Source organism: Henckelia pumila, chromosome 1 (genome assembly GCF_033568475.1).
Source record: "Henckelia pumila isolate YLH828 chromosome 1, ASM3356847v2, whole genome shotgun sequence".
Taxonomy (NCBI): Eukaryota; Viridiplantae; Streptophyta; class Magnoliopsida; order Lamiales; family Gesneriaceae; genus Henckelia; species Henckelia pumila.
Window position 1 is genome coordinate 84505784 of NC_133120.1, and position 70553 is coordinate 84576336.

Sequence of the window (70553 nt, forward strand, 5' to 3'; positions counted from 1 at the left end):
GCTTCCTCGACCGGTGGACGTATCACGGTTGAGGTTAAGGCCTTGGTTGGTTGAGAGGTAGATGGTTCATCTTCTGTTCTCATGTTGAGCTCGAACTCGTAGGCTTTAAGATCTGCAAAGAGATCATGCAGTTCAACCTTGCTCAAGTCTTTCGACTCTCTCATGGCCACTGTCTTGATCTCCCATTCTTTGGGCAGAGCTCTCATAACCTTCACAGCAATTTCACGGTTAGTATAAGTTTTACCTAAAGCAATAAGATCACAAATGATACTACTGAACCGTTCATCAAATTCAGCCATGGTTTCCCCTGGCTTCATTTTGGCGTTGTCATATTTTTGAATGGCCAAGGTGAGCTTGTTTTCCTTTGTCTGGTCATTCCCTTCACACAGCTGAGTGAGCTTCTCCCAAATCTCCTTTGCTGTGGAACATGACTTGATTTTGCTGAACATATTCTTGTCCAGTGTTTTGTATAGGATGTCCCGGGCCACATTGTCAAGATTGGCCTTCTTTTTGTCCTCAGTGGTCCACTCAGCTCTTGGTTTCTCAATCATTTGTCCTGCACCATCGGCTAGAGCTGGGTTGACCTTCATAATTTTGATAGGACCGTCTGTTATGACATATAGCATGTCATCATCCTGTGCTGCAAGATGTGCCTGCATGCGAATTTTCCAATCATCATACTCTTCTTTAGAAAACATAGGAATTCTGTTGAAAGAAGTCATGATTTTAAAACTTTAGATCAACAGTTGAGAAAGGAACCCGCTCTGATACCACTTGTTGGGATCGGTTCAGAGGGTAGAGGGGGGGTGAATACACTCTGAAACTTTTCTTCTTCTTCTTTAAAATGATCAAGTGAGGTTTAGTTCACTTAATCTGTTTTCTCAACTTCTAAAACGTTTTGAACAACTTAAATAGTGCGGAACTAGTTCAGAGGTTTTAGTGAAGCAAAATTTATAAAGCAATGTATGAGCAGGATGTAAGATAAATGGCAGTAAAGGCTAAAGCACAATTTTATGGAAGTTCGAAGGCTTAATCCTTCTACGTCTCCCCTTCTTCCACTTAGGAAGGAATTTACTAGAAGACTTTGGTTATTACAACGTCTTGTAATACACCCACTTCAGACTTAGGACTTATCCAATGCCTAATCCGAAACTCCTAGATTTACACAGATAAGATTCTCAGTTCTTATCAGACTGGTGGAAGCTTTCAGAGCAGCTTCAAGTCTCTTCAATACTGAGTATAGTTGAGTTGAGCTTCTCAGACTGCAGAGCGGTTGAGAGGCTTGGAAACCCTAGGATGATCCTTGATGATCAGATACGTGAACTATAAGCGAGGGTTTATTTGAGCAGCAGATGAATGATCTTGTGAGTATGCTCAAGTATATCAGATGAGGACTTCTGATATTACTCAAGTGATTGAAATGTCTCTCTTCGTTGTCTCGTATCACTTGTTGTTGTTCCTTTTTTTTTGTTATTGTTGTTGTTCACTTCTTGAGCAATCCTCCCTTTAAATAGGTCAATCATCAACGTCTTTATTTTGAACGTTCTGATGCTGCATTGAATGCACATTTAATGCTCATAAATGCATTGATGATTCTGCATGAGGATCGTACACTGCAGACAGCTTCCAGGGTCCAAAACTGGAATAAACGGTCGAGTGCTTTATCTGCAGTCATTCTGTGTTTTTGCCATTTTGGTACAACCTGTTGTCTTGATTTGCAGGAGTCAACAAATCTTCTGATACGCCGGTTCTGCTTTTAATAAAGGATCCTGCAAAGAACATCTTGTCACAGGTTCTTGTCTCGAGATATCTTGATAGGCAGTTGGCATTCTACCGGTAGGGATATTTGTCCTCTGCTGGTTTGAATAACCAGTCGATAGGCTTGAGACTTCAACCGGTCGAAAGACATAGGCGGTTGACAAGCTTCCGGTAGATGGATTTATCCTTGTGTCTTCAGCCGATCGAGAGCAAGGGCGATTGACAAGCTTCCGGTAGAAGTTGTAGTAGATTCCTGAAATACAATGGTTGGCAGCACATTCCTATACAATGAGTTGTTATTTGTTATCACCAAAATATCGGATTCAACAAATATTAAGATTTTTGGTATCAGGATAATATCCTCCTACTACGTTATTATATTTAGATCATGTGTTAAAACTCAATATAAAATTATAATTTTTTTTTGAAAAGAAAATATGTATTTTAATGAGTAAAATCGTTCGATACAAATTAAACTAACCACGAAAAAAACTCATCCTTAATGGCTTAATCCATGTAAAGGACGAATGGGAGGAATATCGCCCAAATAAGGAAAATAAATTCCCCAAATAACTTAGATTGTGATGTGGAAAAAATATATCACACTCATTAAAATATTTCGAGTCGATGTGACAAACGAATTTCATCAATAAAAACTAAACTGAACCCTTGTTTCTATGTATCAAAGAAAAATGGTGAAGCTATTCCAAGACTCAAATCATTATATGATTCGATAGAAAATATGTTAAAATTGCTGTAAGTAATTGGATATGAAAGTTGAGAAAGACATATCGTGCCGAGGGCATAAGCCCTATTATATTTATAACAGATGCAGAATTCCAATCATCATATAGTCAATAATAAATTTTCTAGAATAAGACATAGAATTGATATGATATAAGATTTGATGATTTTTATAATCGTATCATCGGACTCATAGAATTGAAAATATGAATTTCAAAATTTTGGGATGATATATTCCCTATAAAATCAAGTAGTTTCAATAGAAAACTGAAAATTCCTCCAAATCAAATCGATTAATTAAAACACATTGTTTTATTTTTAATTAACATTGACAAAGTCCGCATATCAAAATTAGGTAGCAAACAATTTTAATTTAGTATTTCATAATCCTTCATGAGACTCAACCATATAAATTAAAAAAAGAAAACAAAAATTAAAAGATACACAAAATGATATTCGTTCCATAAGAGTAAATAATAAACCCGTTTTATTTTTTTTGAAATAAAAGACTAAATTCATTGCTATGCTATCGGCAAAATTATCAGGAAATTAGAAATTTATAATGCGGTTTTAATTTCTGGGTTTTGGCCACAACTACTATTAAGCTAATCTTGAAAACTTAACTGTTTTATAATTACTAGCAATTAATTTTATTGTTTAAGTAAAATATTAATGATATTTTAATTAATCTCGGCTTTTGAAACCCAATAATTATGATCATACTGGTGCTAATTAACAACAACAACAATTCATTATTATCGGTGCTCCTGTTATTATTGTTCATCGGGTCTAGTTCTTATTTTAAAATCATTTTCTTCATTAATTAAATTTTATATCTCCATATATATATATAAAAATAACAAATTACAAACAGGCACCTAAATTATTATAATAAAAAATTGACTGAATAAAATTCTCTCTTAATTAACTTGTGGAGCATAGGTTGAAACTTGAATGTGGAATAATTAATTCTTGGATGGAACCAAAAACACACACACCACATGACAGTGAAAAGGAATGAATGAGAGGGCTTTTGATGCAGCCCAGAAGTTTTTATAGCGTAAATGTGAATTTACAGCTTTATTTCCCTTTCGTGTAAATTATTAATTGATGAACCCAAACATTAATTAATACTACAATATTTTTGCTGCCCATCAATTTGACACACTATACTCTCTCGTCTTCTACAATTAATTCATTGCGCCCTTTTGTACAACTGCACATCATAATTATTAGTATTAAGCTTTAAAGAAAATCATATCAATCCATCCCCCATCCTCTTCAATTCACTACCTCCTTTATTTATGTGTTTGTGTGTGTATAAAAATGGGTCGTCTCTTTGATCCAAAACCCACAAACTTAATATTTAATTCACTCACTCCAAATTATATTTATATATATATTCCTCTCTCCGCCGTGAGAGAGGTGGTTGCCGCCGTCGTCCACAAGCTTTGCTTTTAAAGTCTCTGCCAAAAAGGATTTCTCAAATCTGCAGGTATTTTATATGTATATATATGTATGTGTATGCATGTTATGAGTTACGAGCTAGCTCTGCAAATAATAAAGAACGTAAAAAGAAAAAATAACAAGAGAGGAATTTTAAGTTGCACGTTTATCAAGTTTTGCATGGGCTTTAATTTGGATTTTCAAAGTGTTTTCTAAAACACGAAATCCTAAAGTGTCGAGAGCTAATTTTCTTTTTCTTTGTAGGAAAAAAGAGGAGCTCTTTTGTGATTTTATTTTATTTTTTTACAAAAAAGTTTGTAATTATAATATTTGGACCCCATTTGTCATGAATTTTTATCTATATCTAAAATATTGGGTCTTTAGAATTTTTTTTTTTTTTTTTTTGGGGGGTTAATTTTGCTCTTTTAACTTTATTCATAAGATCTAAAGCTCCAATGAGTCGAAGAAACGTGCCAAAACTAGAGCTGAAGCTGAACTTGTCACCACCAAGAATCAGCCAACCTCGAGTGGAGTCTCCCGGCCGATCCTCGACGGAATCGCCGACTTCCGCCGCAAGCTCGTGCCTGTCATCGGACGAGTGCCTCCGACAGTACTCGACCAGCCCCGAAGCCACCTCGATGATGCTCGTTGGGTGCCCCAACTGCCTCATGTATGTCATGCTGGCAGAAGAAGATCCCAGATGCCCCAAATGCAAGACCACCGTTTTACTCGATGTCATTCATGATAACAACAACAAGAACTCGCCGGCCAAGATCGGGTCCGGCCAGAAAAATTTGGGCTGAAAACCAAGATTCGATTTGGGCTGGCCTGTTGGGTCGGTCCGTCCCAACAGCCCATGGTAATATTAGGTGTGTAGTTATTAATTAGTTGATCTACGTACTACGTCCCATCGATCGAAAAAGAAAAGGGAATTAAAAATAATCTCATTTTTAGATGTAGCCATGGTATTGTTATTTTCTTCTATGTTTAATGTGGACTTATTTCTAATTAATTTCCCTTTTTTCAAGAAAGCATGTCAACTTAGGAAGGTGCAAAATGTGATGCCTGCAGGCTCGTATTTTAATGAAACAATTTGTGTTATTTTTTAAAGGAAAAATTACTTACTATTCATAAGGTGGCCTCGTTGTTAAGCAAAATAAATAAATATTCAAATCTTGTGTATATCATTCTCATTCTCATTATTATTATTATATTATATTATACTCCTAAAATATAAGGCTTATTCTCAACCCACTTTTTGGGTTTAACTCAGCCGGTAACATATTCGTAACACATTATATGACATAATGCTTATTGAAACATAATATATATATATATATATATATATATATATATATCACAAAACTACAGGAATTGACGATGAAAGATGGTAATTACAATCTTTATTAAAAAAAATGTCGGGTGATATCCTATCAGCACTTCGTGCCGACAGTTGTTCATATATAAATACATATATATATATATAATTATAATCTTCATTTTAATAATCGTTCGAACATTTTCCTATATCATTAATATAATATTAGCCCTAATACGTTACGAGGGTGTGACGCAATCACATTTGTTTAAACCTCCAAATAAATATAAATAATATATATATATATGTAAAACCAAGGTTCAGTATAATTTTAAAAAATATAATGTGAAACTGAGAAGTAACTTTGGAAATCTTTCCACATCTTTATTTAATTATAATTATCATTGAGAGAAATAAAAATGTATCACGAAAATTTAAACAACGAACTTTTAGCGCATAAGTAAACCTAAATTCAGTTCTAAATAAAATGGGACAGAACTCAGAAGGTTGGTTTTGAAAAGAATCAATATGCAAAATATATCAGTCGACAAAATAATATCACACTACAGTGTTCCGCCAAAAACGTGTTCATAATTTAGTCTTTCTAAATACAATTTAAGTTATTGAAACAATTATTTCCACAAGTGTTTTGATTTTTTTTATGTAAACGTGAAATGTATGCATCACCCCTTGTGTATTATCATTGAAGACATGACACAACAACAACCATAATAATAATAATAATAATAATAATAATAACCGACACTGAACTGAACCTCCTAGCTATCATCTGAACCCTTTCACGAACTCAATGCATGTTCGTGAGCAAGCAACTTAAGCCGAAAACGCAGAAATATTATACAAACATTTGATTCAGTTCAAGAAATAACATATAAGAAGTAGCCATCATCATTAAAAAATACCCAAAAATTTTTCGATTCAGTAAACATAGCTGATTGTAGAATGAATAGACTACTACTTCAATCTTTTAGCAAAATACCGAATTAAAGAGATATATGCCAGTATTTACTCAACCCTGCATTGTAGTTACAATACCTCTTCAATCCACAGTTCTGAATTTGGCCCGTCAATTTCAACCAGAGAGATTCCTTTGTAGCAAATAGCAAAAGCTTCCAGTTCGTCGAGTTCTGTAGACTCTTCATCGAGGGAGTAAGAAAAATGAACACCATAGAATGCACAGGTTTTCATAGAATGTCCAACTGCATGAAATTCGTATCATCAGGCCAATTGCATATAAGAGATTAACCGTTGTAGTTGTTGCTAGAATAACAGAGGAAGATGGAATGAACCAAATAAAGGGTGATACATCGGAATGGAATGCGACATAGCTAAAACATAACTAAAGCTTCTATCAAAGTCCCAATAGTGATATATCATGCAAGCTGCAGAATTGAATTACTCCATATCCTTCATAACTAGTTCTGAAGTCCAAAAATATTTTTGGATGACAACAGCGGCTGATAAAGTGGAAAGAAAGGGGCTGCAGGCTGGCAGAGATTAGGTGATAACAGAGTACTTGTTCACAGTGGATCCTATCAGAGGGAAAGCCAACATAAACAAGATTCACTCAACGAGTAATTGGTGTATACTTCCCAATTTTAGTGAAAAGGGAAAAAGAGAAATATATCAGCCAGACAGATGAAGTGTTTGATTATAAGCAAAGATGTAAAACATTTGTAAAGCCTGAGAAAACAAGACAACCAAGTCTGCCTCCAAGATATAATTTGATGAAAGAAACATCAAGTATAGACACCTTTTTCTCACTTGAAATTCTTTCCCAACTTCTTTAGAACCAATCCTCCAAAATTTTTGGTGAACTTTGCAGAGGGAACGGGAACATTCCCAATATGAAAGAAACTGAATAAATAGATGCTATAGAGATGCTAGATCAATTTTCTTTTAGGAAGATGCAGTAATAAATAGAAGTAGGAAAATCTTGGATGACAAGAGCGCATGTATCATCCTGTAAGGGCGTCAACAAGTTTTGGGGGAAAGTTAAACAAAGAACGAATATAAAATGGTTTCGACATATCACTCAAAGATGTGAAGAAAAGAACAAAGCAGGTACCAGATCAATCAGCAATACCAAATTCCTTAACCTGAGCAACCCTCTGCGCATGGTTCTCAGCTTGATCAGAACCCTTTTTCACTCTCCTGTAGTATATTATTTCCCAAGGCCATAAGCGTGCAGACCCAAAATAAGTTTCCACAGGCATATCATTTTCATTTTTCTCTGGGTACTGCAGCCCATAATGTTTTAAGACCATGTATATTTCCTGTGAGGAGATTCTCACTGAACCAACAGCATTAGTTCCTGAGGTGATACAAGGGCCTGGTGCTGATACATCTTCCAACATAAAATCCTTAGTTTGAGAACTTTTCACATCTTTAATACGACGCAGCGATAAATTTCCAACAGAAGTATAGTCATCTTCTGACTTTTGTACTTTAGATTCCAACAGCGAGCCTGAACCTTTGGAGGCAGATTCACAGATTGCACCATCCCTTTCCAAGAAATCCTTCCTCATTTCTTCCTTCTGCAATTTAGAGGGTCCAGCTTCATGTTCATTTTCCGTTACAGCAGTGATCTTTTCAGGATTAAAGGAAGCTACACGTCTCCTGTCATTCCGACCTTGTTCAAACAAATCCTTTCCGTGAAAATGACCAGCAACCTTTACAATGGAATCCTTGGTGTTTGTTTTACTACTATTTTGGGAAGGAGATAAATCTCTAACAAGTTCTACAGCTAATTCTGAAGATGCAGGAGACACTGACCTCGATGCAGACCTTGACTTGAGGGCCTTAGATCCAGAGTGACCTGATGTCGAAGGCCTCAAAGAAAAAAACTGGGTATTGTTTCCAGAAGATACTGATTTGAACTTGGAATTTGATGGAGACCGAGAAAAAGACCTTAAAGATCTAGAAAGTGACTGAGGTCTGGATGAAGCATGGTCGGGAATTGAAGATGGCAATAGCCCCCTGCCTTTCTTTGAATGCCGTTTCTCATAATTTTCATATTCTCTACTATTTCGTTTCTTACTTCTGAATTCAGAAGTTATCCTTCGAAAGGAATCTCCACGTCTCAGCAGCCTCCAATGACTTCTGGAAGTGGATGGCTCCCTGTTACTTTCCTGTTGCCTCGTGGGAACAATACCACTACGTTGGTGCAGCCTTCCTCGCGATCTTGATCTCAGCAGATTTAATGGACACACATTCATTTTGTGACCCACTTCCCCGCACGTATAGCAAGTTTTCTGAGATTTTGACTGACCATTTTGCTCAGTTCCTGGTCTCTCTTTAAACTTCCTGGCAGCAGGAGAACCATCAGAGGGAGATGCATGTTCACATTCTTCCTGCTCCTTTTCGTCATCGCTTTCACGAGGTTCATACCGATCAAATTCCATGACATTTTCAAAACAATTTTCATCCGCAACCTGTTCTCTCCAACTCTCAACTTCCAAATGGTTCATCCTAACACCTACCTCCAGATTATGATTTAACGCATGATCCTTCTCCCCAACGTAACTTTTTAAATCATCTGGATGATAGCCACGTGAATCATTGACCAGATCAGCAGAGCCGAGATTCCTGCCTTGACCATCTTCCCGCTCATAATCCATTTCTTTATTGTTTGAGCCCAATCTCTGATCAACATTTTCATTTACCAAATGTCTTCTGACCGGTGGCTCATACATTTTACCACCTGTAGGAAGTCCGGGTCCCTGCCAACCTCGAGGCTGCCGCTTTGACCAAGATAGAGTTATAGCCTCTCCACATATCCTTTTGCCTCTCAGAGATTTCAGAGCTTTTTCAGCACTTGCAGGATAATCAAAAACAACAAATCCATATTTGTCAACAACCCTTACGTTACACATCCCAAACCTCCGGAAAACACGTTCGAGGTCATCTCTATGAATGTGAGGTGATATATTTCCAAGATGCAGCGACATCTATAACACTTCAAGGATTAAACAACATATCTGCATTCAGGCTTCTCATTTAGCACATCGATAAATTTCTCGTAAGAGCTGTATCCTTACATCTACAGAACTGAAACAAAGAGGCAATACAACAAAACACGATATCCCACGCATTAAAATGCATATCTGCAAACTCGAAGCAACACCAGCAAGAAAACAAATCACATGAAGCTTTCACGCCATTTTTCAAGTTCGCGTCGCCAAAACTCAACACCGAAAGCTCCGAACACGATTTCGCACTCAAAGCATAACACAGACAAGAAATAATTACAATATATAAACCCAGAAGGTAAGATTAAAAAAAAAAAAACTGTTTCAAGAAACTCAAACCGATGCGAGCAAATACAATAAACACAAATTCATTCTAGCATAACTACCTCCCAAAAAAAAAAAAAATTAAATAATTGTTAATAAAACGAAGAGTTGCTACAAAATGTTGGATTACCCGGGCGATGACTACCGATCCTTTCCGCTGTTTGTGAAAACTGCTATTGTTTTGCTTTAAATCTGTGAACTTTGGTGGCTCAATGGCTTTTACGCGTGTTCTGCTTTCTAATAAGTCATTGCAGATTAGCCCCTGTAATTCTAAACTGTTTTCGATCAACTCCCCTAATTTCTTGATATCATGTTTAATTAAAAACACTTTTATGGATGATTCCATTTGCCAATAGCCAATTCCTCTATTCGTATCAGTTGTATAGATAATTTTTTTTTCTCGAAATGTAGCACTAATTTTCTATTATTTTCTTGATATACTTGTATTTAAAATATAAGTGACTTAATAATAAGAGATTGTTCGACTAAACTTATAAATATTAATTTATTTGATACAATTTTTACTTGCTAAAATTTTTACCATGTACAATGCATATGCTTACACATCTATAACACAAATCACAGTTACTCCATGTTTTTTTTTAAAATTTTCCTTTTGTATTTTTAGTATATTCTTATTCTTATTCCAATTATTTATTTTTGACTATTCTTTGTTTCATCGCCATTCGCAACCCTTTATAGGCCATCTACCACAGAGTGTTCTGCTTCGTCAGATTCTCCCGACACCGTCTTCTCCAAAATCTTAGATCAGTTTCGATCTTTTCTTATAAATCGAATTCTGCACGGACACCATGACCCTTGGCTCAGGAGGATCCAGTATCGTAGGTTATTACTCTTTCCTATCTGGATTCATTTTTTTGACACTGTTATTAATTTTTTTTCCCTCAAATTTTCGTTTTCTTTATGTTTTTATTGTCGATCATTTTAATTTTTATGGAAAATCAACTGGTGGGTCGATGGATTTTGTTGGGTTTTAGTGTTTGATTGTTCGAAACTATTTGAAGGGTTAAACTTGGAATTTGGTATAATAGTTCTTCTTGTTATGCTGATTATCAAGATAATGTTATGGTATTTGGATTTGTGTTCGTTGCGGAGTATCTCAATTCATTGAAATGTTTTGGCATGCACAGATAAGAAAAATGAGCTAGAAAGTATAAGTTAAATACTCATATACCATTCTTGGCATTGTAAGTCAAAAAAGATTTAATTTCCTGACCAGTGCATGGAATTTACCAGCTTATTTAACTCATTTCTGCTTGTTCCACTCAAATGTGGCCTTGTCTTTGATTCTCTAATAGGTGAAAAGAATGAACGATGGATTTAAAACTCACATAAAACACTTTTTGATTGAGTTGATTTGGATTGATTGATATTATGTGAGTTTTAAATTCATCCCTAATGAATTAATAAATTTAGAAATGATACCCCCTATCATAGTATGTTTTTTCCTGTCATTCCTGATTTTGTTTGGGGTTCACTGTCCTTGGGCACTTTTAGGCGTGGACTTGATTTTGTTGATCTAATCTCCTTTGACCCCTGAGGTGGATCTGGATAATGAATGATGAAGCGTTTTTTTTTTCATAGTGTTTTATTTAAATATAAAGTTATGATCTAGTTGTGGATTACCAAACCAAAAGATTTAGCATCTCAAAAAACACTAGTTTTTTGCAGTCCCCCGAAATTTCAGATTGTTGGAGGAACTTGAACGTGGAGAGAAGGGAATTGGAGATGGCACTGTAAGCTATGGAATGGATGATGGAGATGACATTTACATGCGATCCTGGACTGGTACCATAATAGGCCCTCACAATGTGAGTATTCTTTTGCTTATGTTGTCTCATTTTGACGTGAAGTGGTATATGTGATGATAATTTACTCTGCCTTCTTGTATCTTTTCTTTGTACTTTGATTTTGACTTCAAGGTTTAAGACAATGTTCAGGCGATTCATCCAGAATATGTTACTATATTTTATGACTTTTTTTTCATTGAGATATCACACCGAACTTGTCGATGAAAACTTAAGTTGTTTTTGGTGCAACTCATCATACTGAAAATTTCAATTCACATTAGTTGAGTGTATGCTTTAATTCATATTTCAAAATCAGGCATCTTCGTTCTATTTTATAGGTACTAATTGTGAGATGTGTGTATCTTGGCAGAACAAGATCTTGAGTCTTGACCGAACTTTTGCCAGAATGAAGGAAATTACTCTAATTTTCTGATTTTTCCTTTTTTCAGTCTGTACATGAAGGACGCATTTACCAATTGAAGCTGTTCTGTGACAAAGACTACCCAGAGAAACCTCCTAGTGTTCGTTTCCATTCCCGGATCAATATGACATGCGTAAACCATGAAAATGGAGTGGTATGACCCCAACATTTTCGTGTATAATTCATCAATGTTCGAAAAATCCGTACAGTTAGTTGGACCCAGGGCGGACATAGGAGGGGAGGGCAATGGTGGTTTGGGCTGGCAACATTTTGATTTTCAGAAAATCTACACAGAATTTGAAAATATATATCTTAGTTGATGGAGCCATCATCCCTCCTCAGACCCACTGATCCGTCCTAATTTGTGAGTCTCTTGTTCTGTCAAATCATATGCAACAGAACAATTAAGTATGATGTTTGATGTGTAGGTGGAATCCAAGAAGTTTGGACTTTTAGCAAACTGGCAGCGAGAATACACGATGGAAGACATATTAACACAGTTGAAGAAGGAGATGGCCTCTCCACATAACCGTAAGCTAGTCCAGCCTCCCGAAGGAACCTATTTTTAGCATAAAGATATGGAATGCATATTTTTATTGTTGTGCTAAGTAATTTGGCATTGTCATGTTAAGGGGATGACCCAAAAGGCTTTTCCCAGTCGACTCAGTCTCGTGTATTCTTTATGTCATCTGTGTGTACTCCATTTGTGAACTTCTTGTGTTGTTTGGTTCTTGGAGTTCCTTTCTATATATCTCACTCTGCATATCTAGTAACTCTCTAACGATGTTGTGCCTCAATTCTTGCTCTCTTTCCACGATCCATTTCAACCCCCTTGGTCCTGTGGCCATGGGTAACGATGCCGCCCTAGTAGGACGAGTATTGTTCGAACATTGCTTTAATGACTGCTATTGAAATACTGCAGCTGGTCTATGGTATGGAGATGTCATTATTTGTGTACTAGCGACATAAAATGCCCCAGAGGGATTTATCAAATAACTCAGGGAGGTGGGGGATGTAGTGATTATATTCATTTTGCATGTATTTGAATTTTGTTAGAGCAGGTTTTTACAAGTGATATAAAACAACCTTTTTTCATATTTGTGAGGTTTAAGTTCGAACCCATGGAAAAAAAAACCCGGCCAAGAAAAAAAAATCGAAATCTTGTCACTATCTAGTACATTTTCTTTTTAATAAAAAATAACACACTAAATACCATTTTTAAGTGGCTCTTTTTAGATTTAAAATTAATTTAAATTGGTTTTATCCAGGATAAAAACGTGATGGGTTTGGTCAAACCCGAAACTTGTCCTGTCCCAAAACCGGGTGGGGTAAAATTTGTATTGTTTTTTTTAAAAAAATATTAGTCATTACACAATAAAAATTGTTTAAAAATTAATAAATAATCAAGATTGCTTTTCAATTTTATATTAATAATATTTAGAAATTAAAATTTATTACAAGATGAAATCTATTAATTTATAATCAACGCAAAACAAAAAAAAAGCTTAATTATATATTTTTATGCTAAACATGTTATAATATAATAAATTATTTTAATCTTTAAGTATCATAGACAAGATGACGGGTGGGTGCGGACTGGGTTTTGTCGGGTTTTAATAGTTATAATTGAATACATATATATCAAGTGAGAAAAATATATCAGACCATCTCCCGAATAAAATCGTATCGATTATCCCATAAACCTATTATTTATTTAAGAAATCAATGTCATAATTTTTATAAAAACATATATATATGTTTTGAAAATATATAATGTCGAATATCTTATATATATTAGTTACATTAGTTTAAATATATAATGACCATGGACTGCCCGAGTTTATCAAACCCTAAAACCAGTTCGTAGATGATCTAATCCGACCCGTTTTATCCTTAGTTTTTTTTTTTTTTTTGAAACTCAAAACTCCATTATTTTATTAAACATCAATAGGTGAGTTACATTTATCCATAATAATGCTACTGATAGAACTAGGGATAATATTAAAAGAACCAAAACAAGTATGTTGAAGAGCGGTTTTAACCAAGATATGAGCGATTCTATTTGCTTTGGTAACTTATTGGCAATTAGCCCTTGGTGTTTTGAGAAATGCTCTTTTGGGGTTTTGGGTAAACAAATCGTGGAGGGCAATTATGTCATTCAATAAAAGGCTAAAGATAAAAACACAATTAGTCGGTGCGTTTATCTGCCCACGTCGGCGTAACACAGTGTGTGTATACATATACCAAGTCCGTAACCCTAATTTTACCCCCCATCACTATCAAGATATCGACTCTCATCTGGATCCCCACCATGTCGGACTTCGCCTCCGGCCCGCCGTCGCTGCCACACCGATCCTTGCCATCGTCGCCTCCCCTCAATGTCCCTCAACAGCCAGGTTCGTCGGAGCTTGTTTTCAAAAACTGTAAAAAGACTATCTTGATTCGATCAGTCTGGTCCAGTAACTTGGAGTCCGAATTTGGCATAATTCGTGGAATCATTGATGGATACCCTGTCGTTTCGATGGACACTGAGTTTCCGGGCGTCGTGTTTCAGAACCACCACCGTTATCCCAATTCCGTCGATCACTACCACACTCTGAAGTCGAATGTTGACGCGCTCAAGCTTATTCAGGTCGGGATCACGCTTTCGGATTCCTCTGGAAACCTCCCTGACCTTGGGAGTCCCGATCATTGCTTCGTCTGGGAGTTTAATTTTCGCGATTTTGATATAGCTCGCGATGACCACGCGCCGGCCTCCATTGATCTTCTACGTCACCAGGGAATGGACTTCGTGCTCAATCGGCAGCAAGGTGTATGTTCATATCGCTTCGCCCAGCTTATGATGACCTCTGGACTGCTTTGCAATGAAAAGGTTACTTACATAACCTTTCACAGTGGCTATGATTTTGGCTACCTCATCAAGATTTTAACGGGGAAGAACCTGCCGAGGACCCTTGCTGAATTTCTGCATTTGCTGAAGATCTTTTTTGGGAATAATGTTTATGATGTGAAGCACTTGATGAAATTCTGCCAGGGACTTCATGGGGGTTTGGATAGGGTGACACAGTCGCTTGGAGTGGAGCGTGCTGCAGGTAATTGCCACCAGGCTGGTTCAGATAGTCTGCTTACATGGCAGGCGTTTGAGAAGATCAGGAGTGTCTACTTTAGTAATCTTGTAAATGGTGAATTTCCTGTAGAGTATGCTGGTGTTCTCTATGGGTTAGAGATTATTGTCCCTTGAATAGATTCATTTGTTTAGATGCTCAGAAGCTTTTATAAAAAAAACCAATTATTTGATTATTCTGTGCAGCCTTTCATCGGAAAGCCAAAACTCCAGTTCATAATTTTCCCCTGCTGTGCTATTTGTTTATGCTTTCTGTAAATATGCATTGCATTTTATGATTTTTTTTAATACTGACTCCATCTTGTCTCCATTATATAGGCACTCTTTCCTTTTCCAATCGTCCCAAACATATAGATAGTTCTGTTTTTTACATTTAGTTGTATTTTTCTTATATAGATATATCCCTATTGGCTACGATGGAAAACGCGTAACCATTTTTTGAATGAATTAAAAAAAGGTATAAAATATGAAGCTTGTAGGTAAATTTGTTTTTCCATCGATTTTCTTAATCTGTGTGAAAAAACAAACAAGCCCATATATTTGAGACGGATGGAGTTTTTGTTTTTAGCTATTGTGTAATGATGATTTTGGTTTGCTAGAAATGAACTAGTGGCATGAACTATCTCTGAAATCAAACTATGTCTGTGAGCTTTATGATAGTTTGCAGTTTTTTCTAGAAGAAATGAACTGTTAGTTGATCTGGGAAATTGTTACACAGAGGTGGTTTTATATAAAAGGCAAATGCCTAGCAAATTTGCAGGGTTAATGTTTGATTTTTGAACGCCTACAACACTGGTTTGTTTCTTTTTTGTTTTTCTACACGCGCATTCATAAAATGGAAATGGGAGCATGGTCTGGCTGTGGCATTCTTTTTTCCTTTTCATCAGAAAATGCATATTTTTCATGACTTCACCTTCCTTCATTTTTCTCTGGACAAAAAGTTTGTTCCTATGAAACTGAAGTGTTAAGAACTGCTTTACAACAAGACTTTGACGCTACAGTTTATGAGCGCATGTAGCATAAAGATGTCAAATATCACATCCAGATATCGGTTTATTTCACCCAGCATCAGATAATTGATCCCTAACAGCTTATGTCGGAGGAGAAGACTATTTGGCTCATCATATGAAGACCATATCACAGATTTTATTTGATTTGTGTAGGCTTCATTTTAAACTTCCTCCAATTCAAAATCTTCAGAATTGAATATTTAGTAAGAATCCTCAATTCTCTCCATTGTCCCTTCCTACTGTCAGGAGATTGAGCCCTCTTCCGTTAATTTCCATGTCCATTTCTCCTGGTACTGGTTTGCAATAATCTTTAATAGGGTCTTAATGAATTTTACTTGGTAACTGAAGACAATCCGAATCCTGGGTAAATACTTACTTCGAAGTATGTTTTGCAGAAGAACGAAAGTGGCAATATTAGCTCACAATATAATGCAAAAGGTATAAAGCTATTGGTTAGCTTCTCATTGCATAATTTGCAGGATATTTTATTGATAAAGAGATTTGTGGAAATGTGGAATATGTAAGTTTTGGAATCCAGATTGCAGATTGTTTTAGATTAATGCTTGGGTTATGAGGCAAGAGTTGCAGTTGCAAATTGTCACCGGATTTAACGTTTTTCTTGTGTAGCTGATTTACGCATCAAATCTTATTGATCACATTGTTTTGCTTGTATTAACTGAAAAACTCAAGAAAGTAATTTAGAATGAAACTAACTAAAAAGAATTTTAATCAAATTTTTTTATTTAAGTCCTCATTATGGAAAATCTTATTTTTCAATACATGATTAACGACTGGGATTTTGTCCGGCAGCATGTGGCTGGTATGTTACAAGACCAAAAACTTCTTCTTAGTTCATTTTGTTGGAATTAATTTGTTGATATTTTTGACTAAGATATTATCTTTTGTTGTAGGCATGGCTGCCAAGCAGGATTTTGAGGCTTACTGCCCTTGATCTTTTACGCCGTCTCTGAGATATGTATGTGATCTTTTATTTCATGTTTATTATTTTATATGATAATGACTTTGTCTGGATAATTTTGTCATTCTTGATGGATAACGACATTGTGTTTGGCACTTTAATAATTCTGAAGTTACACCGAGTCTGACTCTGATTCCACGGGTCTTGAGTCTTCTTTGTCTTCTATAATTTTCTTGTAATCTGTGCAACGCATGTCATGTTTTGTGATTCTCAATTGTGCTTGGACTTGTATAATCTGCTCAAATTTCAGGAGACCACGATGTCGTCATTTATTAGTTTTGCAGGTAAAGTGTGTATTATGTGCTGCCGCAAATTCGAGCTTCTTTCTTGGTAATTTTAAGTTGTTCGGTAAACTATCTTTTGTTGTTTGTCGTGTGTGATTCGGCGATGATGCTAGGGATTTCGTACGAGGGAGAAAGTAAGCTCTTCAGTTCGAATAGTTGGTGGGGGCAACATCATGGTTTCATGAACATGTAATATATCATAATAATAAATATAAAAATATATGAATTTTTTTTAAAATGAATTGATAGTAGCATGTTGATAGTTTTTCTTCGGTCATGTGGCGTGATTCTTGGTTTGCATGTTGATGATTTTTCTCTGGTCATATCACAGTCACTATAACATCATTGGCAAGATGTATAGTCATCAAGTTTTTCGGAAATGTAATAGTCTAGTTTTTTGAGTGGCAGGATTTAGGATTTATCCATATGGCATATGTTATGATTTTTTGTTCCTTGACTAGATGTGACGGATATTGCTTGTGGTCCTTCCTTCTGTATTTACACGCACACGATAAATTGTTCCATGTAAGAATTGTCTCTCGGAAGATCTCATTGAAGATGAAAAATTCCGAAGAAGCGGTAAAAGAGCAAGAAGGATCGTGGTAAGCAAATGTGTACTTGCTGAACAAAAAAAAAAGGTTATGAGTAGCTGTACATTACGTTAACTCTAGGTATATAGCACAAATTAAGACATGTATCATTGTATATCGCACTATCCGCTCAAGTTGCAGAAATGAGATAAAACTTTCCTATTAGATTTGTTCTAGTGTGTGACTAAATTTTGCCATTATTGAGTCACATGCCTGTTCCTGTCACGCTTTAAACAATTTGGGCAAGTTTCGTCTCCATCAAATTAAAACCCATGTCCTTATTTCAGCTCAAGACAAGGACCAACATCAGAAAGTCCAAGGTAACATGGTTACATGGTCCCTTATTTTTAAGGTATAACGAAGACAACAATCTATGTTATTATCCGAATTGCATATGCCTGGCATGATCCATGTCTCAGTCCAAAAGGGGTAGAAATCGATCCACTCAAAACAAAAGAGGTCAAATTTTTTTTTTTTACTGGTTGCTCTTTAAATCATTCCAATCAATTGTGCCACAATTTAACTAGGTCTGCATTGCTAGCATTTGGATATTGCAATCTTTATTCAATTTAAAAAGGTGAACATCCACAAGATATGATTATATTATAATATTAACATCATAGTACTGTATGAGATTATGATTTACGGTTCATTTAACATCAAAGTCTTAAGTTTTGAATTAGATTTGATATTCGAAATCCAATTGTACCAAACCATTGTTCCATGGTGAAAAAAAGAAATCTATCTGTACCTGTAAAACTGAACTGACATTTTAGCTTGCGTAAAATGTAAATGTGATGTGCCGCCTCCGTTGTAAGGAGGAAACTTGGAATACATGAATAACACCCACAAAAATCCTGATAGCGAGACATAAAATTTTGCAATGACTGCGTACAAAATAAAAATTTACAGCTTGAAAAGGATTAGTAAGTACACTAGTGATGTGTATAATGCAGTAATATACAAGCTCAGTTCAATTATGTTCGTATATTCATGTTGCATTAGTTCTTAAGCATCTGCAAGAAAAAGGGTGGAAATCTATTTTTTGTCTGGTTTGGTATAAAATCCTCCAGGCCCCTGTGTATCACCAACCTAAATGTGCTGTACTATATTCTTCAGGTCCCATTTGGCGATGTATAGTTTCTAACCATGAAAACAAATCAAATGAGAAAGAAAGTGAAACCACCATTTCTGCCAAAACCCAAAGAGCACACCACCACAGCCTCTGCTGCCGCCTCTCCTTGGCTGTGGCCGGCCTGCGTCAACCACCCTAAAACCATCTCTTTCCGCTCCACCACCAATATCGGGATCATGAACTCAGCCTATCTTGTTGATCCAAACAAAACCTTCGAATTCGTCGACACCCCAGATTCATTTTTCAGCTTCACCAACTCATTCGAACGAATGAATTATGATCCCAAAGAAACCAGCTTCTCTTTTTCATCTGAAAGATTCAATAACTCAGAGATTCATGAGGGTTTGAAGTCGAAGAGGCTGTTCTTCAAGCCTGGAGAAACAAGTTCCATCCTGGAAGAAGCAAAACCAAATGGCTTCCATCTCGGAGAAAGCGTGAGGATTATGGCTATGGATTCCCGGGACCCGTTCTTGGATTTCAGGGCTTCGATGGAGGAAATGATTGATGCACACGGGTTAAAAGATTGGGATTGTTTGGAGGATTTACTCACTTGCTATTTGAGAGTCAATCTCAAGAGCAATCACGGGTACATAATTGGAGCCTTTGTGGATTTGCTGCTGCATCTTCCTGTTTCTGCTAATGATCATTCTTCGAATTCCGCCATTGATGAGCATTGCTCACCTTCTTCAAATACTACACAGTGTTCTTTAGCATCTCTTCTGTCATTTTCTTCTTCTAGTTAAATGTTCGAGAATCTGCAGGTTGCCTTCTTCTTTTTCTTCTAAATTTCAACCGATCAAGTTTTTTATTTGTGTTCTAAGAAATCAAGAATGGAGACAACTACAACTAGAAATTATTAATGGCAGCTACTCCTGTCGGCACCAAATGGGAAATTTATTTGGCAATCGTTTTTGAGTACTAGTACTTAAATTAATATAGAATGTTGAAATAATCAGAATAATATATTTGAAAAATGTAATTTCACCGGTAATTTTCTTAATTTATGTTATGCTGTTCTTATTACCTCCTGTAAATTTCCCTCCCAAACACATTAATGAAACGAAATGATATTATATATCCCTACATTTCAATATGAAATCCAATTTATTTAGTTGTCTTGAATCCCATATCAAATATGTCCCAAACTTCCATGCATTAAGGAACCAACTAAAAATTATGGCATTCTACTAAGAAAAATTCGTCTATGAGTCAGTTTGCTTTCCGTAGATTTTTTTTAAAAAAAATGCTTTTTTTAAGTTAGCTTTAAAAGAGTTTTTTTAAGTAAAAGTTGTGTTGATTTCATGTTTATATAAATTGATAAAAAAACACTTTTTTAATTAAGGAAAAACTAAAAAAAGCTCTAAATTTGGGCTTCTCAAAAAGCTCTATTTCTATCTATATATATATATATATATATATATATATATATATATATAGATTAGAGATATTTTCGCTATCATTTAAGATAGAACTCATATAACCTCTCCTTGTATCGGGAGAGGTTAAGCCTATGCATCACAAGTGGTGGGTGGCGGCTTGATGCATCCAATACTAACACATTTTTTCGTCTTGGGAAATCGGAAATTATGAATATCTAAAATAAATGATAAAATAAAAAGGTTTCATCTACAAATTGTTTATTTAGTTCCCTATGTTTAATTTAACGGTTTTCTATAATCTATTACTCTATTTCTATTATTATTACATATATAAATATGTGAGTTTAATTGTGAATTTACATGTCTATCCTTACTACATAATTAATGTGTTTTTCCATTATTTATTTATGTGTCTCTTCAATTAATTAAGTAATTCATTTAAAAAAGTATATCATACACTTTTTAAAATAAAAAATTTTAATTGTGAATTTTCATGTTTACCCTTTTCTATTAATACTACATAGAAATAAAAAATTATAATTGTGAATTTTCATATTTACCCTTTTCTATTAATACTACATAATTAATGTGTTTTTCCATTATTTATTTATGTGTCTCTTCAACTAATTAAGTAATTCATTTAAAAAAGTATAATACACTTTTTAAAAGAGTTATTTGCACCCCCTGTGTAATATTGAAAATGCACACTTATTCCCTATGAAATTTTAATAGGCATCTTCAACCCTAACCTTTTAAAAAATTAGCACACTCGCCTCTTCAGATGAGTGATTGTTGCGCACGCGCCCCTCATGCGACTGGGCAAATATTTTGATATTTTTTTTTGCACCAAATACCCCTGTAAAATATTAAAAATGCATATTTGACCCCTGTGAAAATAATTTTTAAATCTATTCAACCCATAATACACAATTTTTATTAAAATCTAATTAAAAAATATTTAGCAAACACTTTTTGTTTTATTAATTTTATTTTTAATTTTTAATTTATTATGATTATATAATTATTTTCTAAAAAATATTATTATTTTATCTTGTTATCATTATTTTATTAAACTTTCTTCTTGTTTCCAACTTTTTCATTAAACATGCATTCATAAACAAGTATTTAAATAATTTCAAGTACCAAAATATTGAAATAAACCGATAAGTTTAAACATATTGCTTTTTCGATTTAAAATCATATATTATTGAACCAAAATTTAAATTTTTTGAGAATATGCATTGCACAATTTGTAATAAATAATAAAAAAATAACATGCTTATATAATTCTAAATCGAAAAAGTAACATTCATGAACCTATCATTTGGTTTAATATTTTGGTATTTTTAGATATTTAAATATTTATTTATGAAACATGTTTAATGAAAAAGTTGAAAACACGAAGTGATTTGATAAAATAATGATAACGAGATAAAGTAATAATTTTTTTAGAAATAAATTAATTATAAATTATAAATTTAAATTAAATAAAATTAAAAATGTTTGAAAAATATTTTATAATTATATCTTAATAAATATCGTGTATTATTATTTAATGCAAATTCTGCAATGCATTTTAAAAAATTTAGATTTCGGTTCAAAAATCTATAATCCTAAATTGAAAAGTAATATGCATGAAATTATCATTTTGATTTAATATTTTGGTACTTTTAGGTATTTAAATCTTGTTTATGAATGTATTTTTAATTAAAAAGTTGGAAACAAGAAGAAAGTTTAATAAAATAATGATAACAAGATAAAATAATAATATTTTTTAAAAAATAATTATATAATCATAATAAATTTAAATTTAAAAATAAAATTAATAAAACGAAAAGTGATTGCTAAATATTTTATAATTAAATTTTAATAAAAATTGTGTATTATGAGTTGAATAAATTTAAAAATTATTTTCATAGGGGTCAAATATGCATTTTTAATATTTCACAGGGGTATTTGGTGCAAAAAAAAATATCAAAATCTTTGGCCAGTCGCATGAGGGGCGCGTGCGCAACAATCACTCATCTGAAGGGGCGAGTGTGCTAATTTTTTAAAAGGTCAGGGTTGGAGATGCCTATTAAAATTTCACAGGGGAGAAGTGTGTATTTTTAATATTTTACAGGGATGTCTGATGCAAATAACTCCTTTTTAAAATAAAAAAAAATTAAATTTTGTGCATCTACTATTTATTATTTGGCCATGTTTTTATTTGATATGCACTGTTTCAAATAAAAAATGAAAATTTTGTGCATCTACTATTTATTATTTGGTTTTTTTATTATTTTATTTAATTTCTCTATTATATATCTCTAATATCTAATCTAATACTATAATCTATACTATTATAACTATAAATATCTGAGTTTCATTTGTGACCAATTTTACATTTATCTAATATAATACTATAATCTATACTACAAACATATATAAATATGTGAGTTTAATAATGAATTTACATGTCTATCATTTTCTATTAATACTACATAATTAATGTGTTTTTTCATTATTTATTTATGTGTCTCTTCAACTAATTAAGTAATTCATTTAAAAAATTATATCATACACTTTTTAAAATAAAAAATTTTAATTGTGAATTTACATGCTTACCATTTTCTATTAATACTATATAATTAATGTGTTTTTTCATTATTTATTTATGTGTCTCTTCAACTACTTAAGTAATTCATTTAAAAAAATATATCATAGACTTTTTAAAATAAAAAAATTAAATTTTGTGCATCTACTATTTATTATTTGGACATGTTTTTATTTGATATGCACTGTTTCAAATAAAAAAAATGAAAATTTTGTGCATCTATTCTTTATTATTTGGTTTATTATTATTATTTATTTAATTTCTCTATTATATCTCTAATATCTAATCTAATACTATAATCTATACTATTATAATTTATAACTATAAATATATGAGTTTCATTTGTGACCAATTTTACACATATCTAATATAATACTATAATCTATACTACAACTATAAATATATGAGTTTGATTTTTAACCAATTTTACCCTCTTATTTATTTGTGGTTCATATGGTTGTTTACATATATAAATACGTGAGTTTAATTATGAATTTACATGTCTATCTTTTTCTATTAATACTACACAATTTTTGTGTTTTTTCAATTATTTATTTATGGGTTTCTTCAACTAATTAAGTAATTCATTTTAAAAAATTATATCATGCACTTTTTTAAAATTTAAAAAATTAAAATTTTGTGCATCTACTATTTATTATTTGGCCTTGTTTTTATTTGATATGCACTATTTCAAATAAAAAATGAAAATTTTGTGCATCTACTATTTATTATTTGGTTTTTTATTATTTTATGTAATTTTTATATTATATATCTCTAATATCTTATCTAATACTATAATCTATACTATAATTATAAATATATGATTTTCATTTGTGACCAATTTTACACTTATCTAATATAATACTATAATCTATACTACAACTATAAATATATGAGTTTGATTTTTAACCAATTTTACCCTCTTATTTATTTGTGGTTCATAAGGTTGTTTATGTAATTTTTTGCACAAACTTAATAGAGTCATTAATAGTATAAATAAACTCCACCAAATTTCATAACCTTGTAGTTTGAATGTTTAGTGGAAAATGATATTTCTAGGAAAAATAAGAGTTATTTTTTTATGATTTGATGTAAAGTGGAAGGTTTATTGATTGATGCATGGTAATAATTGGATCTGTGTGTTTTAATTCAATTATTTCGGTAATGTTTGTTAATTATTATAATCGAATATCCACTTTAATTTTTGTGAAATTAATGTTTTTTTCCCTTTTCATAAATATAAATAAATTTTGATTTCATCTTCGTGTCTTTGATTTTATTTCAATATGAAGGATATAAAGACGTCTACATTTTTCCGATTTGGTTTCCATATTTTACTTTTTTAAAAAAATAAAGTAATTTTACATGTAATTTTATTTGCAAATAGCCACAAGTAGAATAAAAAATTTAAAAAAAAAATTAGAAAATCAAAAAAAAATCCACAAGTGCATTTAAATATGTCAGTAAATGTAATTTTTTTTTTTGAGTTTTTTTTCAATGAAACTGGGTATTGAAACAGGTAGATTATAAATGCATTTTTGTAAATTTGTTTAACGTTTATTTGCACTAAAATTTGATTAGTTTGATTTATTTTCAATTTTATTTATATATTTTATTCTTCTATCTATAATTTATTTGTGGTTCATAAGGTTGTTATGTCATTTTCTGTACTAACTTAATAAAGTTATTAATAGTATACTTAACTCTACCAAATTTGATAACCTTGTAGTTTGAGTGCTTAGTAGAAAATGATATTCCTAAGAAAAAAATAAGATCAAATTTTTTAATTATTTGATGTATAATGGAAGGATTATTGATTGATTCATTCGAAGCGTGTGTTTGTATTTAATTATTTCGGTAATGTGTGTTAATTATTATGACCAACTATCCATTTTTTTGTGAAATTAATGTGTTTTTTTGTTTCATGCTCATCTTCCTAAATATAAATAAATTTGTCATTCATTTTCTTGTATTTGATTTTTACTTCGATATTAAGGATATAAGACGTCTACATTTTTTTGTTTGGCTTCTAGATTTTTTTGTTTTTCAACCTTTACATATAATTTTTGCCTAATAGCCACAGGTAGAATAAAGAGATTAAAAAAAATAAAAACACTTAAAAAAAATCCACAAGTACCCTTTAAAATATGTAAATATATGTTAATATTTTTTAGAGTGTTTTTCCAATGAAATTGAGTATTGAGAGCATTTTTATTTTAAGTGTGCTTTTGCAAATTTTTCTTACATTTATTTGCACTATAATTTTATTAGTTTGATTTATTTTCAGTTTTATTCATATAAAAATAAATTAATGAGAAGTTTTAAATGATATAAATTACTTTCTACTTTTGAATTTAATGTAGACTATATATAATATAATATTTATAATAAATATTAATTATAGGAAAAACAATTACATATGACGTTTGATTCTTTTTTTCTTAAAACACATTATATTTTTTGTCTTTAAAATATGTGTTTTTATTACACATATTTATTTAATTGATCATACATATCATGAGAAATTTTAATTCCCATAAAATTAATATTCATCAATATTGATTTACAGAAGAATCATTGTGACATAAAATTAACTATTTATATTATGTAACTCTAAAAAAATAGATAAAAGTTTTAAATGATTGAAAATTTCGCACAAACATGAGTGATATTGAATTTAATAACAATTTTAGAGTTTTTATTTTAACATTAATATGATCATTTTTTAATTAAGAAAATTTTTCGAGACATAGAGCTTGAGTTGTTGTGCAATTTAAAAAATTTGAGTTGTACCGTCACCACAGCTATAGCTATTGGTAAGCGTCATACAATCGATCCTACATTATTTTTAGAGTAATACTACATGTACACGGAGAGTTACACGTTTACACATTACACTTAAAATTACATTATTATCCCTGATGCATTTTTGAAAGATTTTTTTAAATAAAGTGTTGTGATATTCATGTAATTTTAAGTGTAATATGTAAATGTACAACAATCCGTGTACATGTAACTAGCATTACCCTTATTTTTATTGGTTTTATTTATGATTATTATTAATTTAATGGAAAAAAATACTCTATCTGTCTAAATTATATAGATGACGTTTTTTTTGTCTCAAATATATAGTAATATTTATTATACTCCTTGACTAATATATCTTTATTAACTACATTTTGAAAATTGTGCAATAATTTTTTTGAATACATTAAATAAGCAAAAAATGGGGAGTTTGTACATAATTTGTTTCACAATAATTTTTTCTTAATCCTTGTGAAAAAAAATAGGTCTATATAATTAGGACGAATTAAGTATTTTTTTTTTACTTGAAGAGATTTGTCCTTACATCAAGATCACACAAAAACACGGATTGAAAAGTGTCATATTGGGATAGGTGAATATATATTGTTTATTGTAATGCACATTGTTTTTTTTTATTTAATATGTTTTGGTTTTTAGATTGATAAATACTTCTAAAAATAGTATTATTAAACGGATTTAAACAATATCAAAATTTTCTGATTATGTTTTCAACCGTTAGTCATCTACATGCAGCGCACTTGCAATTTTTTATCATGTATAAATATGTAATATAATTCCAACACAGGCCAAAGCTTAGTTTATCATTGATGTCCAATATATAATTGATCCGGACACTGAGATTTCGGCTCAAAATGGATTTAATCGAAAAGTGAAAACTAACCGTTTGTAATAATTAGTTTTTGCTAGTGCTTGTCATTTTCGTTGCTTTCCGATACAATTTTTCATTAACTTTATTCCTGCATCACATGAACTTTAATTTGATATCTGTCCACTATTTTTAATTAGGCGGACAAAAAATAATAATTACGCTTTTACACGAGATAAAAATAGATAAATCAAATTTATAAAGATGATGGTGATTGGCAATTAATGATATATATGATGCCAAATTATCATCCTTCGGAATATAATTGCCCCTGCATGCGACAGTGATCATACATTCGGCCTCATACATGTATATATAAGTGTATATATATATATATATATATATATATATATATTTATATATATATATATATATATATTTATATTTAAATAAATTATTCTAAAAGTTAGTGCACAAACTTATTTACCAGTATAATATTCAGAATATAATTGTCCATCTATCTTCTGATTTTCCTGAAGTACTAATATTCCCTTAGGCTGTTTGGTTGGATTATTAATAATCCATGTATAAATTTACCTTATTTAATCCTACGTTCTTTTCATCATATTATCTATCCATCTTTTAATTATAATTTTACATCAATCAAATCATTAATTATTTATTTTACATCAATCAAATCATTAAATTCAAATTACTATATTACCATTATAAATAATATTATTTATATTTTATTTAATAATAAAAGGATAAAATGGTAATTTATCATTTTTATATAAAATTTTATCAATCAAATCAAATCAACTATAATCTATCAATCAAATCAAATATTATATTCACTATCATTTTTTATTTATTTTTTATTACAATACATTACTAATCTATATATTACGTACCAAACATAGCCTTAATGTTCTTGGAGATTCTAATGATCATATTTATTATTTTTTAATCAATTAATCGGAACCCCACACTGGAATATGGATTCCCTCGAATTTGATTATGAAATTATGATATTTTTAAAGTACTAGCTGATTGGCTCTCTGATTTTTTTAACAGATCATAAAGAGGTTGAAATTGTATCGAATATGTTTTGGTTTCTTCTTTAATTTCTACAAGAGGTTGACAAACATGCAAAAGGTGAACAACTAATTTGAAGCCACAAATCTTGATACGTAAAATCAAAACATTACATTTCATTGAGTGAGAAAAAAGTGATTATATGGTCCCAAAATTTGGCCTCCCCTTCACCATCCTTTATTCCTTTGATTTCAAGAATCTTTTTTTATGTCCAATAATTAGCCAACAAGATGAGGCAACCCCTGACCAAATTTGTTTGCTAAAAGTGAAGTTATGAGAACCATCATTTCAGTCATGTATATAAAGTCCCAAATTTGATTTGTGAACAAAGTTTTTAATAAAGGGAAAAAAAATGTCAATGCATTTTGCATGACCTTTCAGTTGTAAAGTTGTTTTAATTGGCATATGGGGCATGGTGTGGTTATGGTGCATATTGAAATGGGGCATGCAAGAAGGTTAATAGGCAAACATCAATCCTGTGAATGACATTCAACAAACTCCTGATGGTGGATATAGTTTTCAACTTTACTTCTCATATTGCGTATTGAATTTAATTTGAAAATCTCATAATTTTCCAAAGATACAAAAAAAAAAAAAAAAAAAGTTGACATTCCTTTCATTTAATTACTTGCTTCACTTTGGTTTGGTCCACAGATTATTCAAATTTTGGTTTTGATGTTGGAACTTTGATTTTCTTTAGCTAGCTTCAAGTCCTAATTCGTTGGGATGCTAACGTGATCAAGTCAAAAAATGTTGATATGGTACTACAAATAGCTGACGTGATACCTTAAATTGTTGATATATCTAAACTAATGTTACATCAGAATTCGTACCAAAATAACTTAGAATTAAAATTAATGTATCAAAGCTAAATTTTAAATATTAATTAGTATGTGAGTTGGTATATATATATGGGGCTCAAGAAGCGCTTGTTATGTAAGTCAACATGCCTAAACATACTAAAACAATGAATTTGTCTAAGTACGTACCATATCTAAATTTTGTGATGCCAAAAATAAATAAATAAATAAATATAAAAAATTCCCTGATTGAGCATTAATCAATAATTAAGCAGTTGGGAATACATATGGAAATTTCCTAATTATTGAGAAATTGTGAGTTTGGGAAAGTCGTTGTATATGATTTGATATGTATTACATAGAGGAATTAATATATTTTATTGAAAATTGCAACTTCAATTTATTTGTGACGTACTGACGTGTGAGTAACACCCCTTTATTCAAATGATACTAATATATATATCACATTATCAAACTTTAAATGCTTCCATATGATCTACAAGATATATATTGAATCTAATTAAAAAAAAATTAAATATAACTAATTACTTTAGAAATATAAACATGAAAATTTAATATTAATTTATAAAGATAAACATAGATTTTCTATCAACATACCAACAATTGGTAGATCTTAGGGTTCATGCATATATATGCATGCATGGCTATATATTATTTCACACCAAATACACAGTACTACAACAATATTCTCTCCCAACTATATATTAACTATGGAGATCAATGGCATCGCACGTGCATGCCTAGAAGTCACGTGACACCCACATCTCATGCAAGCCGGGAGAAGCCGGCGATGCTGCTGCCGCCATCATCGGCTTAACAGAGTAAACATCGTTCCATATCTCTGTAAAAACCCTAACGATGGTTCCGTGGTGGTAAGGCGAATTCAGATGCAAGAAACAATTCAGAAGTTCTTTCAGATCATCTTTCGAGTAAATCTGTTTCTCCAGAATCATCCTCAGCATGGACTGCCGGAAATCAAGATACGGGTCGTCGGAATCTTTCTCCAACGCCACCGTCTCGTCGTCGGAACTCCCGAAACAGTTGACGCTCCTCAGGCGCATGATTTCCGAGTCGGTGTCGTAGGAGAAGCATGCTGGCGGCGGCGTGTCGGCGGCGGATGACGAGGTGGAGGGAAAGGAGGGTGATTTCAGGGTGCTTGGGCAGAATACGGCCGATAGGCTCGGCCTTGTGCAGCTGCTTGATCTGCAGCCAAAATCGATGCCGAATTTATCCAAAAGATGATGTTTCTTGGTTCTTGACATTTTCTAATGGAGAATATTGTTTTCTGTGTGAGAATCGGGGGGGGGAACTGAAGATGGTTTTCATATATAAATTCTATGCGCTGTGATCTTCTGATTTGAGGGACCCTTTCACTAGTGGCCTGCTTCAAACTTGTCCACAGATTTTATTTTATTTTATTATATTTGACATAAATTTGATGTAAAGAAAAATTGATATTGTCGTGTCGTAGAAAATTCGGGTAATCCGTGGACATCCAAATGGTTGGATTAATATTAGAATAAGTTCAAAAAATGAATTTTGTGGATTGTTATTTCCCGACAAACGTATTTCGATGATCAAGTTAATATTTCTCGATAAAAGTTCTACATAACATGTGACTATAGAGAGTATATCTTAAAAATGTGATGACTTGAGTTATTTATAATTTATTCAAAGAATTTTTCGGGTTTTAGCCTCTTGGGGCCTTTTGAAATTTTTGGTCTTGATAAAGTATCTCAACAAATAATTAAATAATATTGCACTCAATTGGGTTGAGTCATTGAGTTTGGACCTTGAAGATAGTCGAATTGAGTTATAACTCATCAGTACACTCATGTTTTTTTTTATATCCTCATCCGCTATTTTTCGATGCGCACTAGGTAAGTAATTGGACTAACGCAATAGCTTGCAAACAATGCTAACCAGATAAACTACACTAGGCAAGTCTTGTGTGTGATAGGCTAATCCAAGAATGTGTTGGTAAGAAAAAATTAAACTCCTGACCGAGTTCACCTACTTCACGAACTTGGACACTCATCTTGAGGGCCATTACACTCATGTTTGTTTAAGGTAACCGAGTGATAATTATGAACTAATAAACCAACCAAAAATACAAACTAACAAAATTAAACACAATGTATCATATTTATATTAATTGTATCATGATTTCCTAATATATTTCTACCATATCAAAAATTTATGGGCCAACGAAATATATATATGCCAAAATTCACGGGCATTTTAAACAATTGATATCTCAACCAAAAAACAAAAATAAAGTCATAAACAATTGATCCTGCGGATATAGTAAGATATTCCGGATGAATCACCTGAATAAGAATTCCATGACCATTGTCTTAAATGAGTGTATAATATTTGAGTGATACAAGAAGACAGGAATTATAGATGTATACTAATTTGATACCATGTTAGTGATCGTGTATTCAAATGCACATGAGATGTTCATTTTTTTTAAAAAAAGAAAAAAATTTAATCAAGGTTATTTTGCTAGTTGTCCCGAATTATATATATATATATATATATATATATATATATATATATATATATATATATATATATATATATATATATATATATATACCATGCATATCAAATGAGGTACCGCATTAGAGCAAGGAGAAGTGAAACAAAATTAAACTTAAATACGCTGCTTCGGCCATTTTTGCAAAATTGACAGAACAGTGAACTTTTAGTTTATATACCTCACATACGAGGTCCCCTAACAAACCTAAAAATGTATTTTTTTTTCTTTCATGCTAGACATTCTAAGATGTGTTGATGAATTTGATTTAAATAAGGATTTCAAAAGACGCATATCTTGAGTGTATTTGAAATCTACCTATTATCACTAATGAATTGATCAATGCACACTTTTTCATCCAAGCAAGACAAGGAAATTAAAATCAATGGATTTGAAATACATTCTCTCAAATCCATCATTAATCCAAGCACGTTGCGTTTTCATATAAATATTTGGATTTGAACAAATATTTGAGGAGAAGATTATAAATGACTTCACGTTGTGATGCCACGACGGCTCAAAAACTAAAGTAGCTAGATTGAAAAATAGCTTCCAACCAGTCTAATAAATTTGGGCTCCTGGGCCAATTTTTCCTTCCTATTTCTATTGGGTTAAACAGAACGGCCCAGCCCGTTTTAAAGAAAACCCAATTTGACCAGAAAGAAACAATAATAATAATATAATAACTGCCAAAACGGTAAACCCGCGAGTATTGAAGAAATCCCATAACCTGGAACGACGTGTAATTTAATGGGGAGCCGTCACTCGCAAGGTATCCCTTCATTTCCTCTCAATATTCCCATTTTTATTTTATTTTATTTATTATTATTTATTTATCTTTATATTTATTGTTTATTTAATTTATTTATTTATTGATGTAATTTTTCAGATTTTTCAAATTTAATTAATAATTAATCATTTACAATTCTTCTATTCCAAGTTTCGATCTTTTATATCCAATCCCAAATCACGCACATATGTGTGTATATATACATGCACGTATGTTTACAGCCACGCACGTTCGTAAAATCATCCCATATATATAACCAACTTCTTAAATTTTTTCTAAAAATCAGGACTTTGATTTGCATTTCCCAAAGGGGCCCAGAATTTTAAGATCCTTCCTCTCAAGCAAGGTTACCTTACTTTGAATTTTTCTATGAAAGATTCTTACATAAATAATTAAATATGATGATGATGTCCTGATCAGGAGAAATTTGATTGCATTTTCTGTTTGTTTTGTATGCAGTTTCTTCAAATGGCTGCCCTCCCAACCATTTGATTTCTTGTCTCTGAGGGAGGAACAATCCATCTCGTACGTTTATTTTCCCCTCGAATCTGCCTTTTTTTAGCAGGTGAAACTTGAAAGTGATGATCTTTTCTACTCTCTGTGTGATGAATTATTCATTCGATTATTTGTAAAATAACTCTTTGTATTGACAGGCTTGGGTATTGAAGATGATCGGGGAATTCGTCACCAGATGTTTAGTGTACGTCATAACAGTGAATCTTTACATTTTTTTTAAAGGAATTTCATCAGGCCGAGTTATATATTCGTAAAAATTGATTTTTTTTTTATTTATAAGGAATAAGAAGAAGATGAAGATGATGATGAATTATTATTATTAACCAAAGTTTGTTTCTGAATGGAATAGATTGGTTCTTGGATATGCTTACCCTGCATTCCAGTGTTTCAAAACTGTGGAGAAAAACAGAGTTGAGATTCAAGAACTCAGATTTTGGTGCCAATATTGGTGAGAATTTTTTTTTATTTTTTATAATCTAAGTAATGTGAAGACTTATTCTTTGAAATGAAAAAAAAAAAGGTTCAGATAAGTTTATTAGTTGATCTACTGCTTTATCCACTTCAACGAGTGGTTACATGAAAATGATTGTTTTATTTAATTATATATGTTCCTGTGCAAGAAATAGAAACAGTCTTTGATCATGTTTTTTAATTTGGTGAAAATATTTTTTTAAAACAAAGTTTATTAGGTGAAGGTTAGGGAGGGTGCTTGACTCAATATATAGATCGAACAAGTTTTTATTTTTGTCTTGAGTACTGTTACTCTTTCATGTTTATGGATTAGTTGGGAAGAAATAGGCTTTTGCAAAAAGATTTGAAATGTTAAATGACTTAGGCTAAATGTTTATAAAACCCATTTCAATATCACACTTACAATTATCCAGTTGATTTCGTGGTTTTATTTTGCTAAATTTCTGGAATTTCATCTAAATTTTTGTCCCATTTCCCATAATTTTAATGAACAGTGAGATTTTCTTGCATCAGATCATAAGTTAAATCTGGAGAATGATGATTTTTGCAGGATTATTGTTGCAGTGCTGACAATTCTTGAGAAAATTGGCGATGTATTTGTTTCATGGTACGTGATGGAGAAGATAGAGTTATTAGATGATTTATTTTGGTCCAAGTCTTCTGTCTCTGTCACTAATTTTTTTCTTTTTGCCATTAAATTTTGATCTTGTGAATGAACTTGAAATCTTGCATAGGTTGCCTATGTATGGTGAGATGAAGTTGGCACTCTTCATCTACTTATGGTATCCGAAAACAAAGGTAATCTCTACCCATGTTTATGGATGTTTCAGTAAAACAAAAGGTAGTTTAAGATTCGAGGAAGAGGGAAATGAGATATAATCGTTGTTGAACTTAGTTTCTACTTCTCTTATGCAAATACATGATAGTCAAATGAGTATTAGTTTAACTTGTTTTGATGCAGGGAACAGGGTATGTGTACGAGGCCTTGTTGCGGCCGTATGTGTCGAAACATGAGACGGATATTGATAGAAGTTTAGTAGAATTTAGGAATAGGGCTTGGGATTTAGCAGCTTATTATTGGCAGAACTGCACAGAACTGGGTTCAATCAAGATTCTCCAACTGCTTCAATTAGTGGCCTCCCAGTCTACAAGGATTACACAGCCTACCACCTCTCAGGTATAGAATTTTGTCTATAAACTTCGCCACTGTTTACTTCAGCGATGTATTAACGTATGTTGGATCTGGAAAAAGTAATTGCTGTGTAACAGAATGTATCCACTCATTCATTGTTTTTCTGTGCTTGCACCTACACATTCGACGAGCATGCGAGACATGCATCATATTGTCCGACCACAAAAGAGGTAGCTTTTGGGTGAGAGCCATGCTATAGAATAAAAGTGTCGACCATTTTCATTTGGAGTGAGGTTTTTGAGAATCATAAAGTAAAGGTGTGTTCCTTTAATCTTTCCAGCAGAATGTGGATAGCCAGAGGCCCGGCGGCGGTGCTCCTCCGCCTACTCCACCTACCACACCTTCCGGAATTCACCAAAAAAACAAGCAAGAAAAGAAACGACCTATTGTTCCCACATGGAAAACCTCCACCTCGAATCGTGCCCAAGCCCCCAAGTCCGAGTCCATTCAGGTTCAGCTCCAAGATCAAACTAATTATATCCGGCCCGAGGATGTCATCGTTCCTGATTTAGATATTGGCGAAGGATCGGAAGGAAAATGCAGTGTGGAACTAAATTTACATTCTGCTAGGCTGAAACTTAGGCGCTCCAAAGGTGGCACCAATTAGTAAAAAATCATAGGAAGTGCTGTAGAAATGTAATGTGACATATGGCTCTACAAAGTTTTAATCCATTCATTCCCCCCCCTCTTTTTATGGAAATTGGTTTGGAATAGGTCACTTGTGTTTGCAAACATTCAAATTCTGTTATTATACATCACTTTCTTTACAAAGAAATAAGGTTCCAACTTTGTTATGTGGTTTAGACTCTAAGCTACTTCGAATATAAGGATTTGAGACGAATGTGATTCTATAAATATTGAATTGTGTTAAAATTTTAAAATAAACATAATTATTGAAAAGAACTTGAGTCGATGAATCAAACAAGTTATTATATATAACAGTATTCGCAAATTCTAAAAACGAGTTATTACGAATATATATTTTCTGGATAGATTTATGGAAAAAAAAAAATTATAACTTAACGTGTGAACAGTGTCTTAAACTCGGTTCAAAGTTGGCCCGCCCCCAGCCCCTTATCTTCCCGCATCTGCCACTATCAATCTCCGGAGCTCCTAAACCCATACAGCCGCATGCTCGAATTCATCAAATCAAAACAACCTACTGGAAGGAGATATGCCATCTTGTTCCCTTTCAATGGCGGCAACAGCCATGGCCGCTGCTTCTTGTTCATTATCTCCAACTTACATCGACCATGTTTCACTTCGTTTCTTCCCATTTATATCACCTGCCACCTTGAAGACTCCTCTTAGACACAAGAATTGGCTAAATTTGTCGCCTTTTTCTTCTCTATCCCGGTCTTGGACAATCTGTGCTGCATTTGATGGTGTTGAAATAAGTCAGGAAGGAAACCCAGAAAGGAATCTTCAAGAAACATCGCTTCATGGAGAACAAGTTGAGGAGGCGATGGAGGGGAATGAAGCGTTGGAATCTGTGGGAGCTGGAAGACTCTACGTGGGCAATTTGCCATTTACAGTGACATCTGGTGAATTGTCTGAGATCTTTGCTGAAGCGGGCCGTGTTGCATCTGTGGAGGTATGTGTGCTTATCTTTGGCCTTTTTTAACTGGATAAGTTTCAACATTTTTTGTGTCTCTTTTGATTTCGCAACATGTATGTTACCAAGAACCAAAATGTATGCAAATTTTTTTAAGTATTTATGCAAGAAAGTGGTTGCTTTGGAACCCATTCAAGAAAAACAAGGTAGGAATTTGGGTCATTGTGTATAGCTTTTGTTTTAAAGGTTATCTACGGTAAAGCTCCCGGAAGGAGTCGGGGGTTTGCATTTGTCAATATGGGCAGTGTTGAAGAAGCCGAAGAAGCTATTCGCCTCTTTGATGGAGCTGTAAGTTATTGTTCTTTCATATCACATATATGCACACTCTGTTCTAGTTATGATATTTGTTTTGTTCTTATAATCTGATTGTGATCTTGAATTTGTTTACTCTGATGTCAGTGGAGTTGTTTATATGTGAAAAATTTAATGAGTGACACTAAACGTCTAATAATTGTTTGGGAGTTGCAATTCCAGTAAGGCGGGTCTCTGATTGTGTGCATACATACATATGTTGGCTTTTCATAGTCTCAGTGATTTAAATCATGCAATAGGAAATTGGGGGTCGTAATGCAAAGGTAAACTTCCCCGAGGTGCCGAAAGGCGGTGAAAGGGAATCGACGAGTCCAAAGGCGAGAATCAGCAACAAGGGCTTTGTAGACAGCCCTCACAAAATATACGCAGGCAACCTCAGTTGGAGCCTAACGTCTCAAGCCCTTAGAGAAACCTTTGCACAACAGTCTGGATTCACAAGTGCCAAAGTTATCTTCGATAAAGATACTGGAAGATCCAGAGGCTTTGGATTCGTGACCTTTTTGTCTGCAGAAGAAGCAGAATCTGCGCTTGAAGCAATGAACGGAGTGGTAAATCAACACTTGAATGCCATCACTTAACTAGTACTTTTTGGCCAACCAGATCTATGTATGGTGGCTGTTGGGATCGTCATCTTATTCATTCTTAAGTTTTCTTGTAAAGTCGTGTTTTTTAGGTTTGGTCGATCCTACCTTGAGGGTAGTGTCCTCAGAGTGATCTGGACGGACCAGATCACATCAGTAGGTCAAATCATTTGATATGTTGCTTGATCTGGTCCGTCCAGATCAAGTCAGGATAGCTACCCTGAGGGTAGCATGAACTGATCCTGTTTTTTATTGGTATGCTTCTTTTAATATCCTCATTTACTTGTGGCTATGCGACTAGGAGGTGGAAGGCCGGTCATTGAATTTACAAGTCGCGGAGCAGAGAACTTCATCAGCAGTTTAAAGACATCTGAGAGAATGCTTCGGGCAATGCCATGAATCTCAGGGGTACGGTGTCGGCCTTATATATTCATACTGTACCAAGCCTGTTGTTTTTTGCATTGCCTATTAAGATTTTTGGATATATATGATACAACACGGGATGTAATATCGGAGATGGAGTGGAGTTGCTAGTATAGATGTAATTGAAGAGAAATTTATATATTCGGAACATTTGAATTCATATGAAATCTCCTGCATGTTTAAGCATCCACCACTAGATATAACACATCCAATGTAACATCCACGGGCACTACATAGTTTACTGAGTTTGAACTTGATTATATTATTTCAAAAAAAAATTGCATGAAAAGATTAACTTTTATAATTGCATAGTAGAAAATACAAATGATAGACCATAAATATATGTTAGCAACTCCGCGTGTTATCTTTCCTTTGAATTTTGTTCATATCTGCCTTACATAAAGCTTCCCCGAGAGTCCAGACGCGTTTTTCCCGTTATAAATTATTAAATTATGGGCTCCACTTTATATTTTATATTTTTTTATCTAATAATATGAAAAGGATTATTCCATCAAAATTCAAAACCCCTCATTCCTTAATAATATATAATGTTGATCGACATAAATAATGTGTTGTACCATTTTTTTTAAAAAAAAAATTCACTCGTATAAAAGTTTTCGAGTTATATTAACGAAAGATGTTGTGAGTTAATTCGTGATATTCCTCTAGATAAACAAAAAAAAATGCAATAATATTATAATTAAAAAGGTTGGGAATATATTTTTGTAAGTATTTTCATACGCTCCAAAAAAAAGAGTATTTTCATACGCTAACAAAATACGATAGTGGCGTGAGAAAATAGAATTAGCCCCATCCAAAAAAAAACTTCAGTGTGGGTTGACTTTTCTTCGTGTAATAACCCGGAAGATGACCCATTTGACCAGTCTTGTCTTACCCATTCAACAAGGTCCCCAACTTCGTACGCCTGTACCACAATCGCATAAAAGAAAGAACTCGTCTTCTTCATCTTTCATTTATTCAATTCACCACTTGCTATATTCGATCTTCACGAAAAACGTCAATCGACTGAGTATAAATTGTACAGAAGATCGATTTGGAAGAAAATGAACGATCTTTTTTCAGGATCCTTCTCTCGTTTCCGGGAACAAGATCAATCCCCCCCGCCGCCGAATTCCCATTCCATCCAGATGACAAACTCCGGCTCCACCGGCGGCGTCAACTTGGATCGTTTTTTCGACGATGTGGAAGCCGTTAAAGAGGAGCTCGGGGAACTGGAATCCCTCTACTCCCAGCTCCACTCTTGTCACGAGCAGAGCAAGACTCTCCACAACGCCAAAGCCGTGAAAGATCTCCGATCCCGTATGGATTCCGACGTCTCCGCCTCTCTCAAGAAAGCAAAAGTCATCAAAGTCCGATTAGAAGCGCTGGATCGCTCTAATGCCGCGAATCGGGGCCTCCCCGGATGCGGCCCCGGAAGCTCCTCCGATCGGACAAGGACATCGGTCGTCAATGGCCTGAGGAAAAAGCTTCAAGAAACCATGGCTAGATTCAACGATCTGAGGCAGAAGATGGGATCCGAGTATCGCGAAACCGTGCAGCGGAGATATTACACCGTCACCGGAGAGAATCCCGACGAGAAAATCCTGGATGATTTGATAGAAACAGGGGAGAGCGAGACTTTTCTTCAGAAGGCGATTCAGCAGCAGGGGAGGGGACAAGTTATGGACACGATAATGGAGATTCAAGAAAGGCATGATGCGGTGAAGGAAATGGAGAGGAATCTGAGGGAATTGCACCAGGTTTTTTTGGATATGGCGGTGCTTGTGCAGAGCCAGGGGGAGCAGCTCGATGATATCGAAAGCCAGGTGAACAGAGCTAATTCTTTTGTGAGAGGTGGGACTCATCAGCTTGAGGTTGCCAGGAAACATCAGAAGAATACCAGGAAATGGGCTTGTATTGGGATTATCATCTTGCTCATTGTTATCTTGATTATCGTTTTATCTCTTCAGCCATGGAAGAGTTCCGGTGGAGGAGGTGGTGGTGGTGGTGGTGGCGGCGGCGGTGGACAGGCTCAGTCGCCTCCGGCCCAGACGCCACCGGCCAAGTGAGGAAAATTGAAGTTCATTTGTAGTTTAAACATGCCTGATATTTGTTTTTTTTTTTTTACGTTTTCTTGGAGATATTATTATCATTTCGATTGTTGTGTTTATTTGTATACTTGTTATATTATTTTGTTGGGAGAATTATTTTTGGGCTCTTTTCTTTTCTTAACACAGTACTCTTTTAACGAGTAATTGGTGCTCTCTTATTTTTCTTTTCTTAACATCCCTCATTTTTTTAAAAATACTTTTGATTTTTTATTTTACAAATTTTTGTTACAAATTTTTGTGAAAGAAAATCTATATTGATTACGATAATTTCTAAAAGAAATCTTAAACATTATTTTAAATTTTTTTCTATTTAATCAACTTTTTAAAATACATGATTAGTATTGATTGCGACAAAAAATTATATTTTCAAGACTAATTGAATCATTTCATTGCTCAATCAAACACCTATCTTATCGTAAAAATAAATAACCTAAATAAATAAATAAACTATGGCAAAGTGTGCCTGGAAAGCAGGTGGAGAATTGATTATGCACCACATGGCCATCGAAACAATATATTTATAGAAAATAATAAAACGACATTATGATTATTTTTGTCTTTTTTCATAACACATATAAATTAGATTTTTAGAACGAATATGGTTATATTATAAACGACGATCTTTTTATTATATGATATATATGATTATTATTATTATTTAAAATAAAACTTAGGAATAACATTTGATGATACTAACTACTAATTATTAATTAGCAACAAAAGCTAATTTTTCTCATTTACTAGGGTAATTACGTATGAAGTCGTTTCATAAAAGTGTTTTTTATCAAATATTTCAAAGAATAATATATTTTTATATAATTATTCTATAAAAATATTTTAAAAAAAAGTAATATGCTTGTTATTTTTATAATTGTCTTTAGTTCTAAAAATATGTCTGAATTATTCTTTAAAATAGTATACTTGTATAAAAATATTTTACAAAAAATTTGTTCAAATATATACTTTAAGTTTAACCAATAAAACTATTTTTAAAATATCTATGCAACAAAATGTAATTAATTATAACTTCAAAATATTTACAATAAAAACTTGCTATTCTCGCTCCTTCGAAAAGACTCATCTGTTTATTTGTTAATTAATTAATAATTAATAACATCAAAATGAGCACGCATTGTGTTGAGTTGTTGACTGTGTAAGCGTCTAGTGAGCTGAGAATGCCTGAGATTTTCTTACTATTATTATTATTATTATTATTATTATTATTATTATTATTATTATTATTATTATAAAAGTAACAAAAATAAAAAAGAAAGAAAAAGCCAACTGTTTGTAAAATAATTTATTGTATATTAAAAGACGACGGCCCCACGAGAAATAAAATTATGGTCCCGTTAATTGTTTTCAAGTACTGCTAGCATGTTGTTAGTTGACCAACGTTTTCAAATATTTATTGTTCGAAAATAAGGAAAATAACTTATAAATTCTCATTGCTATAGCATCATAATATGGTTGAAACCTCACGTTCAAAAAAATTGAGGAGTTGAAATTAAATCTTTCACAACATGTCATCTTTTAGTATGCATAAAAGGCACTTCCATATTTCAAAAAATAAAAAAATAAAAAAAGGCACTTCCAAACAAACTTGTGAAGGTATATATCATTTTATGGATCAAAGTCGCAAGCATGAAGCATTAATTCTCAATCATTTCAAATCCTTACTGTCAAGTGCAAGCTGAAGTTATTTATTTTAGCAATTACAAGTAAAATTTAATCAATGCTTTTTTTTAAGCTCTAATACATGAAAATTAACTCCCTTTTTGTTTTCCATTAACACAACTTGTTTGTTCTCCTCCTTTGATCAAACCTGATTAATTCTAGAGTAAGTTTGGGAATTTAAAAAAATATAGTAACAAACAAAATAATTTCAAGAAAATCTTCCTATACTTTGTCACTGATTATCAAGTGTATAAATTTCTGTACAGATAAAAAATAACAAATCAAGATGGATATGAACAAATCAAATTATCGGGTATGCAAGAAGAATTCCTCCACGCCCTGGAATGCAATTTAAGCATTTCTCGAATCCTCTCTTTGATCTTGATCCCACAATCAACCTGAAGAACCAGGCACAGCTTCGCCACGACCCCGATATGCAACATCTCCTGCACAACTCCAGCAGTCGCCGAAAATCTCGATATGGAATGCAAAATCTTTACCGCCTTTTCGCTTGCCACCTGAGAAACCCTTAGGATTTTTTTCGAAACAATGGCTAATCCAGCGCTGTGATTTAGTAGCTCGGCTCTCCCCTCCGCACACTGACACAGCAAATCCAACAAAACAAGGATCATTTCACAGACCCTTTTGTCTGATTGATCGAGCAGAAGCTCGATCGATAGATTCACAGCTCCAGCTTCCACAGCTTTGATTCTGTTCCTCCCCCATTGACAGGCGTTGATCAGTACTTTGAGGGTGGCTTTTGTAGCCTTTTGTGAGATCTCATCTTTCAAGATTTGTGTGCATTGGAGAAAGAACAGGGGACTTGTGGTGGAGACTATTTGAGCTGGATCAGCTACTTCAAGAATTGAATCTAGTAACATGACAGCATAAGCCCGAGACTCGTAGCTTCCCCATTGCATAATCTTGGTCAAAGCTTCGACGAATTCTTGATTGCTGATCGATTCAATGCCTGATTCTGACAGCTGGAGGCTGTAAAGAATGCTTAAAGCCACCTCACAGGCTTGTTTCGATTCTGAATATTCCGGATCAAGTGTTTTCTGGACGATCAAGAAAGCCAAGAACTCAGGGGTTCCCACGTTTTCCATGCATCTTTTATTGGTCTGATTCTGATAAGAGATGGATTTAAGTCTTTGTAAGCAATTCATCTGCTTTTCTGGAGACTTGGCGTCGTTTAGGAGCTTTAAAAGCTGTGATCTGCTTGTGGGAGCTTTCGGGGTCGGCAGCCTTTCCACGCCTTGCGAGGCGTGGATCACGCACCAGGATTGGATGAGGCGCCGGAGAGTGATGTTTGGGGTCAAGTCCGTGTCGGAAAGAGGCTGTTTTGTGGCCGGACATGTACTCTTCTTCAGAAAAAACAACCAGTTTTCTATGCTGTCTCTGTCGTATGTTATCCCGGTCGAGACCGTCACCGGATCTTTCATGATGTCTAGAGTGATGGGGCAGAGGAAATATGGAGGAATCTCCACTTCCGCCATTGATTCGAATCTTGATTTTCTTGGAATTGAAAATGAATAAGTGTGTGTGATTAATAATTATTAGACTGTAGAATAACTCGATGAATGTTTTTGTTTGTTGGAAGAATTGTGGTGTCATGGATTTGGTTTTATATGCGACGAGATAAAGGGGAGAGATTCAAGAAAGTCAAAGGGTCAAAAACACGCAAATGTGGCTAATTTCGTGTGTTTATTGTGTGTCAAATAATTTGGGAAAGGGAAAGGAGTTACGTTTTTTTTACTTTTTTTTAATTAAAAATCATCATAAAATTGGGATTTGGACGAAGACTTTTCAAAGATGCAAAGTCTAAGTTATGTGTGGCTCTATGCGTATTCGCGGGCCAAGTTCACTGGCTGGTAGTATTTACATTTTTCCAACTTATCTTTGACTTTTCTTCGTAACCACACACATGGTGGCTATATATTGCTAAAATATTAGCATTATTGTATTTAAATATTGAATTGCATTAATCGAAATGTACTAGAAACACATAAATTACGAACCAAATTCAAATATTATATCGTATAGGCAGTTCCATTATATTCAATGAATAACTAATGTTGTTGATTTATTTTTGAGTGGTAAAGGAGATATAGACGACACAACTTATAAATTAGAATCGAAAAAAAAAAAAAATCGGTAATATAATTATATATATATAATTTTTTTTGAGAGGATTATATATATATAATTATAACCAACATGTGTGGTTATGAAGGAAAGTAAGTTGGCAAAATGTAAATACCAACCGTACCGGTGAGCTTATAATTATAATCATTATTATCATAATTATTCAGCTCTAGATCATTCGCCACCGATACAATTTACTAGCACACGGTGGACAACTAATTGGTCCTATTAAAAAATTGTTTTTGCATGACAGCATGACCCATTTCTATGAACATTTCAGTCCCATAATTAATTTGTATATATATAAGATAAGATACTCATGTATCACGCATGCGTGATACGTTTATATGTATTTTTTATCATTATAATTGGACTCACAGTATAAAAAAAAAACTAATATCATAATTATAGAAATTAAAATAATGGTCATACTATAATTTGAATTATACGTATATAAACATCATATCAAAAATGTAAAAATTAATGAAGGATTAAATTTTAATTTGAATTAATGAAAAAAAAAATTAAAAAAGGGAAAGGGTAAAAAACAAAATAGACCATGACACCACAATTTTGGCTCTATCATGCTTAAATTTAATAATAACTAGTGAAAAATATACACACTTTTGCGTATGTAAAATATAATTATTTTTATATTTTTTTTTTTTTAAAAAAAAGCAAAACATGGAGTTAATGAGAGGTTTAGTGAGATAGTGAATAGAAAGGATAACCATGGAATAATGTAGTATTTTGGTGTTTTCAAAGGTAGTTAGTATTAGGGATGAACATTATTTCGGTTAAACCGAATTAAACGACAAAATCGATTGAATTCGAAAATTCGGTTCGGTTAATTTGAAAATTTGGTTTTAGTATTAGGAAATTTCTGTTAGATCGATTAATTCAGTTCGGTTTCGGTTTTCGTAAGAAAAAATTCGGTTAATTTGGTTAATCGAATTATAAATAATTAAATTTTAAAATTTTTTATTAGGCTTTACATATAATTTTTAATATTTTTAGTGTGTTTATATTTAATATTGTACTTAATTTTTGTTATTTTTAATTTTTTAAAAGCTTAATGTGTTTTATTATGATAAAAATATCATATTTCAATCATTAATTTTATGAAAGTTTGTATTTTTTAATTTATTTTGTAAAAAAATCGGTTAATTTGGTGACCGGCAGAATTAACCGATTTTAATTCGGTTTGGTTAAATCGTTTTTAGCATAAATTCGATTCGATTCGGTTAGCTTAAAAATATCGGTTCGATTTTGACCGAATTAACAGAATGCTCACCCCTAATTAGTATAGTATTCTCATCTTTTATATAATAATAGAATAGATAATGGATAGGATGCAGTAATTATGAAATAATGTATTTTTTGTGTTCTAAAAAATAGTTAGTAAAGTATTTTATATTTTATATAATAGAATAGATAATAATAACAATAATAACTATAATGATAATATAATGATAATAATAATAATAATAAATAATAGCATACGCGTAATTTACTCAGTTGTGCGGGCTGACTTTTTTTTATTTCAAATGATATTTAATTTCATATTTGTATTATTATTATTATTATTATTATTATTTTTACGTGCTTAAATAGCTTATATTACATCTTAAAATAATGAACATTTTTTATATTTATAAATTAAAAAATAAAATTAAAAGATGATAATTATAAATAGTTACAGAATTATATCTTAAGATATAAGATCACTCCTTCTTCAAGAAGTTCTTATCAATCCCGTCCGTAACCATTCTATTCAATCTTCGTCCCGAAAAGAATCGGGAGAAACCGATCTTGTGCCCGATATATTTCAGGACTCGATCGAATATTTGAGATTTCATCGAATAAGGAGAGAATATTCCGATAATTTTTTTTGCTCAAGGTTTCGTACAAAAAATTAAAAAAAAATACCATTAATTTTGGATAATGGTTCAATATTTTCTTAAGATAAAAACATCAACATTAGATAACCATTAATAAAATATTTGGATACAAATTACTAGATAAAATTTATTAATGGATTGTTAAATTGCATCGCTTTTTTCATATTTATTTATGTATTTTTTTTAATTAAATAATTATAAATATGAATTAATTTTTTTTAAAGAATACGCAAGTGATTATCCAACAATAAACAATTATGTAAAATAAGTGCACAATTAATTGTTGTATGAACGGAAGTCCAAAAACATTTATAGTTCAATCTATTAATAAAATATATTATATAATATTATTTCGAGACGGATCAAAAATCTGGTCCGAAAATGTTTTATTCCCTATCGATCTCTCATGATATTAATTGGGATGGAAAAATCTCGAAAATTTGTGACGGAAAAATTAAGTTTTTTCGAAATAGAAATGAAATTAGATTAGGAAGGATAGAGATTTGGGGAAATATTTTCGGCCCTGATCCTACTTTGACTTCTTGATTTTGGACATAATTTTAAATTAAATAATAAAAAGTATGAAAAAAAAATTAAATAATAAAATAAAATTAGAGTCCTCATAAGATTTGGATATTAGATTTATATTTGGGTGGGCTGCCGACGCGTAGACATCACACGCGGACACAAGCAGTTGTCATCTCCTCCACGATCAGTTTTCCTTCCCTGCTAAGCATTCAAATTTGCAAATTAAGGTTCCACCCGCATCTTCAATAAGCGAACCCTTCATTTCGTCCCCCAACAAAATCAAGGATCAAATATGGGGCTGCTTTCCAACCGGTAAATTTCTTCTTCTTCTTCTTCTTCTTTTTTTTGTTTTTTTTGTTTTACATTCGATCAGATGTATGTGTTTTGTTTTTTTTAATTAATTGGGTGTGTTTGAATGAAAACTGGCAGGATTGAAAGGAGCAGCCTCAAGCCAGGCGATCACATATATTCGTGGCGTACAGCGTATATTTATGCTCACCATGGTCAGTTTGTTACGATTGCTTCCTCTTTTTTTTCCTTCGGTTTGATCTTATTCTAACTCGGAATATGGAAAAAGTTGTGCGCGATGAATGTTGTTATTTTTCTGTTTTATTTTGTCATCTGACTCTGACCGATACCTTATCCTTTTGATTTATATTTTATTGGGGGAAAAGAAGACATTTTTGTTTGTTAGGTTTTATATGCAAGTGTTGGTGTCAATTTGTTCGATGGAGAAGTGTATTTTGCGGAATTGAACTTTAAATACAAGTCTTAGGGAAAGTTACAGTTTTTTTCTTAAATTGGTGGAGAATTGCATTTTAATCTCTGGTCGTGACACTCGAGACATATTTGGTCTTTACAATTTTCCAAATTGTAATGGTCCTTAGAGTCAATTTTCATCAAAATTTGGGTGGCCTTCCTAAAACTTTGGCAATTTAAAAAAATCCTAATAGCCAATCTGTTTCTGTCGCATGTACAAGTCATTTTCCCCTGAAATCAAATTAACCAAAAAAATAGTCATATTTTTTTTAGCTCAATGTTTTAGGGATCCTTTTCTTTTGTTGATTTGTTTTCCTTCATGCTTCTCACCACAAATTCCATCCAAGCCTCGTATTAGAGTCTGAAACCTTGAGAAACAGCCTCAATCTAAGACTCTGTTTGGGTTCAAAATAGCTTTTTTTATTTGAAACAACGGGATAAAGAACACTTGAACAATCTCGGATTGCTAATTACTTTTTAATCCAAATGCTTATATATTCCAACTGAACTTGTGTGGTATAAGATAATAGAAAATTAGCATCAACCAAACCTAACAAATACATCAGGATTGTGGCATGAGGCAAGGTTAAAGTACGGGCCAAGTGTGGCAATTTCTTATATTGTGTGTGTGCGTTGGGGTGGGACTCTTAAGAACAAGGCATTAATAACTGAACCTGCACTTGGAAATAGTAATGCTTGAGAGACATGATTCATGAAGTAGATGATGCTGCAAGCAACGATCATATAGGATAATTGACAGCAAGTTGAATAAGCAACAACTCTCTTAACATTGATCACAGTGGTTGCAGTAGCCTAACCAGTGCGATAGATTAAGGTTTGTTGAGTTTAATTTCTAACTACCGTTTTTTTCATAATTGTCATGCAAAACTGAATTTCATCTATAGATAATTTTATTTATATAAATTTACAGCTAAATACCCATTAGTTTAATTTATTTCCTAAAGCTTGCCGGGGGGAAGTACATTAAAGCATGTTTAGATTTTGGTGAAGTGGATACCATTTAAACTGGCTTTGAAGGAAAAGCTTGCTCTTACCGAGTGAAATACTTATGAGTTCAAAGCGATTATAATACCTTCGCCTTTATTGTTTGCAAAAACTTCGTCATAATTTGTTCAAATTGATGTTTGTTCTACTAAAGCTGATGTGACCACTATTGATTTTGTTTTATCTCCATAACTCATGGTTACTTTAGTTTATAGTTTATACAGACTCATCGTCTTTTCCCTGGTCTCTATATGTGTTCTTTTAGCAAAGTTTAAACTTTGACCCAGCTAAGCATTTTCTTTTACTGGAAAACACTTTCACTGTTGCTGTACATATCAATTGGTTTTTAGTTAACTTTCGGAATATCAACCCCTCTTTGTCTTCACACGAACTTATATGGATGGAAACAAGTTTTTTATCACCCAATACCCATCAGTGCCTGGTAAAATATTTCCATTCCTTCATCCACATCAAGTATTTGGGGTTCGGTTTTTATTTTTGCAAAATTGGACTGTGTTGCATGTATCTTACGCGTCTGGTGTAATATATGTGCAAAGGCTATAGAGGGAAGATATAAAATAAATCCTCGCTTTTGGACAAAAACTGTATGCTTTTGGAATGTTTCCAGTTTTGTTTTGAGTACCACCACGCAATGAACTTAGAATTGATAGCTCATAAGTTTGATATCTAAGAATTTTATGATGTGTTTATAGTGCCAGCAGATGGGTTGCGTTAAATAAATGTAAATAGCGAAGAGATTTACTCATTTGAAAATGAGGGTAGAAGTCTTACTATTGCGGCATCATGGTTATTTCTTGAAGCTAAATCAACCATTCTCTCTCTTCTAAATGTGTGGTGTATTATTACTTTGAAGCTTAATTGTTTCTGTGTTCTTCCAGTGAAATATTTTTCAGGATTATCGTGCCTGCTAATATTTATGTATGCCACAGGAATCTATCTGGGGGACAATAAAGTTGTACATTTCACAAGACGTGGCCAAGAAGTTGGAACCGGTACAGTCTTAGATATTATCTTAGTAAGCTCTGGACCAGCTCGGTCTCATGTGCCATGCCCCACATGTGTCCACGTAGAAGAGGGTCATGGGGTGGTCTCCTCATGCTTGAACTGCTTCCTAGCTGGTGGTGTTCTGTACCGCTTTGAGTATTCTGTCAACCCTGCACTCTTTATTGCAAAAGCACGTGGAGGAACTTGCACCCTCGCCATCTCTGATGAAGATGACGCCGTGGTTCATCGAGCAAAGTACCTTCTTGATAATGGGTTTGGGTGCTACAATGTATTCAAGAACAACTGCGAAGACTTTGCTATTTACTGCAAGACCGGATTGCTCGTGCTGGATCAGAGCACGATGGGCCAAAGTGGACAAGCCGTGTCTATCATAGGCGGCCCCCTCGCTGCTGTCTTGTCTACGCCACTGCGTCTTGTGACGACTAATATTTATGGGATGGCAGCAACTGCTGTTGTGGTTTATTGCGCTAGCCGTTACGCAGCGGACATTGGCATGCGAAGGGATGTTGTGAAAGTCTCCGCCGAAGATCTTACTAGGAGGCTAGCAACTGGTGTGCTTCAGGTACTCGAACCAAGTCTCCCGACTATTTCTGCACCGCCTGCGAATTAATTAGCGTCTCTGTCTGTACGTTTTGAGCACCAAATATTTGGTCTGTGGAGGAAATTTAAAAATAAACGAATGTGTCGTGATCATTTCTCGGCCCAGAAGGCTGCTAGGTGGTGTTTGACGTTAACTTATAACAATGAATTGTGTTCAAACGTTTGATTCATGCTTGTTGAGACACAAGTCGTTTTGTTTGGAATTTTCTGTTGTAATGTGCCACAACTCTTATTTGGCTGTGTTCGTTTACTCCAATTTTTAATATTTGAATAAATTAATTAAATATGCAAAAGAGTCTTTTAAATTTTACGCTATATCATCATCATTATTATTATTATTATTATTATTATTATTATTATTATTATTATTATTATTATTACTACTTAAATAATTTATAGTAACTAAATATTATTACAGCAAATTTGACTTTCCAGTGTATTGGTCATTGTATTAAGGAAAGGGTCTCAGTCAACCAGGTTTACAAAACAAAATCTTCCTGACTTTTGAGGGTCATTAAATGCAAATATTCATATTTTTCACCAAATTGCATTGATTTATTTATTGAAGATATAATATATATATATATATATATATATATATATATATATATATTGGAACGTGGGAACCTGCAGTCGCTACCTTTCGGTGCGCTCTGGGTAAATACCTGGACTAACGCAATAGCCTGTAAACTATGTTAGTCAGGTAAACTACACTGAGAATCGAACTTATGACCTTTGGCCAAAAATTCACCTGCTCTACTAACTTGGACAACTGTAGTTGTCCGTATAAATTTTCACACTTCCACTTTCCTCCAAATATAGCAAACACAACTCTATACTATCACTTTTTAAGAATGAGCATAAATTTACTTTACATTTGGAACTACAATCGCTAGTGGCTACGTCACGGAGTAAAATTCATTTTGATGAAATTCGAGCTAAAGCTCTATTTTTTGCCAACATGGGGAAGCAAGATTTCTTGGTTATTATTTGAAAACTCAAACCTCAAAGTATGATAAAGGGAAAACCAATAAATATTCTAGGGACTTAGAACTTGGTGGCCTCAATTTTATAGTCTTAAATGTGGTTCGAATATAACAAGAAATGGAGAAAATCAGTTGGTCCAATTCCTATTCCTCTAGTGAGTTATAGGTTCCTTGTTTCACTCCCATCCAGCTCTTTTGACATACAAAAACCAGGAGAAATTAAAAAAACATGGTTGAAATTCAATTCCTCAAACCAAATATCACGTTGGACGCCTCGTTTCATGAAAACATTTACATCTCTTCCAAAAATTGCACTCTCATTTCAAGAGGAGAAACCACCCCCTCTTTTCACAACAAATTCCTCTGCCTTCCGAGACTCGTGCACAGGTAGAGGAAGTTGAAGAAAATGGGACCGCCCGACTCGAAAGAGAAACCCGTGATCGGATACCCTTCCATGGGCAGATACGATCAAGCACAGTACCCTGTTCAAATGCACCCCCCCGTCGCCTCCTCCCCTTCACCATTCCATAACCAAGGAAACTACCCGATTTACGCCTCCCCGAATCCGAACCCGCATTCGGAATCATACAACTCGTACTACTATCAGAACCCGTATGTCCCAATGATCCCCGAGGGCAGAAAAACGACCTCATTCGGCCGAATGATGCTCATCTTCATGGTGGTACTCGTAGCCATCATGTGCACCATGAGTCTAGTCATGTGGTTCCTCTTCGGAACCTACATCCCCGGCTTCCAAGTCACGTCCCTCAATCTATCCAACTTCACCGCCACAGAGTCCAACTTCACCGGCAAATGGGATATCAACGTCACCGTCAGCAACTTGAACGAAGACCTCGAAATCCATTTCAGCCAAATCAGATCCTCTGTTTTCTACAGAGAGGCCATGATGGGTATCTCTTCCATGGAGCCTTTCGAGATTCAGAAGAGAGAGGCGGTGCATATGAACGTCAGCGTGCCGGCGGGGCAGATCAGTAATGGTACTAGTGGCTCATCCAACTTGCAGAGGCTGGTGCTGCCGAGTCTTGTGCGGGATCAGAGGAATGGGATCGTGACTTTCAGCTTGAGGTTGGCTTTTCACGTGGATTTTAGATCGTCTGAAATTGTCTACAAACATGAAATTTTGAAGGTGTACTGTGAGAATTTGAAGGTGGAGATTTCGGACAGTGGTGAAGGTACTTTGGCTCGAGATTTGGGGAGTGATTGTTTGTTACGTGTAGTGAACGACAAGTGACATTTCATTCACTCTTTTTTTTTTCTTTTTTGCATTGGTTAGTTTGTATAAATTAGTGTTTCCAATTATGGATAATCTTTTTGCATGATGAGTAATTTTTAATCACGTAAGGATATATACAGATTATCTTCTAATTGAGAGATGATTTTTCTTTAGAGTAGATTATATTTTATCATTGTTTTAAATAGTTTTGTGATTTTTTTTATGTTGCGTCCATATGTCAATGAGTTTATGCTATATCAAAAAAAAGTACATTCGATGAGTTTATACAAAATATTCCGTGAACATGTCAGTGCAAAACAAAAAAAGTACCGATGAACACTACTTTTTATTTTTTGGTTTTTACAGTAAGATGTTTGCACGAATATGTTATGTTGTTTTATGTTTTTTTTTTTTCTTTTAAGCTGGATGGTGAATGAAATGTCGGTATATCTTTTAACAACATGAAATTGTTTATCCCAGTAGATAGAGTCTGGAGTTCGATATCCAGCACATTATATCTTGTATAATTCAGTCAATGAACAAGCATTCGAGGCAGTAGCATTCGAGTTAAAATGCACTAGGACATTTTATGCAATTTGGTGTTGAAAAGGTTGCAATAGAATCTTTAAATGCACCTTTTACACCAACCGAATATTTTTTTATATATTTAGTAAAACTATTAATTGAAAGAATAAAAAAACATGCACCTTTGTAAAAATTTGATTTGAGCATATGTTTTAAACTCACACACAACATGTGTACAAAAAAAAACGTTTTATTTATAACTGCTCGTGACAATATAATCATAAATATTGTTCCAAATGGCATTGTATTCGATTTTTAATAATAATCTTTTAAAGGTTTCGATTGCGAAGTCCAAGGATGATTTATAGGACTATAAGGTAAAAAAAAATGAAAAAAGAAATTAGAATAAGCGAAAATTTATTGTGGAAGCAAAAAGGTTGGGCTTTTGGAATCTGTTGTGGGCCGCCGCCGCCCACACCTTTTTCTGAATGAATATTCTTGGCCTCTTTTTGATGCCTTATCTTCGTAACCTTATTTTGTAATTTCTTTTCTTCAAAGTTTGTTTTATCATCATTTTAAATATTTTATAAAGAAATCACAACCATAATTATTGTACAAATAAAATAATTTTTAGATCCGTCTGCACAAAAATACTAATCTTTATTAGCTTTAAGATATAATATTCATTTCACTTGTAGTGCAGTGATATGAACCTTCTCAATACGTGATAGACCTGGATTCGATCTCATGTAATCGCAAAAAAAAAAAAAAAAAAAAAACCACGTGATTTAAAATTTAAAAAAAAATATGCTGTGAAAACAATATTTAAAATGAGATACATCATGTAACATAACACTGATTATATTGCATAGAATTAAATCGATAAAAACGTAGGTTAGATTAATTTGAACGATTCCTTTCTTGGTGGGACGGGCCTTAAAGTTATTTGGTTCTGGTATATACCATACCCAAACGCGAAGTGGGTGGTTTTGGTGGGCCCAATTAAGCCCAAAACTTATTACTGATTATGGAGTTATCGAACTCGAAGTATATTCAAGAACTCTAATTTTTATTCATCGATAATAATAAAGTCGAGATTCTCCACTCTCTCACCTTTGTTCTATTCTCTCGTTTAGGGTGGGTGCTCGAGCCGATAATGATTCCCAATATTTTGTGTAATATCACCATTTTTTAAAAAAATGTGGACATAACAAAAATACAAGTCTAGCTCCAAGAATTATATTAGTTGAGTCGATGCTCATCTCGAGAAGTTGCGTTATTTATTAATTCGGTCACACCCATTATTCTTATTTGATATATATATAAGTTTTAAGCTGACCACTTTTCAAAAAAAAAAAAAATAGTTTCAAGCTGTCCAACAAATTCCTGCTAATTTCGTCCCCGACCATTAAAATCCAATGCTAGGTTTTAGTTATTTTGTTTTTGATTTTTCGCACCGCTAAAACACGACACTGAGTTTTAGTGGTCGGACACGAAGTTGGCATTCTTTGTTGGGCAGCTGAAAATTTATATATATATATATATATATATATATATATATATAAACTCTTATGAGACTGTTTCACATATCAATTTTGTGAAACAAATTTCTTACTCATATCGATACATAAAAAATACTATTTTTCATTTCAAAAATATTACGTTTACTTCAGATGTAGATCAGATCAACCCTGCAGTATACATATATGTAGTATCTAACTTATCTAAAGTATTTTTAACCAAGAAAAAATTGTAATTTTAGTTCGATAACTTATACAAATTTGATGCACAAATAGGTATGCATTCATCTTCTTTGTTTTAACACTAATGAATCTTGTCTATAGTACCCATGGCCAGCCTAAGCTCATTTTGAGAAGCCTATATAATTAACACATACCCAACCACCATTTCTTCCCACATCCGATCGCCACCGCCACCGCCACCACCATGTCGGAGAAACCAAGTCACGACCACCACCACCACCACATCCTGTGGCCACGTAAAATCACCCGCCGCTTCTGCGCATGCCTCCTCATCTTCACCTTCATCATCCTTCTCACCATCCTCCTTGTCTGGGCCAGTCTCCAACCCCAAAAGCCCACCTTCACACTCCAAGACGCCACCATCTTCAACCTCAACGTCACCGCCCCCAACGTCATCTCCACCACCCTCCAGATCACCGTCAACTCCCACAACCCAAACTCCAAGATCGGCATCTACTACGACACCATGGAGGTGTACGCCGCCTATCACCACCAGCAAATCACTTACCCCACCGTCATCCCCCCCGTCTACCAAGGCCACCGGGACGACAACGTCTGGTCTCCCTTCATCTACGGCACCACCGTCCCCGTCGCGCCGTACAACGGCCTCTCCCTCAGCCAGGACCAGGCCAACGGCGCCATAGCCATGGTGATCAGGCTCAACGGACGCGTGAAATGGAAGGTGGGCAACTTTGTTTCCGGCCGTTACCATCTTCACGTCAGCTGCCCCGCCTATATTCCCATCGGAAATAGCAAGAACACCGGAATTGTCATCGGGAATGCCATCAAGTATCAGCTTTCGCAGACTTGTAGTGTTAATGTTTGATCCATTATATATTTTCATCAACTGTACGTTGAATCCGGGTTTGTTTAATAAATATTGCACGTGTTATCATTAAAAATAAACTAGAGAAATTGTACATCTTTCCCTAATAAATTTTAATTAATTACATGTTTTTTTGTTTAATTTGGGCAGAATATATATATACGTCCGTCGATATCTAGCTAATATATGTTCTCACGTGTGCATGCACATACGCATTTGTATGTTAACATAAGTTTGTGTATATATATACACACGTGTGAGTGAATATAATAGTTAATTTGAATCCTAGACATAAAACTTGGAACGATAGATTGAGAACGTATTTAAATATAATTAATAAATACTTAAATGAAAAACATGATACGGTGGACTATGGAGTATAAATATTGGGCTAGCTAGCTAGCAGTTTTCACTTATAAGTTATAATAGAAATAAATTGGGCTTCAAGAAGGCCTGATCTTTCACAAGCTAATGATTTCCCAACTTGGGCCGGTTCAACTTTGGGCTTTATCGCTTTGATATTTATCAAATTCTCCTCGATTAAAAAACAAAATAATCAATAATCTGTTTATTGACAATAATATTCATTATAATAATAATAATCTATCTATACTATTAATAAAACAAGAGGGATGAATAGTAACTTTTTTTTTTTTTGTGAAGCTTTTTTTTTTTTTTTTTAATTCCAAATCTATCCTTCCATACATTAACTCTTAAACATATTTAATTTTGTAGAGATGCTTAATTTCTCATATTTATATAAAGAATTATCTTACTAAAGCTTATATCATATTTATTTTTCTTAAATTGAAATTTCAAAAAAAAAAAGTGCAAACATATTATGTTTGGCACACAACGTGTGTGCTCGGTTGCTAGTAATAATAATGTTCCAAAGGAGATGTCTAAGTTGGTGGAGTAGATACGCATTTAACAAAGGTTTACCCAATGCACACCAAAAAATAGTCAATGCGAGTTATCAACTCGTAAAAATAAAAAATTATAATGATAATCCTTGTGGAAAAATATCTGGTAAGTTTTCTTTCCGAACCACAAACTCAGACCGGGCACATTACACGCCATTATACTACTTGAAAATATATTGATATAAAATATCTAAACGATTCATATATTTTTTTTCAAACATTTTCTTCCGCATAACATCATGTCAAATTTGTTCAAAAAAAAACATCATGTCAAATTTAATATAAGAATATAATTTTAGATGATTGAGTGTATGGTAAGATAAAAGTATAAATTAGATATTTACTAGTTACACATATAATAATAATAATAATAATAATAATAATAATAATAATAACAACGACAACAATAATAATAATAAGAGAAAATTTCTTTGATAATGTATAGTTTTTATTTTGTGATTTCGGTCATTAATATTTTAAGATTTTAGTTTTAGTCGATTATTTTTGTTTTTTTTTTTGGTAATTTAAGTACTTTTTTCGATGTGTCGCTGATGTGACATCAATGCAATGTTGATGTGGAGCTGACTTGTATAATGTCACTGAGCATTTTTGAATAAAAATACTAAAATTGTCAAAAATCAAAAAATAAAGACTAAAATTGAATTATTAAAACTTAAAACATCGAAATCGCAAAGTAAAGAACATACATAATTAAAATTGTAATTTTCCATAAAATAGTAATAATAATAATAATAATAATAATAATGTTGCATTAAAAGAGATATTATAACCGGAATATAGATATAATATATGGACGTATTAACATTAACTAAAAATTCAACGATATATATATAACTAATAATAAGGCACAAAAAGGTTAGTGAATGTATCAATCAGTCAAAAAGCATAAATCAGGCAAAAATGCAATCATTATTTTTGTCAGTGCAAACATCCAAATCCTGTCCCTAGCTATTTCATTTTATATATATTTGAACGATCGACGGACTACTGACTCATGGAACTTGGTATATATATGTTAGATATGAACTATCTTTTGTCTTTTTTGTTAAAAATATAAATAAATAAACAGGACGATTTTATATTTATATTAAACCAAGTCAAATGAAACTACATCAGAAAGTTGATTTGTTGATCGCCTAAAAAATACAAATTTATAAATATTTCAATCCAAAGCAAGTGTATAGTGGCTTATTATATCACCCGGTGCAGCATATATCGTTCAAACAGTTCGAACCCCACATAATTATGTAGGGCCCGGCCCCCATGAACGGCCCAGATCCACCGGGTAAATTTCACCCGGTGGATCATAGAACTTCCCGTGTATAGTATGAGTTTTATTTGCTTTATACACGTGCCACGTAAAAAAGGTTTGATGTAAAATAGATATTATAATATTTGATAAGTCTAGTGGTTTTTAAATAAAATTTGACATAAAAAAACTCCAAGTTAAACATTAAAATTGACAAATTACAAAATAAAAATTACAAACAAATTAATTTATAAGACCAAAATTATAATTTTCTTATTATCGAGCTTCATGGGCGGCTCCATGTAGGGGCAAGGCCGAAGGGGGCAGTACGCTTATTTTTAAAAAAATTGTATTGATAAATTTTTTGAATATAAGTTTATTTTTAAAAAAATCATATATATAAATTATTATTAATAAAAAATTAAAACTTTATACAATTAATCAATAATCCATGTTTGAAGAGTGAAAATAATTTTTTTCTTCTTTATTAATTTAATTCATATTTGTTGTTAGTCCAACCAAAGTTTTCATATCAAACAATCGAACAGAAGATAAATATTTGAATGATAACGTAATTAATTATATTAAAAATATTATATTTTGTATCATATCGAATATAGTTTGTACTAATTATTTTCGAAAAATTTCAACTCTTAAGAGACATTTTTAGTTAGATCCAAAATTAAAAATATTATTTATATTTTTTTATTATATTTTAATTTTTGCTATCGATGATTATATACATGTGTGTATTATTCTTTAAATTTTTGTCCTTTTTTGATAAAATTTTTAGATACGCTTCTATTGAGGTTAATACATTGACATGTGAAGTACATACGTGTATTTTTTTTAGCTGTTATAAAATGTATGTAAGTAATAGTTAAATTTTTTTGTTATCGTGTTACCTAACTTCTTTGTATTCCATGTGATGGGTTTTTTAAATAAATATTATAAATAAATAAAAATTTTAACAACTATAACAAATATAAAAAATTTAAAGAAATATAATAATATGGGGTTTGAAACCCCACCTTATGGAGAAGTTGGGGTCTCAGACCCCTACTCTTCATTGTGCTTCAAGGAGTCGGGCTCTTAGACTCCGACTCTTTGACAATAACAGTATCATCCGGTATTTTTTTAAAATTTAATTTAAAATAAAAAAATCAATTGAAAAAATAATGTGTGTGTACAAATATATCACGAATATTTTATTCCAGCGTTCGCCATCCCTAATGGAGGACGTGCTTCATGGAAAGCGTCCGCTGTCCTTGATGGATGACGCTTCTTCCATGAAATTTTTTATTATTATTATTACACTTTCTTTTCTTTTTTTGGTTTTTAATTAATCATATAATTAATAAAAATTTTTTATAAAATTATAATTTATTTATTATTAACGTGTAATTTTGGTTTTCAAAATTTTTTAAATTTTAATTATAAATTTTGAATTTGGTGCTCATTTTAAAAAATTATTAAGTGGACGAAAATAATAAAATAAATTGATTAAATGAACTTTTTTGTGATCATCATATTTATAAAAAATATTGGGTAACTTAAATAAAAATATTTTATTTTTTTATTATATATTTTTTACTATAAATTTTATTTTTAATTACAAATTTGGTTATATGAGTTGTTGGTTTATTTTAATTTGTTTGAATTTATGAAGGTCTTTTTAAAACAAAAAAAAAAAAGAGGCCAAAGCCTCTTATTTTAATTCATTGAATAAGAAAACATTACATGGACTAGAAATTTCCAAATAATGAAAACATGGCGTGCACCTATACGTGCTCAAATTACAAAACTAAGATGAATTAATTCGAAAAATAAGAAAACATTACATGGCCAAAGCCTCTTTCAATTATATAAACATACCTAGATGAATTAATTTGAAAAATTTTATGTTTGTAAATATTTTAAACGCAGAATAAAAAATCTCGTTTATATATATTTAAAATTTGAAAGTTTGATTCTAAAAATCTAAAGTATACTTAATAAAAATAAATAAATAATTTTTTAAAAAAATAAAATTTTACAAAATAAATATTAATGCTGAAAATATATATTAAATATACACATTTTTTTTCAAACATAAATTATTTTTTGAATTAATTCATCTAGGTATATTTATATAATTGAAAGACCTTCATAAATCCAAAAAAATTAAAATAAATCAACAATTGATATAACCACATTTGTAATTAAAAAATAAAATTTATATTAAAAAAATAAAATAAAAATTAAAAAAAAATATTTTTATTAGGTTACCCAATATTTTTATAAATATGATGATCACAAAAAGTTCATTTAATCAGTTTATTTTATTATTTTCATCTCCTTAATAATTTTTTTTAAATGCGCACCAAATTCGAAATTTATAATTAAAATCTAAAAATTTTGAGAACCAAAATTACACATTAATAACAAATAAAATATAATTTTATAAAAAAATTATTAATTATATGATTAATTAGAAAACAAAAAAAAAAAGAAAACAATAATAAAAAAAATGCCGCGTAGGAAGCGTCCTCCATTAGGGAATGTGCTTCCCATGTGGCACGTGCGGACGCTGGAATAAATTTAATAAATTCAATACGATCTTAAATTATTTCATTTATGATTTAAATATAATTTTTTTTAAACTATAAATACCCATATTTTTTTGCCATATTTATAAAATTTATATTTCTTATTTTTAAAAATGATAGAAAAATGATTAAATGTTTAGAATAATTATAAACTTATAAAATTATAACAAATTAAACAAATTTACATGTTTAAATCGAAGTCTGAAACCGACACCTCAAAAAGAACGAGGAGTCGGGGCCCCGACTCCTTCATAAGGTGGGGTTTCAAACCCCACGTTATTATATTTCTTCAAATTTTTTGTATTTGTTATAGTTATTTAAAAAGAAATTATTATTTATAATATTTATTTAAAAAACCCTTCATGTGATGGTAATGTAAAATATCCCCCAAAAAAAAAATCAGAATTTGTTTTTTTTTTTCCCTTGAATTCTTGCATTTATTTTGACCATTAAAAAATTCTAATCATCGACAGTCACGTCATGCGATTGGACATAAATAACCAAATAATTAAGTATATATATTTTTAGGCATGAAATAAATATATTCGATTTTTTGTAATTATATAATCTGCTAGCTAGCTTGCCACGAAATTAATAAGTATTTAATTAAAACCGAACTTTTGTGCACAGTATCGATAAATTAATAGTTTTTTTAAATGATAAATTAATTGTTTTACTGATGCATTGTACGAGCTTGTTATTATTGCGTCAATTTGGTAACCTACCATTATGAATATATTGAGAATTGCACATAAAAACTAAAATAGTAATGGGCCACATGTTTCGGCAGACACAAAAATCATATCAATAAATATTATATATATATATATTATATATATATATATATATATATTGTGTCATTCTCTCAAAATAGGGCAAGTGGCAAGTAATTAACAGTACAAGTGATAAGCTCTATAATATCAATGTTTTTTTTTTTTTTTTTTTAAACACAGGGCATTTATCGTAAAATCAAGAACAATACATAGGGGAGTACAAACCAATGAGACAACCAATAAATGCTGGTGTCTTCAAGCAAACAAAAGGACTATCATAAAAACGGAAATGTCTAGTGATGTGAATATCATAAAATGTGTACCCGGGTGTGGGTATGACTCCGGAATAAAAATAGCAGCAAGCTTCCTCGCCTCGTCTTGAAGTTCCTCTACATACCAGAAACAAGAAAACTCGTCAGTGGGACGCCAGAGGGTTCTCCGACATCGCCACTCCGATGCTTAAGTTAGATTAAGATGTATGGAGTGGGCTTATTAGATTTAGAAAAATTGAGTGTGAATGTGAAGATATATATGAACGTAAAAGAACCTGAAGAACATACCATAGCCAGGCTAAGGGACCTGGTATTTATAGGAATCCTAGGAGACCCCAATAATTGCATGGTATGGGTTTCTGACAGCTATTAATTGTGATAAGACACTTCATGTAAATTTTGGATAACTCCCATACCTATTCATTATTATTCTGGCAATCCCTGACGATGCCCATGCTGTGGGACCCGTGTTCTGATTTGGCCCGGGAAGGGTCCTCTGGCCTAGGCAGTGTCCTCTGGCCTGGATGACGGGGTGCTCAAGGCCAGGGTGCTGGGCGTCAGGATGCTGAACACCAGGGTGCTGGGAGGCCAGGATGCTGGACCCAAGGGTGCTGGACACCAGGGTGCTGGGAGGACGGGGTGCTCAAGGCCAGGGAGCTCCGGGTGACAGGGTGCTCGGGGCTAGGGTGCTCGGGGCCAGGGTGCTCCGGGTGACAGGGTGCTCGAGGACAGGGTGCTGGGAGGCCAGGGTGCTGGACACCAGGGTGTTCCGGGTGACAGGGTGCTCGAGGCTAGGGTGCTTGGGGTGACAGGGTGCTCGAGGCCAGGGTGCTCGGGGCAAGGGTGCTCCGGAGGGTTCTCTGCCTAGGAAGCGAGGACACCTCTTGGCAAGGGAAGAGACCTCTGGCAAGGGAAGGGAAGACACATTTTCCTTGTTTCGCTGATCTTCTCTTGCCACCAACCTAGAACCCATCTCGCGTCCGGGCTCTCGACAATCACTCGGGTTTGGTGATAACCCGGGATATTTCACCGGGGTATCACCACTCATCCCAAAGATAGTCGGGCTAGGACCTGCTCCGCTGTCTCGAAAAGAACTAGTCTCCAAACTCGAGTGACATGCTATAGCCTCCCTCCTGAACTCTCAAGTAAATGCCCGGGCCTCAAACCTCCGGGACTTACAAGAGAGGTGCCAGAGCGTAGACTACCCTGGGCTTGCAAATAGATGTCAGGGGGCTGCCCTGGACTTTGAGTAGGTGTCATGGGGCTGCCATGGACTTTAAATGAGTTGGTGCCATGGGGATGCCATGGGCTTTTAGGTTCCAGGGTGGTGGATCGTCTGGGCTTATATTGCTCGTGAATTACCACGGGCTTGAGTACCAGGGTGGTAGATCACCTGGGTTTTATGGTGTCAGGGTGGTGGATCACCTGGGCTTATATTGCTCGTGAATTACCACGGGCTTGAGTACCAGGGTGGTAGATCACCTGGGTTTTATGGTGCCAGGGTGATGGATCATCTGGGCTTATATTGCTTGTGAATTACCACGGGCTTGAGTACCAGGATGGTAGATCACCTGGGTTTTATGGTGCCAGGGTGGTGGATCACCTGGGCTTATATTGCTCGTGAATTACCACAGACTTAAGTACCATGATGGTAAATCACCTGAGTTTTATGGTGTCAGGGTCGTAGATCACCTGGGTTTCGAGATAGAGATATCAGGGCCTTACTTTTAGATCACATGCCCGATCAATAAATCTTGAAGGGGGTTATTACTAGATTGCACGGGATACTTGTTATGTGAATATTACGCCTGGCTCAGGAATATTTCCAAGCTTGAAATCTTTCTCTGTATGATACTTCGTAAGCTTTTGGGAAATAGATCAACAATGATTTCAAAGCATGCAACGGTGGACCAATGAGACCAAAGTTAAGACTTTGAAAAAGTCAAAGAATAACAATGTCATGTAAAGATTGGGTTTTAACCCTTACACCTCAATAAATACTCAAGCCCACCGAATAGAATAAATCATTAAATCCACAACATATCACCAGTATGCATTTTAATTATGCAATCGGCTTTTCTCATCTTGTTCACCGAACCACATTCTTTTACGGCTTCATGAAAGATATTCCTTTCGCATAATATTTGAATAAATTGAAATGATATAAAATCAATACTTATCTCGTTTCGAAAATATGAGCCGGGTTCTTTTTGAGACACGCATGGAATTATGGCCAAAATAAATTCCCCAACTTATGAAGGTTAGCATATGGGAATTAAAATAATAATTTTTGCAAAGGGCCAAAACCTGACAGGTACTCGGGCATAGCTCGAACCCGAGCAATATTCCAACGGGGCAATAAATATATCTGGTCTTCCCGCTGGAATGAGAAAACGCCTGATAATAAGACAAGAAACCATTAGTAATCTTTGATCTTCTATGATAAATTGAGAACATTTTTCCCCTTCCTCATTCTGAAATGGTCGATAGCGTTTTCCCATCTCAGCAGATCCAGACGAGCTTTGGATTTCAGATTCCCGGGCTGAAACACATGCTCCTCCGACATCTCCACCTGCGATCGAGGGCCTCTCCTATTAAACTTGGTTCACACTGGTGGCAGCAACGAGGATGCTGATGAGCGTAATGCTCATGGTGTTCTCGGCTGGTACAGAATTTGGCGCAAAGCATAGCAGACCCGAGTCATTTCCAGCAGCAAGAAACCATAGTTTCGGAGAGGGTGGCAGCAAGGAAACACCTGGCGGTGCCGCCAACCCCTAAAATGTAATTGAATTCGGTTGCGCCACTACTCTGTGTATGCCATGGTGGGTACTCGAGATCTTTAATAGGTGTCGGCTACTTTACACCAGGTTGCCAAGATATTCACACCCCGAGATACTCATACTCGGGCTCGATAACATCGTGTTACGCCTTAAACGCATACAAATCTCGTGTGATGAGATTAATGTTTTTAATTCATTAACAAATCTCATAATATTATGTTTTGATGATTACAAAACTCGGTTAATTGTTACTAACCATTTAAAGTGAGATTTTGCAGATTAGATTTATTGACAAATAAATTATTGAAAATTATTTTGAAGCTATCAATGTATTTATGAAGTCTCATATTGCTCATATAATGAACACAACGGTATGTGGATGTCATGAAACCTTGTTATGAGAAAATGAAGAAAAGGACAAGAAAAAGCCAAAAATATGAAGCAACAACTTCCGAAAATTACTGGAGATTTTATATGACTCAAAATCAGATCTCCACCAGTCATAATTTAGCTGAGGATGTGTTGAACCAGCAGTCCAAAATTTAGAGCAATCCAACGGCCATATTGAGAGATATGATTTTTTCACATATTCTGCACAATACCTACTTTTGCAAGGAACGAAACCATGAAGAGGCAATTTCAAAAATTTACTGGAAACATTTGAAACATCAGAATCCGATCTCCACCAGTCATAGTCAAGATCAGGATGACGGCTAGATATGGAGTTATGATTTTTCCACAAAAGTTGCGCAGTACCTATTTCTGCAGAACATGAAGCGAAGGATGAAGAATCAACTTCCGAAAATTATTGGACGTGTTTGATACATCCAAATCAAATATCCACCAATCAAACTCAAGATCAGGATGTTATAAACCTTTTGTCCAAATTTCAGATCAATCCAACGGATGGATTGTGAGATATGAATTTTGCAAAAGTGTTGCACAGAATAAGAAGCGAAAATATGATGAAGCGACTTCCGGAATTTACTGGGCATGTTTGAACCTTTAAATCCCATCTCCACCGTTCAGAATGAATATTAGGATGTGTGAAAGCGTCTGTCAAAATTTTAGCTCAATCCGACGGTTAGATTGAGGGATATGATTTTTACACAAAATCCGCACAGGGCTATTTTTGAAGGGGATAGCGGCGCCGAACACTTTTTATCACTCCTTGACTTCCAAACACATGCTCCATGCACCAAAATCAGATTCAAATATTTGCCAACTATAAATAGAGGCCTTCCAAGGTCATTTGGAGACATCCCAACTCATCTCTTCTCTCCTTTGCAAGCAATTTCTCAATATCAAAGTGTTTGTGTGATATATTTGAGAGTGTTTGTAAAAATAGTTTGTGAGTTGGTTGTGCTATTGTTGTAAACACTTGAGTGTGAAGCCAAGTGTGTTGTGCTATTGTTGTAAGCACTTGAGTGTGAAGCCAAGTGTTTGTGTTGAGGCTATCCTTGGAGCCCTTAAGACCAAGAGTGTTGAGTTGTACGGCTATCCTTGGAGCCATCAAGGCCAAGACGTTGAAGTGCTAGTGGATCTTTGGTTAATCGATCTTAACCAAGAAGGGGAGATGTAGACGATTTATCGTCGAACTTCCATAAACATCTCTTATCCTTTTACCTTCTTTATTTACATTACGCATTTATTTACCGCACTTATATTTGATTGTTTTAAGTCTTCCGTTTGCGTACTAGCATAATTGCTTTAAATGGCTAAAGTTGCCAATAGAACCTAAATCTCTCCCCCCCTCCCCATTAGGTTCTAACAAGTGGTATCAGAGCCACACTTTTGAAAAATATTTCAAAAAGGCTCTATGGCAAATCTAGCAAGCGGTTATGCTCAAAGGCAATTAATAAATCGTCCTCCTCTTTTCAACGGCATAAACTACGGATATTGAAAAAATCAAATGTCCCTATATATTCAATTCGTAGATTACGATCTTTGGAAAGTTACGGTAAAAGGTCCCTACAAACCAATGAAAGAGGTTGAAGGGATTAAAATTCCTAAGAGAATGGATGACTTTACCAAGGAGGACATGCGATTAATTTCTCAAAATGCTAAAGCTATGAATATTTTGCACTGTTCTTTAGATATGAACGAGTACAACCAAATATCAATGTGCTCCTCCGCTAAAGAAATATGGGATAAATTGGAGATATGCCACGGGGGAACCAACCAGGTCAAGGAAACAAAGATTGACCTCCTAGAGCTCAAACATGAGACATTTGAGATGGAAGCCTATGAAGATAGCGATGAGGAGGAAGCCAACATATGTCTCATGGCCAAGGATGATGACATCGCCTCCTACGATGATGATGAGGTACCATCTTACGATGAATTACTACAAGCTTATAAGCTTATGTTTGACATGGCTAAATCATTTAGAAAAGAAAATAGAAACCTCAAAAATGAATTAGAATCTAAGGAGCATGAAAACCTAAGATTAAAGGATGACATAGCTACCTTAGAAAAATCATTTTATAAATTCAATGTTAGTAGTAACAAGTTGAATAATTTACTAAGCATGCAAAAATGTAGCTTTGATAAGGGTGGAATAGGGTATGGTAAGAAATCAATAGATTTTACTAGCCTTATTGCTAAAGCCAAAATGAGATCACCCCCTACATGCTCTTATTGTTATAAAATTGGTCATGCTAGATATAAATGTAGATCTTTAAGATTTCAATATAATCAAAAGAGTTATATGAAATGGAGGCCTAAGAGTACTTAACAACTCATCAGTCGGCATTATGAGATCATGATCTAAGGGAGTTCATTATAGACCGGTTTAAACTGCCTTGACTTGCGACTGGTCTTCCTGATGAACGCTGCTCTGTCCAAAAAATAGGTTTTTAAAGAGGCCATAGCCCTACCTACTACTGGAAGCACTCTTAGAAAGTGGCGATGATGTTGGTATGAGAGACTGAACTCTTAGAAGTCTATTTTGTATCTCTCTTCTCTAACACTGTGGACCCAAAAGAACTAAAGGGTACCAAAATCAATTCTTGAAGGGAAATAGGAAAACTGTTCTTTCTAGCATATGGTATCTAGACAGTGGATGTTCTAGACATATGACTGGGAACAAGGACCTACTCCAATCCATCAAACCAAAGGAGAAGGGATCTGTCACCTTTGGAAACAACAACAAAGGAGTTATCGAAGGAATCGGCTCAATAGGTATTTTTAAATCCTGCTTAATTGATGATGTACTCCTAGTGAAAGGACTTAAGCATAATCTACTAAGCATAAGTCAATTGTGCGATAGAGGTTATGAAGTCAAATTCACTCCCCAACACTGCACTATATCACTTACATCTGACAAATCTATAAATTTCAAAGGATATAGAAGTGAAAATATATACAAGGTTTCTTTAAATAATTTATCTTTATCAAATATCAAAAGCCTTGTATCCTTGAATGTTGATGACAACATTCTTTGGCATAGACGACTAGGTCATGTTGGTCCTAGTACCATTGAAAAACTTTTTAAACTTTATTTAGTTGTTGGTATGCCAAAACTCAATTTAAAATTAGATTTTGTTTGTGATGTATGTCAACTTGGCAAACACACAAGAGAATCTTTTAAAAGAAAAAATTTTGTATCAACTTCTATGCCCCTTGAACTTCTTCACCTAGATCTATGTGGTCCCTCGAGGAATGCTAGCCTAGAAGGGAAGCTTTATGCATTTGTCATTGTGAATGATTCCTCACGTTTCACGTGGACATTGTTTTTAGCCCACAAAAATGATGTCTTTGATTATTTTAAAACTTTTGTCAAACGAGTTGAGAATGAGAAAAATCTTTCAATAAAACATATCTGTAGTGACCACGGAACTGAATTTCAAAATAAGAGTTTTACAAATTTTTGTGAAGAGAAAGGCATCGGTCACAATTTTTCTTGTCCTAGGACTCCTCAACAAAACGGGGTCGTTGAGAGGAAAAATAGGACACTTGTGGAAATTGCGAGGACCATGATATGTGAGCATTCTCTACCAAAATATTTTTGGGTTGAAGCAATGAACACTGCCTGTTACATTATCAATCGTGTATCAATAAGACCAATTCTCAAGAAAACTTCATATGAATTATGGAGAGGGAGAAAGCCTAACATTTCTTACTTTCGGGCTTTTGGATGAAAATGCTACATTCATAATAATGGTAAGGAAAACCTCGGCAAATTTGATGCCAAATCCGACAAAGGTATTTTTCTTGGGTATTCTACTACGAGTAAGTCTTTTAGAGTATTTAATAAACGCACTTTACTTGTTGAAGAATCAATGCATGTTGTATTTGATGAATCTATGTCTATAGTTTCTCGCACTAACAATGATGATGTAGAATTACTCGAAGAAAAGATGACTTCATCAAGCTTAAATGATATTGATATTTCTGTTGAGGAAACACCACTTTCGAAGGATTGGACGCTTCACAAAGATCATCCGATGGATCTTATCATTGGTAGTCCTTCGAAGGGAGTAACCACTCGCTCTTCACTTAATAATATTTGCAATCATCTTGCTTTTGTTTCGCATGTTGAACCTAAGTGCATTGATGATGTTTTATTAGATGATTCATGGATTATTGCTATGCAAGATGAATTAAATGAATTCAAGCGCAATGATGTTTGGAATCTTGTTCCTAGGCCGCATGATAGATCTATTATTGGTACTAAATGGGTCTTTAGGAATAAACTTGACGAGCATGGTACTATCACTAGAAATAAAGCTAGGCTTGTAGCTAAAGGATATAGTTAAGAAGAAGACATTGATTATGATGAGACATATGCTCCTGTTGCTCGACTTGAATCTATTCGCATGTTTTTTGATTTTGCCTGCTCTAGAAATTTTAAGTTATTTCAAATGGATGTTAAGAGTGCATTCTTGAATGGTGAACTAAAAGAGGAAGTTTATATTGAACAACCTGATGGCTTTATTGATGCATTATTGCCTGATCATGTGTATAGACTAAACAAAGCTTTGTATGGTTTGAAACAAGCTCCAAGAGCTTGGTATGAAAAACTATCAACTTTCCTTCTTTCAAATGGTTTTTCGAGAGGAAAGATTGACATTATTTTATTTACCAAAAATGTAAAAGATGATTTATTGATTGAGCAAATTTATGTTGATGACATAATTTTTGGTTCTACTAACGAAACTCTCTGTCAAGATTTCTCCAAGCTTATGCAGGAACACTTTGAGATGAGCATGATGGGGGAACTTAACTATTTCCTCGGATTGCAAATCAAACAGTGCAAGGATGGGTTTTTTGTGAACCAAAGCAAATACATCAAGGATATTCTAAAGAAGTTTGAGATTGAGAACACAAAATCATCATCCACACCGATGAGCACAGCAATCAGACTCGACAATGATAAAAATGGTAAATCTATAGATCAATCTTCCTTTCGTAGTATGATTGGCTCCTTATTATATGCTACTGCTAGTAGACCGGACATTATGTTTAGTGTTTGCTTGTGTGCACGATTTCAATCATGTCCAAAGGAATCACATTTGTTCGCCTTAAAACGCATTTTCAAATATCTTTCAAATACTCCAAATCTCGACTTGTGGTATTCGAAAATTTCATTCTTTGATTTAAAAGCTTACTGTGATGCCGACTTTGGTGGATATAAGGTGGACAGGAAAAGCACTAGTGGAACTTGCTTCTTTCTAGGAAATTATTTAGTTTCTTGGTTTTCAAAAAAACAAAATTGTGTTGCGTTGTCAACGACCGAAGCCGAATATATGGCTGCCGGTAGTTGTTGTGCGCAAATTCTTTGGATGAAGCATCAATTGCTTGACTATGGTGTATCTTTTTCAAAAATTCCTATTTTTTGTGACAATACTAGCGCCATATGTCTTACAAAGAATCCAATTCAGAATTCGCGCACCAAACATATTGACATTCGTCATCATTTTATTCGTGACCACATCGAACGAAATAAAGTTGAACTCAATATGTTGACACGACAAATCAAATTGCCGATATTTTTACAAAACCACTAGATGAAAATACTTTTATTCGTTTGCGTGGTGAACTTGGCATGATTGAGTTGTAATCACTTGTTGACGTATTCTAAAGATAATGCCATATTAAGGGGAAGCTTAATATTAAATTCAAGCAATTTAATGTTGGATAATACAAATTAATTGTATTTATTCAATATTATACGCTCATATTTTGTTATTTATGTGAAATTTATGTGTTGTATTTTAGAAATCATATTTCAATTTTCATGTTTTTGCATTTACTTTTCCAGTCTTTTTGATTATCACAAAAAGGGGGAGAATTAGTTTTGTTAAATACTTTAACTAAGGGAGAGAATTAGTTATTAGATGCTATAACTAAGGGGGAGAATTAGATGCTTAAATGAAGATATAATGGGGAGAATAAAATTGGTTATTTGATAAACAAACTCTTCTTAACTAATTATTTAATTTAGGGTGAGTTTTATTCATGCAATTTTATTGTGCAAATTTAAATTGTTTATTTAACATTGTACATTTATTTCTCCTATTTAACCAAGTTTTGTGATCATCAAAAAGGGGGAGATTGTTACGCCTTAAACATATACAAATCTCGTGTGATGAGATTAATGTTTTTAATGCATTAACAAGTCTCATAATATTATGTTTTGATGATTACAAAACTCGGTTAATTGTTACTAATCATTTAAAGTGAGATTTTGCAGATTAGATTTATTGACAAATAAATTATTGGAAATTATTTTGAAGCTATCAATGTATTTATGAAGTCTCATATTGCTCATATAATGAACACAATGTTATGTGGATGCCATGAAACCTTGTTATGAGGAAATGAAGAAAAGGACAAGAAAAAGCCAAAAGTATGAAGCAACAACTTCCGAAAATTACTGAAAATTTTATATGACTCAAAATCAGATCTCCACCACTCATAATTTAGCTGAGGATGTGTTGAACCATCTGTCCAAAATTTAGAGCAATCCAATGGCCATATTGAGAGATATGATTTTTTTTTACATATTCTGCACAATACCTACTTTTGCAAGGAACGAAACCATGAAAAGGCAAATTCAAAAATTTACTGGAAACGTTTGAAACATCAAAATCCGATCTCCACCGGTCATAGTCAATATCAGGATGTTTTCAAACTTATATAAACATTGCATGTCAATCCAACGACTAGATATGGAGTTATGATTTTTCCACAAAAGCTGCGCAGTACCTATTTCTGCAGAACATGAAGTGAGGGATGAAGAATCAATTTCCGAAAATTACTGGACGTGTTTGAGACATCCAAATCAAATATCCACCAATCAAACTCAAGATCAGGATGTTATAAACCTTATGTCCAAATTTCAGACCAATCAAACAAATGGATTGTGAGATATGAATTTTGTAAAAGTGTTGCACAGAATAAGAAGCGAAAATATGATGAAGCGACTTCCGGAATTTACTGGGCATGTTTGAGACCTTTAAATCCCATCTCCACCGTTCAGAATGAATATTAGGATGTTTGAAAACGTCTGTCAAAATTTGAGCCCACTCCGACGGTTTGATTGATGGATATGAGTTTTCCACAAAATCCGCACAGTGCTATTTTTGAAGGGGACAGCGGCGCCGAACACTTTTTGACACTCCTTGACTTCCCAACACACGCTCCATGCACCAAAATCAGATTCAAATCTTTGCCAACTATAAATAGAGGCCTTCCAATGTCATTTGGAGACATCCCAACTCATCTCTTCTCTCCTTTGCAAGCAATTTCTCACTATCAAAGTGTTTGTGTGATATATTTGAGAGTGTTTGTAAAAATAGTTTGTGAGTTGGTTGTGCTATTGTTATAAACACTTGAGTGTGAAGCCAAGTGTGTTGTGCTATCGTTGTAAGCACTTGAGTGTGAAACCAAGTGTTTGTATTGAGGCTATCCTTGGAGCCCTTAAGGCCAAGAGTGTTGAATTGTACGGCTAT

The 70553-nt window shown here is 33.5% G+C and overlaps 12 protein-coding genes across 19 annotated transcripts; 9 read left to right on the forward strand and 3 right to left on the reverse strand.

The window, feature by feature from the left end:
• Positions 1–6152: 6152 nt before the first annotated feature.
• LOC140879901 (uncharacterized) lies at positions 6153–9777 on the reverse strand. Of its 3 annotated transcripts, none has more exons than XM_073283882.1 (3): positions 9713–9777; positions 7356–9245; positions 6153–6486 (listed from the first exon to the last, which is right to left on the reverse strand). In XM_073283882.1, exon 2 carries the CDS (start codon positions 9235–9237, stop codon positions 7360–7362), a length of 1878 nt encoding a protein of 625 aa, XP_073139983.1. In that variant the 5' UTR covers positions 9238–9245; positions 9713–9777; the 3' UTR covers positions 6153–6486; positions 7356–7359. The 3 variants fall into 3 exon arrangements, with proteins under 3 accessions (XP_073139983.1, XP_073139975.1, XP_073139967.1); XM_073283874.1 differs by having other exon boundaries at positions 7356–9267; positions 9713–9774; XM_073283866.1 differs by having other exon boundaries at positions 7356–9337; positions 9713–9774.
• Positions 9778–10263: 486 nt separating this feature from the next.
• On the forward strand, positions 10264–12583 carry LOC140874578 (ubiquitin-conjugating enzyme E2 variant 1C). The gene is made up of 4 exons (XM_073277883.1): positions 10264–10428; positions 11275–11414; positions 11843–11968; positions 12243–12583. Exons 1-4 carry the CDS (start codon positions 10395–10397, stop codon positions 12381–12383), a joined length of 441 nt encoding a protein of 146 aa, XP_073133984.1. The 5' UTR covers positions 10264–10394; the 3' UTR covers positions 12384–12583.
• A 1467-nt stretch (positions 12584–14050) lies between these two features.
• LOC140874787 (probable CCR4-associated factor 1 homolog 11) lies at positions 14051–18239 on the forward strand. 4 transcript variants are annotated; one of them, XM_073278184.1, is made up of 3 exons: positions 14051–17211; positions 17325–17345; positions 17673–18073. In XM_073278184.1, the coding sequence occupies exon 1, from the start codon at positions 14126–14128 to the stop codon at positions 15053–15055; it is 930 nt and encodes a 309-aa protein (XP_073134285.1). In that variant the 5' UTR covers positions 14051–14125; the 3' UTR covers positions 15056–17211; positions 17325–17345; positions 17673–18073. The 4 variants fall into 4 exon arrangements, with proteins under 4 accessions (XP_073134285.1, XP_073134283.1, XP_073134284.1 ...); XM_073278182.1 differs by adding an exon at positions 18089–18239 and having other exon boundaries at positions 14051–17813; XM_073278183.1 differs by lacking the exon at positions 17325–17345.
• On the forward strand, positions 18141–19876 carry LOC140874788 (transcription repressor OFP13-like). The gene is made up of 2 exons (XM_073278186.1): positions 18141–18153; positions 18921–19876. Exon 2 carries the CDS (start codon positions 18951–18953, stop codon positions 19677–19679), a length of 729 nt encoding a protein of 242 aa, XP_073134287.1. The 5' UTR covers positions 18141–18153; positions 18921–18950; the 3' UTR covers positions 19680–19876.
• A 9325-nt stretch (positions 19877–29201) lies between these two features.
• LOC140866957 (transcription repressor OFP6-like) lies at positions 29202–29723 on the reverse strand. The gene has a single exon (XM_073272024.1). It carries the CDS (start codon positions 29721–29723, stop codon positions 29202–29204), a length of 522 nt encoding a protein of 173 aa, XP_073128125.1.
• A 2303-nt stretch (positions 29724–32026) lies between these two features.
• LOC140875424 (putative HVA22-like protein g) lies at positions 32027–34711 on the forward strand. Of its 3 annotated transcripts, none has more exons than XM_073279098.1 (8): positions 32027–32139; positions 32253–32358; positions 32447–32493; positions 32659–32757; positions 33331–33387; positions 33515–33578; positions 33742–33957; positions 34253–34711. In XM_073279098.1, the coding sequence occupies exons 3-8, from the start codon at positions 32462–32464 to the stop codon at positions 34577–34579; spliced, it is 795 nt and encodes a 264-aa protein (XP_073135199.1). In that variant the 5' UTR covers positions 32027–32139; positions 32253–32358; positions 32447–32461; the 3' UTR covers positions 34580–34711. The 3 variants fall into 3 exon arrangements, with proteins under 3 accessions (XP_073135199.1, XP_073135201.1, XP_073135200.1); XM_073279100.1 differs by having other exon boundaries at positions 34256–34711; XM_073279099.1 differs by having other exon boundaries at positions 32253–32318.
• Positions 34712–34984: 273 nt separating this feature from the next.
• Positions 34985–37063, forward strand: LOC140874203 (33 kDa ribonucleoprotein, chloroplastic-like). Its single transcript, XM_073277484.1, has 4 exons — positions 34985–35566; positions 35774–35875; positions 36139–36447; positions 36782–37063. Exons 1-4 carry the CDS (start codon positions 35147–35149, stop codon positions 36842–36844), a joined length of 894 nt encoding a protein of 297 aa, XP_073133585.1. The 5' UTR covers positions 34985–35146; the 3' UTR covers positions 36845–37063.
• A 763-nt stretch (positions 37064–37826) lies between these two features.
• LOC140887905 (syntaxin-121) lies at positions 37827–39135 on the forward strand. Its single transcript, XM_073295499.1, has one exon. The coding sequence runs from the start codon at positions 37968–37970 to the stop codon at positions 38970–38972; it is 1005 nt and encodes a 334-aa protein (XP_073151600.1). The 5' UTR covers positions 37827–37967; the 3' UTR covers positions 38973–39135.
• A 1639-nt stretch (positions 39136–40774) lies between these two features.
• On the reverse strand, positions 40775–42283 carry LOC140888862 (E3 ubiquitin-protein ligase PUB23-like). The gene has a single exon (XM_073296568.1). The coding sequence runs from the start codon at positions 42185–42187 to the stop codon at positions 40973–40975; it is 1215 nt and encodes a 404-aa protein (XP_073152669.1). The 5' UTR covers positions 42188–42283; the 3' UTR covers positions 40775–40972.
• A 3119-nt stretch (positions 42284–45402) lies between these two features.
• On the forward strand, positions 45403–48905 carry LOC140876779 (protein LEAD-SENSITIVE 1). The gene is made up of 3 exons (XM_073280514.1): positions 45403–45577; positions 45695–45768; positions 47980–48905. The coding sequence occupies exons 1-3, from the start codon at positions 45558–45560 to the stop codon at positions 48663–48665; spliced, it is 780 nt and encodes a 259-aa protein (XP_073136615.1). The 5' UTR covers positions 45403–45557; the 3' UTR covers positions 48666–48905.
• Positions 48906–50047: 1142 nt separating this feature from the next.
• LOC140866965 (uncharacterized) lies at positions 50048–50893 on the forward strand. Its single transcript, XM_073272036.1, has one exon. It carries the CDS (start codon positions 50048–50050, stop codon positions 50891–50893), a length of 846 nt encoding a protein of 281 aa, XP_073128137.1.
• Positions 50894–53320: 2427 nt separating this feature from the next.
• LOC140875521 (NDR1/HIN1-like protein 1) lies at positions 53321–54113 on the forward strand. Its single transcript, XM_073279225.1, has one exon. It carries the CDS (start codon positions 53348–53350, stop codon positions 53987–53989), a length of 642 nt encoding a protein of 213 aa, XP_073135326.1. The 5' UTR covers positions 53321–53347; the 3' UTR covers positions 53990–54113.
• The last annotated feature ends 16440 nt before the right edge of the window (positions 54114–70553 follow it).

Coding starts and splice junctions, on each gene's coding strand:
- LOC140879901 (XM_073283882.1), bottom strand. CDS start 9,237: ATGTCGCTGCATCTTGGAAATATATCACCTCACATTCATAGAGATGAC.
- LOC140874578 (XM_073277883.1), top strand. CDS start 10,395: ATGACCCTTGGCTCAGGAGGATCCAGTATCGTAG. Junction 11,415..11,842: donor CCATAATAGGCCCTCACAAT/GTGAGTATTCTT, acceptor TCCTTTTTTCAG/TCTGTACATGAAGGACGCAT. Junction 11,969..12,242: donor TAAACCATGAAAATGGAGTG/GTATGACCCCAA, acceptor TTTGATGTGTAG/GTGGAATCCAAGAAGTTTGG.
- LOC140874787 (XM_073278182.1), top strand. CDS start 14,126: ATGTCGGACTTCGCCTCCGGCCCGCCGTCGCTGCCACACCGATCCTTG.
- LOC140874788 (XM_073278186.1), top strand. CDS start 18,951: ATGAAAACAAATCAAATGAGAAAGAAAGTGAAACCACCATTTCTGCCA.
- LOC140866957 (XM_073272024.1), bottom strand. CDS start 29,723: ATGTCAAGAACCAAGAAACATCATCTTTTGGATAAATTCGGCATCGAT.
- LOC140875424 (XM_073279098.1), top strand. CDS start 32,462: ATGATCGGGGAATTCGTCACCAGATGTTTAGT. Junction 32,758..33,330: donor AGATTTTGGTGCCAATATTG/GTGAGAATTTTT, acceptor TGATTTTTGCAG/GATTATTGTTGCAGTGCTGA. Junction 33,388..33,514: donor GGCGATGTATTTGTTTCATG/GTACGTGATGGA, acceptor AATCTTGCATAG/GTTGCCTATGTATGGTGAGA.
- LOC140874203 (XM_073277484.1), top strand. CDS start 35,147: ATGCCATCTTGTTCCCTTTCAATGGCGGCAACAGCCATGGCCGCTGCT. Junction 35,567..35,773: donor GCCGTGTTGCATCTGTGGAG/GTATGTGTGCTT, acceptor TTTGTTTTAAAG/GTTATCTACGGTAAAGCTCC. Junction 35,876..36,138: donor TTCGCCTCTTTGATGGAGCT/GTAAGTTATTGT, acceptor ATCATGCAATAG/GAAATTGGGGGTCGTAATGC.
- LOC140887905 (XM_073295499.1), top strand. CDS start 37,968: ATGAACGATCTTTTTTCAGGATCCTTCTCTCGTTTCCGGGAACAAGAT.
- LOC140888862 (XM_073296568.1), bottom strand. CDS start 42,187: ATGGCGGAAGTGGAGATTCCTCCATATTTCCTCTGCCCCATCACTCTA.
- LOC140876779 (XM_073280514.1), top strand. CDS start 45,558: ATGGGGCTGCTTTCCAACCG. Junction 45,578..45,694: donor ATGGGGCTGCTTTCCAACCG/GTAAATTTCTTC, acceptor GAAAACTGGCAG/GATTGAAAGGAGCAGCCTCA. Junction 45,769..47,979: donor GTATATTTATGCTCACCATG/GTCAGTTTGTTA, acceptor TGTATGCCACAG/GAATCTATCTGGGGGACAAT.
- LOC140866965 (XM_073272036.1), top strand. CDS start 50,048: ATGGGACCGCCCGACTCGAAAGAGAAACCCGTGATCGGATACCCTTCC.
- LOC140875521 (XM_073279225.1), top strand. CDS start 53,348: ATGTCGGAGAAACCAAGTCACGACCACCACCACCACCACATCCTGTGG.